The 72,089-nt window shown below is 36.7% G+C and overlaps 3 protein-coding genes across 3 annotated transcripts; all 3 read right to left on the bottom strand.

Annotated features, from left to right (window-relative positions):
- Window positions 1–23,682: 23,682 nt before the first annotated feature.
- Window positions 23,683–60,988, bottom strand: LOC133534014 (importin-7-like). The gene is made up of 6 exons (XM_061873105.1): window positions 60,863–60,988; window positions 59,975–60,177; window positions 43,301–43,440; window positions 30,495–30,606; window positions 29,826–29,969; window positions 23,683–27,318 (listed from the first exon to the last, which is right to left on the bottom strand). The coding sequence occupies exons 1-6, from the start codon at window positions 60,865–60,867 to the stop codon at window positions 27,263–27,265; spliced, it is 660 nt and encodes a 219-aa protein (XP_061729089.1). The 5' UTR covers window positions 60,868–60,988; the 3' UTR covers window positions 23,683–27,262.
- On the bottom strand, window positions 43,528–57,949 carry LOC133534013 (uncharacterized). Its single transcript, XM_061873104.1, has 2 exons — window positions 56,447–57,949; window positions 43,528–44,535 (listed from the first exon to the last, which is right to left on the bottom strand). The coding sequence occupies exons 1-2, from the start codon at window positions 57,443–57,445 to the stop codon at window positions 44,518–44,520; spliced, it is 1,017 nt and encodes a 338-aa protein (XP_061729088.1). The 5' UTR covers window positions 57,446–57,949; the 3' UTR covers window positions 43,528–44,517.
- LOC133534016 (importin-8-like) lies at window positions 60,987–63,661 on the bottom strand. Its single transcript, XM_061873106.1, has 3 exons — window positions 63,644–63,661; window positions 61,819–62,085; window positions 60,987–61,138 (listed from the first exon to the last, which is right to left on the bottom strand). The coding sequence occupies exons 1-3, from the start codon at window positions 63,659–63,661 to the stop codon at window positions 60,998–61,000; spliced, it is 426 nt and encodes a 141-aa protein (XP_061729090.1). The 3' UTR covers window positions 60,987–60,997.
- Window positions 63,662–72,089: the final 8,428 nt, after the last annotated feature.

The raw sequence follows: 72,089 nt of genomic DNA, 5'->3' as shown, positions 1-72,089 counted from the left end.
CAATTTCTCTTATTACATAGCTCATTTTTTTACCACACCAAACCTGTTCAAAACAATAAAAATTAAAAATTATATATAAACTTGAACATATAAAAAAAAAACAAAGGTTAGTCACCGGGCGAGATTCGAACCCGTAACACTCGTTTCTAGCCGTCCGCGTCCCAACCCGCCGGACCAGACGGACAGTGGCCAGCAACACGAAATCAGCGACCACATTCTGCGTCGAAAGAAAAACGCATGAAAACTCGAAAACACGCGCCTTCCCAAACACAAGACTAATCTAGACCGACTGTACACCCCCAAAAACCCCCATATACCAAATTTCAGCGAAATCGCCAGAGCCGTTTCCGAGACCACAGAAAACTATATATACAAGAATTGCTCGTTCAAAGGTATAAGATAATGCAACGTCAGAACGTTATGTCGAACTATCATCTTCTAATTTACATACGCTCATGTAAATTTACCATAATGTACGCTCACATTATGAAGAACTATCATCATCTAATTTACTTACACTCAAGTAAATTTACATAATGTACGCTCACATTATGAAAAACTATCATCATCTAATTTACATACGCTCATGTAAATTTACCATAATGTACGCTCACATTATGAAAAACTATCATCATCCAATTTACATACGCTCATGTAAATTTACCATAATGTACGCTCACATTATGAAGTACTATCATCTAATTTACATACGCTCATGTAAATTTACCATAATGTACGCTCACATTATGAAAAACTATCATCATCCAATTTACATACGCTCATGTAAATTTACCGTAATGTACGCTCACATTATGAAGTACTATCATCTAATTTACATTCGCTCATGTAAATTTACCATAATGTACGCTCACATTATGAATCTGCTATTCTATTTATCTCATCTTTCACGTCCAAACTCTTAATATTACTCATGTTATTAAAACTATATAAGTATATACTACACAAAACGCTTGTTTACGTTGTTGTACACTAGCTTACTTTAAATAAGTATCTGTATTTACTTATATTTTTATGCTAGCCCGCTTTCAACTGTAAGGCTTTCATTAGCATAAATAAACTATGAGTCTCATACAATTTTAGCTAAATTGGAGTAAAATTTACAGATAACATGTGTAACACTGTCACCTGTATAACACTGTCACTGCCACCATTAAACGTAGGTATTTATTTCGACAAAAATATGTCTATAAATAGATACTTATTATTTCGCATTTTAGTGCTGTCCAATTCACTGATTTCGTATAGATTTAACTAAAACTGCTGCATTGAACATAAATCATGACGTGTACAACAATGAAATACATAAATGCTTTTAAAAATTCTTATCAAAGAAAAAAATATATAGGAAAGCATAACCTACTCCATGTGTAAAAATGACAAAACTAATTTATTTCTGGTCATGATGCCTCATATACTGATGTCTTAAAGGAACTTTTATTATCATAATATATATTTAATTAACTTTCTTGGGCCATCATATGATTTACAACAATCATTTAATTATCTGTCTAAATTATTATAAATTCATTATCTATCACAATAAACTACCAGCCAATTTATTGTTTTCAGTTGCTTGCAAAGAAGTGGTAAGATATACTTCTTAATGACTATTTTTACTCACGAGTTTTAAAGCTACCTGCAACTTCATCATGCATTTTTTTTAAATTGCTAATACATATAATAGTTACTTACAAGCAGTCGCCAAAAACATATATCTGAAGCATGTAAATCGTCCTAAACTCATGAAATAAAATACTTTTTATTTCTATAACTTACGTTTCATAAAACTTAGGAATCAAAATAAATCTCAAAATCCCAATGTGGGTTAGTGGTACGTTAACACTTCTGATTTATGGTGCTTCTTATTGCATGGTTACCCTAAACTATTACTACTACAGCAATCGGGATACTTGCAGGTACTCTGACCTAACCAGTTCATTACGATGCTTCCTCCTTGACAGCCTCAACCCAAGTGAACGAGCCTGTCCAACATTTACCGTGTCCCCACCACCTGCTAAAACTACCGTGTTTTGACATAATGTTAAATCGTGTTCAGTATAATGTTATTTTTCCAACTACCCCTGTATTAATCGGGGTAACATAATAATGTTGTCACGGTATAATTATTATTTAACTGCTATCTTAAATGTAAACATAAATAAATCATGACACGTAATGGTGTTTTGAAGCGTATTTATAACCCAGACGACTTTGGAAGACACCTAAGCTAATATTATTTAATTCGTAAGGTTTCAAATACATCCGTTTTTAGGTTTTCGGCTATTCGCTACGCGCGAAGTGCGTAGCGGGGGTATTAAGTTTAAGTAAAAGTTTCCGTGGGCTCAAAATTATGTCATGTATATTACGCAAAATACATATTATATTACATAAAATTATGTCATGTATATTACACAAAAATCAAAGGATGAATACCACAAGCAGAATGAGACAAACACACACATCTATAGTGGTAATATACAATAAATAATTGAGCGTAAGACACGTCAACAATAGGGTAGTGTGCAATAAGTCAAATCAGTTTTCGCGACGGCTGTGCAAAACGATTTAATCAATCTATAGGACACAGACCTATAAATGAATGTCTCAGGCTTTATAATACCACTACAGTCGTCGTATTTATTTTCAAATTCTTTCTAGTTTTTGCCTGCCCTAATTTGGTACAAGTAAGACCCATTTATTACAATACATCGTAATATCTTCAAGTTTAATTTGATTAGTCACTCTCAAAAGTCTCAAATGTACACGAACGACGCCACAGCCTAAAAGGCCAACGTTTTTGCGTTTCGACCGCCTCATTAACTCCAATGTCAAAAGCAGTTGCATTTACGCAACCATTACATTTAAATAGCTGCGATCAAAATATCGCAGCGGGAGCCAAGTTGACGCTTTCCGCCCGGAGGGCAGAAAATGTACTTTTTAGACTTTAGTCCTGTCAAACGTACAAGCGTAATGGTGTTTTGAAGCGTATTTATAACCCAGACGACTTTGGAAGACATCTAAGCTAATGTTAATTCGTAAGGTTTCAAATACATCCGTTTTTAGGTTTTCGGCTATTCGCTACGCGCGAAGTGCGTAGCGGGGGTATTAAGTTTAAGTAAAAGTTTTCGTGGGCTCAAAATTATGTCATGTATATTACACAAAAATCAAAGGATGAATACCACAAGCAGAATGAGACAAACACACACATCTATAGTGGTAATATACAATAAATAATTGAGCGTAAGACACGTCAACAATAGGTTAGTGTGCAATAAGTCAAATCAGTTTTCGCGACGGCTGTGCAAAACGATTTAATCAATCTATAGGACACAGACCTATAAATGAATGTCTCAGGCTTTATAATACCACTACAGTCGTCGTATTTATTTTCAAATTCTTTCTAGTTTTTGCCTGCCCTAATTTGGTACAAGTAAGACCCATTTATTACAATACATCGTAATATCTTCAAGTTTAATTTGATTAGTCACTCTCAACTCAAATGTACACGAACGACGCCACAGCCTAAAAGGCCAACGTTTTTGCGTTTCGACCGCCTCATTAACCCCAATGTCAAAAGCAGTTGCATTTACGCAACCATTACATTTAAATAGCTGCGATCAAAATATCGCAGCGGGAGCCAAGTTGACGCTTTCCGCCCGGAGGGCAGAAAATGCACTTTTTAGACGTTAGTCCTGTCAAACGTACAAGCGTAATGGTGTTTTGAAGCGTATTTATAACCCAGACGACTTTGGAAGACATCTAAGCTAATATTAATTCGTAAGGTTTCAAATACATCCGTTTTTAGGTTTTCGGCTATTCGCTACGCGCGAAGTGCAAAATACATATTATATTACATAAAATTATGTCATGTATATTACGCAAAAATCAAAGGATGAATACCACAAGCAGAATGAGACAAACACACACATCTATAGTGGTAATATACAATAAATAATTGAGCGTAAGACACGTCAACAATAGGGTAGTGTGCAATAAGTCAAATCAGTTTTCGCGACGGCTGTGCAAAACGATTTAATCAATCTATAGGACACAGACCTATAAATGAATGTCTCAGGCTTTATAATACCACTACAGTCGTCGTATTTATTTTCAAATTCTTTCTAGTTTTTGCCTGCCCTAATTTGGTACAAGTAAGACCCATTTATTAAAATACATCGTAATATCTTCAAGTTTAATTTGATTAGTCACTCTCAAATGTACACGAACGACGCCACAGCCTAAAAGGCCAACGTTTTTGCGTTTCGACCGCCTCATTAACCCCAATGTCAAAAGCAGTTGCATTTACGCAACCATTACATTTAAATAGCTGCGATCAAAATATCGCAGCGGGAGCCAAGTTGACGCTTTCCGCCCGGAGGGCAGAAAATGCACTTTTTAGACGTTAATAGTCCTGTCAAACGTACAAGCGTAATGGTGTTTTGAAGCGTATTTATAACCCAGACGACTTTGGAAGACATCTAAGCTAATATTAATTCGTAAGGTTTCAAATACATCCGTTTTTAGGTTTTTGGCTATTCGCTACGCGCGAAGTGCAAAATACATATTATATTACATAAAATGATGTTATGTATATTACGCAAAAATCAAAGGATGAATACCACAAGCAGAATGAGACAAACACACACATCTATAGTGGTAATATACAATAAATAATTGAGCGTAAGATACGTCAACAATAGGGTAGTGTGCAATAAGTCAAATCAGTTTTCGCGACGGCTGTGCAAAACGATTTAATCAATCTATAGGACACAGACCTATAAATGAATGTCTCAGGCTTTATAACACCACTACAGTCGTCGTATTTATTTTCAAATTCTTTCTAGTTTTTGCCTGCCCTAATTTGGTACAAGTAAGACCCATTTATTACAATACATCGTAATATCTTCAAGTTTAATTTGATTAGTCACTCTCAAAAGTCTCAAATGTACACGAACGACGCCACAGCCTAAAAGGCCAACGTTTTTGCGTTTCGACCGCCTCATTAACCCCAATGTCAAAAGCAGTTGCATTTACGCAACCATTACATTTAAATAGCTGCGATCAAAATATCGCAGCGGGAGCCAAGTTGACGCTTTCCGCCCGGAGGGCAGAAAATGTACTTTTTAGACTTTAGTCCTGTCAAACGTACAAGCGTAATGGTGTTTTGAAGCGTATTTATAACCCAGACGACTTTGGAAGACATCTAAGCTAATGTTAATTCGTAAGGTTTCAAATACATCCGTTTTTAGGTTTTCGGCTATTCGCTACGCGCGAAGTGCGTAGCGGGGGTATTAAGTTTAAGTAAAAGTTTTCGTGGGCTCAAAATTATGTCATGTATATTACACAAAAATCAAAGGATGAATACCACAAGCAGAATGAGACAAACACACACATCTATAGTGGTAATATACAATAAATAATTGAGCGTAAGACACGTCAACAATAGGTTAGTGTGCAATAAGTCAAATCAGTTTTCGCGACGGCTGTGCAAAACGATTTAATCAATCTATAGGACACAGACCTATAAATGAATGTCTCAGGCTTTATAATACCACTACAGTCGTCGTATTTATTTTCAAATTCTTTCTAGTTTTTGCCTGCCCTAATTTGGTACAAGTAAGACCCATTTATTACAATACATCGTAATATCTTCAAGTTTAATTTGATTAGTCACTCTCAACTCAAATGTACACGAACGACGCCACAGCCTAAAAGGCCAACGTTTTTGCGTTTCGACCGCCTCATTAACCCCAATGTCAAAAGCAGTTGCATTTACGCAACCATTACATTTAAATAGCTGCGATCAAAATATCGCAGCGGGAGCCAAGTTGACGCTTTCCGCCCGGAGGGCAGAAAATGCACTTTTTAGACGTTAGTCCTGTCAAACGTACAAGCGTAATGGTGTTTTGAAGCGTATTTATAACCCAGACGACTTTGGAAGACATCTAAGCTAATATTAATTCGTAAGGTTTCAAATACATCCGTTTTTAGGTTTTCGGCTATTCGCTACGCGCGAAGTGCAAAATACATATTATATTACATAAAATTATGTCATGTATATTACGCAAAAATCAAAGGATGAATACCACAAGCAGAATGAGACAAACACACACATCTATAGTGGTAATATACAATAAATAATTGAGCGTAAGACACGTCAACAATAGGGTAGTGTGCAATAAGTCAAATCAGTTTTCGCGACGGCTGTGCAAAACGATTTAATCAATCTATAGGACACAGACCTATAAATGAATGTCTCAGGCTTTATAATACCACTACAGTCGTCGTATTTATTTTCAAATTCTTTCTAGTTTTTGCCTGCCCTAATTTGGTACAAGTAAGACCCATTTATTAAAATACATCGTAATATCTTCAAGTTTAATTTGATTAGTCACTCTCAAATGTACACGAACGACGCCACAGCCTAAAAGGCCAACGTTTTTGCGTTTCGACCGCCTCATTAACCCCAATGTCAAAAGCAGTTGCATTTACGCAACCATTACATTTAAATAGCTGCGATCAAAATATCGCAGCGGGAGCCAAGTTGACGCTTTCCGCCCGGAGGGCAGAAAATGTACTTTTTAGACGTTAGTCCTGTCAAACGTACAAGCGTAATGGTGTTTTGAAGCGTATTTATAACCCAGACGACTTTGGAAGACATCTAAGCTAATATTAATTCGTAAGGTTTCAAATACATCCGTTTTTAGGTTTTTGGCTATTCGCTACGCGCGAAGTGCAAAATACATATTATATTACATAAAATGATGTTATGTATATTACGCAAAAATCAAAGGATGAATACCACAAGCAGAATGAGACAAACACACACATCTATAGTGGTAATATACAATAAATAATTGAGCGTAAGACACGTCAACAATAGGTTAGTGTGCAATAAGTCAAATCAGTTTTCGCGACGGCTGTGCAAAACGATTTAATCAATCTATAGGACACAGACCTATAAATGAATGTCTCAGGCTTTATAATACCACTACAGTCATCGTATTTATTTTCAAATTCTTTCTAGTTTTTGCCTGCCCTAATTTGGTACAAGTAAGACCCATTTATTAAAATACATCGTAATATCTTCAAGTTTAATTGAATTAGTCACTCTCAAATGTATATGTACAGTCAGCGTCAAATACTATGTAGCAACCAAAGTAGCCAAATAGTTCGGCACACCATATATTAAGTATGGTGTACCGAACTATTTGGCCACTTTGACTGCTACTAAGTATTTGACGCTGACTGTACTAATACCGTTCCATAATAGGGATGTTGACATGAGTTGCGAATGTATACAATGTTGTTTTTACCATAGCAATATTTGAATATTTTGATGTTTAAATTAATATTTTGTAGATGTAAATATGCATAATAAATTAATTAAAATGAATCAAAAGTATTTAAAATAATACACAGTATCACGCGCGCGTATCTAATCGAAGGATCACATGCTGGCACTTCACATAGTTACACACACCGACAAATATTACCCAGCAAACATTCTAAGTGCTTTTTCCCAGGCTCTAGAATATATTACTAATTTAGGTAAAAATTACATCATACGCACCACATAAATTCACATATCGTACATTTATACTTCTGGGTAAAAATATAGAGCCATTAAAACGTAAATTTCTCTTAATCAAAACACCATAAGGTCAGAAACTTAAAGGTTGAGCATGAGCAAAATATAAGGTAAAATTAACTTCGAAACTCGACAAATAGTTAATTATTACTTCTAGGTGCATATTAGGTGTATATGCGATGTAATTTTTTCTTATACTGGGGACCTTTAGGTCGATGATTTAAGTAGCTTTTGCTACCAATTTCGTAGTAAATATTACCTTCCATAGATACCAAATTGAGACTATAAAGTTATAAACACTTGTAAGGTACTAAAAATACCATAAGGTTTCATTAAGATAACCTAATAGTCAAATTAACCCTAAAAAATAACTAATAAGTTGAAGTTTGCGAGGAGACTTCAGGTCAAGTTTGTTTTAGTCACAAATAAGTCATTTCTCGGTGAAATAGGACGCGTTTACCCAATAGTTATTTCGTTTTTAAATCAAAAGTAGTGTTGGATTTACAATGGCCAAAGAAAAAAAAAATATAGACATTCCAGCAGTTACTATAGTAAGTGTAAGGCTAATATGAAAATTCAAAGTGAAATATTAAAAGAAGAACAAAAGTGTGAATTACCTTCTAAATCCAGTTTTGATGGATATCCAACTTTGTGTCAATCTATTGATACTGATACCGTTTCAATAACACACACAGGCAAAGATCTTGATATATGCATTCGTATTATAATGAATTAGGAAATAAAATATCTGATAATATAGATGAGATGACAGATGGAAGTGAAATAGGTGCAAACAAAGAATCGGAAAATTAAGACTCTGGAGATGAGTTCATTAGAAATGATGACTGCTCTCACCTGCACACACCAAGTCATCTCTAAACGACTTGTTAGTTTTACTGACTGAACACGGATTTAAATTGCCAAAAGATGGATGAGCACTTCTGAAAACTGACGATGTCTTTTTATAGAGCCTATGGGCCAAGGCAAGTTTTGGTATCAAGGTAAGATAAGCTATTGTTTACAAAAAACTTTGTTAGATATGGATTTAAGTACTATATCAAGTATTGAGTTGATTTTCAACGTAGACGGTATGTCTCTTTTTTTTAACGCCGTTCTCCTCCCACGCCTAAGGGCAATACGTTATTTCCATTCCCTTTCAGTAATGGGTGGCCACTATCTCATATATCATTTTTGCAACAATAAATACCTAAAACCAAATTAGAGTCAATTAGAAATTGTTTTGGTAACTATATTGCGTAGATGCGTTAAGTACGCAGATATGTTTTAAACTAAGCATACAATCAGTTAAAATAATTATCACTAATGACTCGTAAAAGTTTCAAAATCTTAATTTTCACATATAACTTTCCAATTGGGGAACCTGTGTGCGTAATATTTACCCTTGGCACTTCTGATCGTAAGCCATAGATCTAAAAAAGTAAAGATAAGGCCACGCAAACAATTCCGACCGAAAAGTCTCGTTAAGCAAAACACAGCGTCATCTGTTGTATACTGAGTAAACTACGCACTACACTAGCTTCATTGCGCACCATGCGGTCGCATTTTCAAAACCAAATTTGGCTTTGCAAGCCATATTAGAGCGTTTCATGTTTCCGAATAAAAACAGTTGAAGGAGTCGCCGTCGTCGGATACGGCGAGGAGGACTATATATATATATATAAACTACGTGGCCGATGGTCACAGCAAAGATACAATAGGCCATTTCAAATATCGTTAACGATGTGCTAATATTCCGTGAAACAGAAAACGATTATCAGGCCCGAAATCGGGACTGATTTCGGGCCCGTTATCGGGAAGTGTGGATGTAATTGGTGCTTTAGGCCCTTTTTCTTTAGGGCGACGATGAAGTGACAACTGAATAAATGTTCGTTGCCACCCACAGCTAAACAAGCCATGCTGCTATTTTTATTAATATAAATGTTATTATTATAGATTTTTCCTACTCCTCTACTGTTATCCGTCATTTATGCATTCATTAACACGAATATAAGAACATACATAAAAGATTTCAAGAAAAGTCTATATTGTCTATTCCTCATAAAAGCTCTTGTGCTTTTATAAGCTATAACGTTACTGCGATTAATGGCTAACAACCTAACAAAACCAAAACGAATACAGTTTTGAACTAAGTGCATTGCTGCCAACTTACAAAATATTCATTTGGTTGCATAGTAAAAATAATTACTTCATAAGTCAGAAACACGCATGTGACACCCGTAATATAGCAACACCCATAGACTACGAAGACCGCTTAGCGTTGCTTATTAATCTCCGTAGGCTACGGTGGCCAAAATTGAGAAAAAACTGTCCAAAAAATTAATTTAGCAAGTAGCAAGTACCAGGGCCTCGTGAGTTACGAGGTGTCGCTGACCGGCCGGCCGCGGCCCGCCGCCGCAACAAGGTATGCTCGCGCGTCTTGGCTATATACTTTTGCTGTAATTTGTTTACCTAAATTAAGATTTATTTTTGTTGACTCGTAGGAAAAATATTGTATGCAACGTTGTATAAGTAGGTCAAAAAATTCTCGTGGCGTATTCCTTTACAATGTTCGCCTACGCCTTCGGCTCCGGCTCACATTGTAACTCACGCCACTCGCCTTTTTTGACCCTTCTTATACAACTGTTGCATAAAATACTATTACCGTGCTAGTTTATTACGACCTTCTAAGGGCGTTGGCGGAGCGCCTCGACTCTCCTCTCACTCGCTTCTGGGTTGAAGAGGTAATTAGCAGGGACAAGTCTCTACTTCTGAGATAGTTTGCCTTGCTTGCCCCTGTCAATTGATATCATATTATTATATCGTGTAATATATTTAGTTTATATTTTTTCTATTATTTTATTTTTGTTTATTGTATTGTTCAACTAACATAGATAGTTAAGTATTACGATACTCTGTAACTAACAAGCTATGGATCAACTTGGTCTGAAATAAATTATTTATTTATTAACTTCACTTAAGAACATTGAGTAGGGATAAGTGGAAATTAAAACATATTAAAATGTGATTGATAAATACATTATGTTTTAATTACTTACATACAAAATACTTCATAACCAAAGAAGCTTGATTTTCACTAAATGTCAACATTTAGAAGGACTATTCGTGAGTCAATAAACTAGCCTAACCTACCTAACCAATAAAAATGACATTTATTTTAATAAATATGGTAATAGTAGAAGTCTCCCTCGAACTATCTCGCTAGGCTCGTTTTTTGGAGGCGAGAGTGCAGTCTACTTTAATATGTGTCTGTGTACCGCCGCATCGCGTCTCGCGCCGCGCAAGGTTAATATGAAACAAAATTTTGATATGATTTACCTGTTATAGTTTTTACAGAATTTCACAAGAAAATGCGATTTTGACACCTATGTATTAGCCCCATTCGTAGTGCTCGTAAGGCCAGTCTTTACGAAGTAATATATATGTCTATGTCGTAAGCACACCGCCTACGCCCGCGATGTCAAACAAATACTGAATACGATTGCGCTCGCCTCGCGGTACGCGGTCAAAGCGACGTTGTGATGGCGGTCGCTTCGACCTTAAACGGTAACTCTGCACCATTAGGTCGAAGAATTGAGTATATATTACGTAAAATTTCCTTAAATACCAGTACGTCGTATTTTTAGGTAAACTTAACTTTTTAGTCGAGCCGACATTTTGTTTTCTTATAATTAGGTCTTGTTATTGCAAATCGCAAAATTTTGGTATGTTGTAATACCTAGAACAATAAAATCTAACAGCACTTTTAATTTCATTTATACGTAAAAAATATATAGAGTCAATTTAATATATTTACAAACTCCGAACACAAATTTACGATCCCCAATTACAAGCAATACATACTACTTATGAGTTTAAAAAAAATTAATACTTAAGTATTTCGAAAGCCCATCAGTAGTTTTGAATAAAAACCTAACATACTGCACGAGAAAATTTTCAGCGCACAAGATTTCATCGTATAATTCCTGCGTAATCGACCTAGATAATTATTTTACGCCAAGTAATGGCCGCCATTCTCGTTGCAAAACTTAAGATTGATTTTTCGTTAGACATTTTGATTGTGAGCGGAAAGAAAATACTCTCGTAATATATTTGTCTCTTTCTCTTCATGCTATCTCATAAAAAAATAACCTTTCTTGGTAATTAAATGGTAAAAAACACGTTGAAATCATGTTGAAAAATAGTAAGTCTTACTAATTTTGTACATTGCAACCACATTACACGTCGTGGCGACGTCCAATCCACGTCGCAAACATTACCTATGTAGTAACCATTAGGTCACAATTACTAAAATTACGTGGAATCGACGTAGCCGGCACGTGCTTTTTTTCCCCACTTTGGTGAAATCCAGGTGGATTCCACGTCGATTCGAGGTAACTCATTTTGGTCACTGTCAGATTTGCGACCTATAATAGGTGATTTTATCGTTATTTTCACCAAAAATGTTTGCTGGGTAGTATTGCATCTCTTTCCTTTGACATACAAAACAAAAGGGATGCAACACGTATATTTGCCAAATTATAAAGCCAAGTGAACTGCCGGCAATAGACAAGTTGCCAAAATTGGCTAAATGCACCTTGCAGTCAGAATGGCGCGAAATTTTAACACTAAACATTTAACTTCTCTTTTTAATTAAAATCTTAATATATATATAAAATGCTAATGTGCGTAAGTAAAGACACGGTTTTCTCTATCACCACTATTTCCAATCAACTTCCTGTTGGGGTGGTAAATACCCCTTGGTCTCCCGGTGGGAGTAAGGGAGTTTGGTCGCGGTGGGTGGAAGTGGGTGGTTGTGGGTGGCTAAAATGTGAAAAAATATATATCTGTCCTTTTCTAACTCATGGGAACTTTTGGAAAGTTCTAAAAATTTCTGGAATTTCTGGAATAATCTAGAAAACTCCAGAATGTGTACAACTGTAACAATCGATCTAGAATGTTCCAGAAAGTTCTAGAAATTTCTGGAATGATCTAGAAAGTTCCAAAATTGTGTGCGACTGCTAAAATCGACCTAGAATGTTCCAGAAAGTTCTAAAAATTTCTAGAATGATCTAGAAAGTTCCCAAATTGTGTGTGACTGTAACAATCGATCTAGAATGTTCCAGAAAGTTCTAAAAATTTCTAGAATGATCTAAAAAGTTCCAAAATTGTGTGTGACTGCTAAAATCGATCTAGAATGTTCCAGAAAGTTCTAAAAATTTCTAGAATGATCTAGAAAGTTCCCAAATTGTGTGTGACTGCTAAAATCGATCTAGAATGTTCCAAAAAGTTCTAAAAATTTCTAGAATGATCTAAAAAGTTCCAAAATTATGTGTGACTGCTAAAATCGATCTAGAATGTTCCAGAAAGTTCTAAAAATTTCTAGAATGATCTAAAAAGTTCCAAAATTGTGTGTGACTGCTAAAATCGATCTAGAATGTTCCAGAAAGTTCTAAAAATTTCTGGAATGATCTAAAAAGTTCCAAAATTGTGTGTGACTGCTAGAATCGATCTAGAATGTTCCAGAAAGTTCTAAAAATTTCTGGAATGATCTAGAAAGTTCTAGAAATGTTTGGAAATATCTAGAAAGATTCAAAATTGTTTGCAAGTGTAAAAATCGATATGGAATGCTCTAGATAGTTCTAGAAATGACTAGAATAATCTAGAAGCTTCTAGAAAGTTCCGAAATGTGTGCAACTATTGAAATTAATCCTGACGATCCAGATCGTAATTAAGTACCTCGGAATGTTCTAGAGTTTTCTCATACTAGAAATTTCGATTTCCAACGGTATATAAACCGAAAATCAGTGACTTTTTGTCAGTTGAACCGTGTTTACAGTCGCGAAAAGATCAATTGAAGCCAAGAGTGAACAGTGATTACATAAATTGAAGTGATTTGAACAAATGAAAAAGTAAAAACTATTTGACTATTCTAGAGTGTTCTGATACTAGAAATTTCGATTTCCAACGGTATATAAACCGAAAATCAGTGACTTTTTGTCAGTTGAACCGTGTTTACAGTCGCGAAAAGATCAATTGAAGCCAAGAGTGAACAGTGATTACATAAATTGAAGTGATTTGAACAAATGAAAAAGTAAAAACTATTTGACTATTCTAGAGTGTTCTGATACTAGAAATTTCGATTTCCAACGGTATATAAACCGAAAATCAGTGACTTTTTGTCAGTTGAACCGTGTTTACAGTCGCGAAAAGATCAATTGAAGCCAAGAGTGAACAGTGATTACATAAATTGAAGTGATTTGAACAAATGAAAAAGTAAAAACTATTTGACTATTCTAGAGTGTTCTGATACTAGAAATTTCGATTTTCAACGGTATATAAACCGAAAGTGAGTAACTTTTCGTTAGTTTTATCATTGTAACAACCAAGATATTCGTTTTGATTAATTTTATTACTTTTTTTATATTTACAATGCCAAGGCGAAAAAAAGTATTTACAAAACCCAAAGTGGTTTCAAAAAGAAGAAAAATAGCACGTCAAAATGAAACAGAAGAACAAAAAGAAAAACGTGTTTTAAACATTCGTAAAGGAGTAAAAAGAATTAGAGAAAATTTAACCGAAGAGGAAAGAGCACGTATTAATGAAGAAACCAGATGTCGAGTAAGATCACTCAGAAATCGTCAATCTGCTGATCAACGTGAACTGGAAAATACCAAAAAAAAAGAAAGAATGGCTACTTTACGCCAACGACGAGCTGCTTCATGTAAAGTTGGAAGTTTAGAACTTCAGGCTTTCCATTATGATTGCAAAAAACAATACAGTGAACATCCAAATATTGTCATCGGAAAAATGGATACGATATGCGAGTATTGTCGTGCCCGGAAATTTAAAGGCGAAACTGCTGGTATATGCTGCTCGAGTGGTAAAGTCAATTTACCAGCACTAGATGTACCACCACCTCAATTACTCGCATATATGACTGGAGAAACACCAGATTCCAATCATTTTCTACAAAATATACGTCGATACAACTGTTGTTTTCAAATGACTTCATTTGGAGCTTCATTAATATGTCAGGAAGAAAATTTCAGCCCGGTTTTTAAGGTTCAAGGCCAAATTTATCACCGATTAGGCTCTCTTTTGCCGATGTCTAATGAATCTCCAAAATTTCTTCAAATATACTTTGTTGGTAACGATGAACTTGAAACAGACCAACGTTGCTCTAACTTTCAGGGACTGCAACGAGATATTATTCAAAAATTACAACGTCTACTTCATAATCATAATCAACTAATCAATGTGTTCAAGACTTCTCTAGACCAAATGGCTGCAGATAATTATAAGATCGTCATTCGAGCAGATAAAAGACCAGCCGGTCAACACGAACGAAGGTTTAATGCACCTCAAACGAACGAAGTTACCGTAGTCATTGTTGATAACGAATGTAGTCGTCGTGATATTATTATTCAACGTCGAAGTAATAAATTGCAACGTATTGCTGAAACACATCGTAGTTATGATGCGCTACAATATCCGCTAATTTTTTGGCAAGGTGAGGATGGTTATCATTTCAATATTCAACAAATCAATCCAGCTACAGGTGTCGAAACTAACAAAAAAGTATCAGCTATGCAATTCTATGCTTATCGAATTATGACTAGAAATGGTGAATATAACCATATTTTAAACTGTCGGCAGCTATTTCAGCAGTTTATTGTAGACATGTATGCTAAAATTGAAACGGAAAGATTAGATTTTATTCGCCATAATCAACGAAAGTTGCGTTCGGATGAATACATCCATTTGAAAGATGCAATGATAAATGATGGAAACGTCGATAACATGGGAAAATTGGTCATCTTGCCATCGACATTCACTGGAAGTCCACGTCACATGCATGAATATGCTCAAGATGCAATAACTTATGTTAGGAAACACGGCAGACCAGATTTATTTATAACATTCACATGTAATTCTTCATGGATGGAAATCAAAGAAGAATTACAATATGGTCAGACGGCCAGCGATCGACATGATATTGTTGCCCGAGTTTTCCGTCAAAAACAAATTAAATTTATAGACGCCATTGTGAAAAATCAAATATTTGGTGTTGTTATCTGCTGGATGTTTTCAATTGAATGGCAGAAACGAGGATTGCCACATTCACACAACTTAATTTGGCTCCAAAATAAAATTCAACCGAATCAAATAGATGATATCATCAAAGCTGAATTTCCAAACCCGGAAGAAGATTCTGATCTTTATAGTATAATCGTAAAAAATATGGTTCATGGCCCGTGTGGTGAGCTAAATAGAAATTCTCCGTGTATGAAAGATGGAAAATGTACGAAACGTTATCCAAAGCCATTTTTGAACGAAACAGTTACAGGCGAAGACGGATATCCTAAATATAGACGTCGATCACCAGAACAAGGCGGATTTACAGCTAAAATTAAAATACGAGGTAATGCAGAAATTCAAGTTAATAATCAATGGGTAGTACCATATAATCCACTTTTATCTAAAATGTTCAATGCCCATATCAATGTTGAATACTGCAGTTCTGTTAAATCTATAAAATATGTATGCAAATATATTAACAAAGGCAGTGATATGGCTGTTTTTACGTTAACCAATGAAAACCAGCATGATGAAATAGTACAGTATCAAATGGGTCGTTACATTAATACCAACGAAGCAATTTGGCGAATTTTAAGTTTTCCAATACACGATCGAGATCCACCGGTTCAACATTTATCCGTCCACCTAGAAAATGGACAACGTGTGTTTTTTACAACAGAAACAGCACAAAAAGTTGCGACGGAACCACCAACTCGAACAACTTTAACAGCATTTTTTGAATTATGCCAGAAAGACCAATTTGCTAAGACTTTACTTTACTCAGAAGTACCCAGCTATTATACATGGGATACAACAAGTAAACAATTTAATCCTCGAAAACGTGGAATGCAAGTAGAAGGACATGATGGAGTGTTCAAGAGTAACACAATAGGACGAGTCTACACAGTGCATCCAAAAAACGCTGAATGTTTCTATCTACGCTTATTACTTCACACTATTCGTGGTCCAACGTGTTTTGAAGACCTAAAAACTGTCAATGGTTACATTTGTGAGACATATCGTGAAGCATGTCAAAGATTGGGTCTACTAGAAAACGATAATCATTGGGAGTTAGCTATGAATGAAGCAGCCCAAACGGCAACAGCAAGTCAAATTCGTGAGCTATTTGCAATCATATTAACTACATGTAATCCTTCTAATCCAAATCGACTATGGCTTAAATATCGAGAATATATGAGCGATGACATCTTGGCTGATTTACGACAGCAAAATCCGGACTTAGAAATTAATTTTAATGAAGAAATTTTTAACAAAGCTTTGATATTGATAGAAGATAAATGTTTAGCAATTTCTAACCAAACGTTAATACAACTAGGTGTTCAATCTCCTAAACGAAATCATTTGGATGTTATGAACAGTGAATTTTTAAGAGAAACAAATTATAATATCGACGAATTGAGGCTTTACATCCAACACAACAAACCCTTATTAATTGAGAGTCAAAAACAAGCTTACGACATAATAATGGATTATTATAAAAATCAGCGAAGTGGTATAATATTTTTAGACGCACCTGGTGGCACCGGGAAAACATTTTTGATAAATTTAATTCTAGCTGAAATCCGTGCAAATAAAGAAATCGTTCTCGCCCTAGCATCATCTGGAATAGCGGCAACACTTATGGATGGTGGACGAACGGCACATTCTGGTTTAAAATTACCATTAGATGTAGCTAACTACGAATTCCCGGTATGTGACATCACAAAATCATCGGCACGTGGACAAATATTAAAACAGTGCAAAGCCATTATATGGGATGAAAGCACAATGGCTCATAGAAAATCCCTAGAAGCACTAAACAGAACACTTCAAGATTTACGCGACAACACGAATATAATGGGAGGTGTATTGTTAATACTATCAGGCGATTTCCGTCAAACGCTACCTGTCATTCCGAAATCAACGCCGGCAGATGAAATTAACGCTTGCCTGAAGAAGTCGTTCATATGGGAACAGGTAAAAATAATTAAATTAACAACAAATATGAGAGCACAGATTTCAGGAGATGAAAAGGCCCAAGAATTTGCTGAAAAACTTTTACAAATAGGAGAGGGCACTTATCCAATAGACGAAAATACTGGCCAAATCACACTAACTAATGAGTTATGTAATGCTGTTGAAACACCGGAACAACTTATAAATGAAGTGTATCCAAGTATTGCTGAAAATTATACTAATTCAGAATGGTTACGGGAGCGCATTATTCTAGCCACGAAAAACGACATTGTCAATAGCATCAACAACATCATCCAGGAAATGATTCCGGGAGAAGAGAAAATCTACAACTCAATCGATACAATGACTGATGAACAAGAAAGCGTAAATTTTCCTTCTGAATTTTTGAATTCACTAAATGTTCCAGGAATGCCATTGCACTGCCTTAAATTGAAAGTTGGTTCACCAATTATTCTATTACGAAATCTGAACTCGCCAAAATTGTGTAATGGTACGAGACTCTGTATTAAACAGCTACAAAATAACATCATCGAAGCCAGTATAATGACTGGTAAAGAAAAAGGACAAATAGTATTTATACCACGAATACCTTTAATATCAAATGGATTGCCCTTTACGTTTAAACGTTTACAATTCCCGGTGAAGTTGGCTTACAGTATGACCATCAACAAAGCACAGGGCCAAACATTCAAATACTGTGGCGTTGACTTAAAGGAACCCTGCTTTGCACATGGTCAATTATACGTTGCATGCTCACGAGCAGGATCACCTCGAAATTTGTTCATCTACAGCCCGGGCAATAAAACAATAAATGTAGTCTATAAGAAAGTATTATAGAAAAATTAAACAAAATGTAAATGTATAATATAACGTGTAATATGTTAATGTATTTATCATATATGTAGTATGTAGAATATCATATGTAAATAATTGTGTGAATAAAACATAAATTTTCCATTTACTAAGGTGTTTTTTATTCTAACTTATGATTATTTCAATTAGTTAATTAGTTAATTAATTAAATATACTTTCTATACACCGCATATTTAATGGTCGACTAAGTCTTTCAATATCTAAGATAGAAATCTATATTATCTACGTTAAAAAATGCATCCTCAAATATTTTTTATACCATTAAACATGCGATTTATTTTAACCCGAGCAACGCCGGGTTTTGCAGCTAGTTAATGAATAAAAATTTTCAATGAATTCAAAAAAAAATTGTCAACAATCCGATTTTCTATCGATTCGAGAAAGTATTGATAGATTCAGTTTTAGTTCCTAATCAATATATTTCGACATAAAATATGATAATGAAATGAATATCTCATGTAACTGGTCACAACTGGATCCATCTTGTCACCAGTGTACGAAATTTAGGATATATCCATGAGATAGGCAACAAGTGCGTTTTCAGACGAAAATCAACCGAAAATATATAATAAATAAAATAAAACAAATAAATATGATAGCTGTCTGTAATCAGCAAAACTCGACACCTACTTAACAAACGCTATTCATATATAGAGATCGCTATATTCGACTTTATACTGTGTACATTATCAAGTTGTTAAAATAAACCATGCCCGCTGCGTTGTCTATTCATGGCGAGAAAACAGAACCGTAAGGTTTTACCATAAATACACCGTGTTTTTATTGAATTTCGTTAACTTCGGGGTATCGGTAAGTACGTTTAAGAAAACTAAATGGCATAGTTAATTTAAAAAAAAAAATATTTTTTTTTTTGTTTTTTTTTTTACTATTTTTTTTTTATAATAAGTAACTAAATGTTGCATATAGCGTTGTTGTAACACGGGCATTACATTTAACTCAACCAAACAATTGAAAACTGTGACATATCAATGTCATTTCGAACGTCGATCGTCCGAGATAGTACTTACGTTTAGTAGCAAATGTATGAACTCGCACTAAACACTAATCAATAAGTAAACAGGCCCTAAGGCAAGTGTACACGCTCGTAAGGGCCTTATAAGGTAAAAATTAATGATTGATTATCTCCGAAATGGAGTTAATTAGAATATCGGTGTCTTTGAGAAAGTTACTTAATTTAAGCTCAGGAATGCACCCTCGAAATTAACGCAAATCAAAAAAAACACCGTGTATATGATCATTGTCAAGAGGGCGCTGTTATTCTCATGTATAGGGTGACAGTTCAGTTTAGTATGAAAAATTTAGTTTCAATGAGATTCCGCAATATGGCGCGTGATCATATATTACCGGTCAGGCTTCATTTTTAAATTATAAATCATTGATATCGCTCACTTATTTCGGAATATTTGACCACTGAACATTTAATATTCAAGCTGGCACCCACTTTGCCGTTGCGGACACATCATAATATTAAAATTGAGGTTTCGAATATGTTATTAATCCTTAATGACTCTAGTGTTAAGACTAAAGACATTCCTGGGTAAGCGTGTCAGCTAAAAAATAATAATAAATAATAAACGAAAAAATAAATTAAAACACCGCCCAAACAATCTGCTATAGCTGACACCAATACTGAATACTTTAGGTACCTATTCCGAAACCTCCATTTAAGTGCCGGGAACCCGCTCGGCGGGCGCTCTGTTCGTAGTCGCTCTCTACAAAGCGGGAAAACGGTAGAACGGGAAAACGTCGGCCGTGAATGCGTTAACCCTTTACCAGGCTGACAGTTCAAAAATGACAATCTAATGTCAGTTTTACTCATCGAAAATAGAACACATGTTTGAAGAGCCGCATGTGGGAAATATATATCCCTTAGCCTGGTAAAGGGTTAAGAAATATTGAACTGTATTTACGAATGATTAGCAAATGATCGCAATTGTCAAAAAAAAAAGAAAAAACTAAAAACTAAAAATAAATAAAATAAAATCTCCGCCCAACAGTTAACTGCAATAAAAGTGGACAATTGCTCCATTCGCTGTTCAATCGACATACAGTCAAATAATTTAACTTCAGCACCATTTTGTCCCTCGTCACAGAGACCATCAATATGGAAGTTGCTTAGGACCAAAATCGCTTATCATACAAACATAGCCCTCGTTTTCCTATCTGGATATCAAAATTATTGAAAATATTTTGGTACAATTCGTTGTATATCAATCACAACTCCGTTCATACGTTTGATTTTTATCTTATACCTTTAAACGAGCAATTCTTGTATATATATATATATATATATATATATATATCTGTGATCTCGGAAACGGCTCTAACGATTTCGCTGAAATTTGGTATATGGGGGTTTTTGGGGGTATACAATCTATCTAGATTAGTCTTATGTTTGGGAAAAGGCGTGTTTTTAAGTTTTCATGCGTTTTTCTTTCGACGCAGAAAATGGTCGCTAATTTCGTGTTGCCGGCCACTGTCCGTCTGGTCCAGCGGGTTAAGACGCGGACTGCTAAACGAGGGTTCGAATCTTGCCCGGTGACTAACTTTTGTTTTTTTTTTATATGTTCAAGTTTATATATTTTTTTTTAATTTATATTGTTTTAGACAAGTTTAATTTAGTAAAAAAAATGTAGTTAAGATTATCACCTATACACCACCATATTACAATAAATAGTTATAACCGAGCAAAGCTCGGTCGCCCAGGTACTAAATTATTATAAGAGTAAGGATCATTTAAAAATTCGTAGGGGCATAGCTATTGTTAATATCCAAAGAGGAAAATGGGGACCATGTTTGTATGGAACAACGGCAGTCCCCTTTCCTCAGGTGACGCATCGTTCAATAAAATCTACACATACGTCGCTTGCTTCCTTCTCGAAACCCGCGCTCATCGCGATACTTCGCCCGTAGTAAATATGCTTTTGCGCTAGCTTATTCTATAAGGTCGTAAATATATCAATTACTTTATCGAAAAATGACTACAACGAAATAGCGAATGTATAATATGTTTTTTTACTATAGCAGGGAATATTTTAATGCTGACGGTTTTTTTTAATTTAAAACAGTATCAGCCGGTTGGCGCGGACTGACGAAATATGCTCCTGGCCCGTGGTCTAGCATCTGTCTCTGTCGCACTAAGAGTGATAGAGAGAGATAACTACGCTACGGACCCTAAACGATTGGCATTGGTGTCTACGCACCCTGATATCCGTACCCCTAGTGTAAATAAATTCGATTTCGAAACGTGACGTACGCGTTTGCGTTTAGTCTCATTTTGTATTGGATTTAGAAAGAGCGCGCCAAGCGGGACGTTTTGGAAACTCAAAATCATATACAAAATTAGACTTAACGCAAACTCGTTCGTCAAGTTATGATGTCGATTAAATTTACACTAGGGGTACTGATATTGTGGTCATATACCACGACACGTAAAAACTTTCAAAATTATGCACTTTTAGTGATATAAACGCGGGCAAACTACAAGTGACAGTTCAAAACAAAAATATACCATTCGTATAAACACTTACACTTAAATATACGCATAAAAACAAAAATGTACTCAACTCATTGTACACCTACAAAGAAAACGGGTCACAAACTCACCCGTTTTAAATGTTCCAACGTACATAAATAATTTTAGCATGCTAAGTATATCGTGTTTTTTTTTCAATACATGTGATTTCTAGCCTCAAATATGTGCACAGTTCAACCAACATTAAGTTGTATATAAAAAATAATGTTGTCGACTGTATATAATGCAATTTACGAAGATTCCTGGGTCTCTTTGCTATAATAACTTCAGCATATCCTTCCATTTACGGACGACAAATTATTCTTATATTAAATAATTAGTTTAAAGCACCATTATGTATGGCCGGTTAGTTTTATATTAGGAAACATTGCATCCACAATAGGAAGGCTGACTCGAAGTCACGTTTAAGAGGAAAGAAGACGACCGCTTCTTCATACAAACGTGTTCCCCGTTTTCCTCGGATATTGACAATATGGAAAATATTTTAACACAATTTGATGTAAATTTAACCGGGACGTTTGACTTTTTTAATTTTTTTTGATTATTGTATAAATTAAAAACGAAAATTTCATACATATTTTCAAATGCTCCTAACTCGTATAATAATCATAAATTCGAAAAAAAACGTAAAGGCATACCTGTGGTTGGTATACAACAAATTCTATCAAAACATTTTGAATAATATTAATATTCAGAGAGGAAAATGAGGTTTACGTGTGTATGAAAAGGCGATTTAGCGAGGGCCCTCCACTTTCGTCTTGAGGATAGAAAATAGGATAGAAATTCATTTCAAAATAAACTTGTTATTAGATTTCTTCGTTCATTGGACTAAGGGGGACAATAGGGTTGTTTCCATCTACAAATCTTAGGGCAGAATTGTATCCCAATAAATTCTTTTGGATTATAAGAACATGTTAAACTACTTTTAGCGGACCTGTAATGACCATATTTTTGTAAATATTGAATTTAAAATATCTTTTGGCACACGTCACGTGACCAAACTCGAAACGTCATTGAAGATTCTGATGACGTCACAACTCTCGGATTGACACTGTTGACAGTTAGGCGATAAACAACAAATGACAAATGTCAGTTGACAGTTCGTATCATCTACGTATGTAGTTAAGTGTCAAACCGTAAACTGTGACGTCACACAATTTTCAAAGAGCGTTTTGGGCGCGAAAGCATCTGTCAAAATATATTTCGTTAATTTAACATATTTAAAACCGTTTATAGTATAAAAGTTGAATTTTAGGGCAACTTTTAGTTAATATAGAACGTAATACGAGCGTTTCAAAAAATTTGAAACAACCCTATTCTATGTTTTACTTAACCCTTTACCAGGCTGACAGTTCAAAAATGAAAATCGAATGTCAGTCTTACTCATCGAAAATAGAACACAAATTTGAAGTGCCGTAAGTGGGAAATATATCTCCCTTAGTCTGGTAAAGGGTTAATATTATGAGTGTTTCATTTAACCCTTTGACCGCCCACGTGGCTTCAGCCCAATATCGACCTTAGTACTTCCCGATAAGGTTCACTATGACGCGTCGCGCACGATAACCGTGGCATTCTAAGGGTTAAATATTTAGTGCATGTATATTATTTTCGAATAGTAAAGTCCAACCAAGCTAAGTTAGCAACGATTTTGATAGCCCAGACAGCGTTAGTGTTAAGTATACGCAAAGAGAATTGATTGTAATAGAGAGGTAGTCTAAGAAAAAAACGTGCCCCTTAGTTCGACATCGAAAACAGATGGCGCTGTACTGCGCCATATGTTTTGCGGTCAAATTGTCAAATGTCAACTTTTCACAGTCAGTTACCGCAAAATGTATGGAGCTGTGCAGCGCCATCTCGTGTACCTGTCAAATTCGAAGCACGAAATTGTCTTAGATTTTACACATCTTACTCAAATCTTTGGTAAACGTCATATTTTCATAGATGACGTTTAAAATAACACTTGTGCTTTCCGGCGCACATATTTAGACTAAGATTTTTAGAAAAAGTCAAGTAAATCGCTAACAAAAGTAGACATTAATGACTAAATAATTGGAATTGCTCGGTGTTCGAATACAAATTATAAAGGTTTTTTATAATTTGTGTGGATTCATAATTTTGATTTGTCAATTCAACGAACCGGGCGACCTTTGTATAGGCCTCCGGGCTGCGGAAGGATAAGTCTTTAGATTGTTCCGCCTTTGCGCATGTACTGTCACGTCCGATAATATCGATGCGAACCAAATGCCAAAAATATGTATACACGTTTTCATTGCCCACATATTAAGGTAGTGTATACATTATTTTTGGCAGCTTGTCCGTATCTATATTTAATAAATTGACTGTACTTGTAGACAGTACAAAATATAAACGCGTTAAGCGATTAACCAATAAATAAAATCAACGATTGTAACAACGAACACAGACGATTAGACGTGGTTTCTTATAACTAGTCACTGGAATTAACCTAAACGAGACGCTGACCAACTGTCAACGCATGGTAAAGATTCATTCAAGGGTGAATCAACTTTTTTTGTTTTGTTATCCTGTCCAGTTGTCCAAGGGACAACAGTGGCACAGTTTGTTTGAAGAGACGTTGTATGCAGTTCTATTAACATGCTTAGTAGGGGGCCCATTATGGACATTGGTTATAACGACCACAAAAACACAAGTTTGATACATTTAAGTACCATAAAATCAGTATTTCAATGAACTTTTGTCCCCTGGACAACTAATCGTAACCATGGCAACGAGTGACGCTAAAAAGTTGATTCTCCCTCAAACGTTTAACTGAGACAAAGGACCATGGGCAGAAATGTCCCCACCCACCAACAGAAACAAAACATGTCTCATTCAATAGATCTTGGCAATCTGATGATTTGAAGTCTAGAAACTAGTCTAGAATACTATTCTAGAAACAATCTAGTATTTTTTATATATTTTTTTTTTGTATGACTGTATTTTGTGAAAGTTTTAGTTTTAAATTTGATCTATGAATTATATTCATTAGTATTATATATGGAATAATGTTTACAACATGAATAAATTGCTCTGATAATTAGATTAAGATAATTATATGTAATACTGTCTTACTATTCATAAGTGCTTGTTGCTAGGCCTACATGAATAAAGTATATTTGAATTGAAAAAATTGAATTTGTTACTATGACGAGGATCGTATGCATGGGGTTTTCTTGGAAAACTGTATTTTGTTTTTATATATTTTTCGCTCATTTCATTGACAGTTGCAGGCGATCCTCGTCATAGTAACAAATCATCAGGTTGCCAAGACCTATTGAATGAGACATGTTTCGTTTCTGTTGGTGGGTGGGGACAATGCCCATACAAATTTGCCCATGGTCCTTTAGTACAAAACATGACCCCTCTTTGTCAAAATTATGTTATTTTTCAGTGAATTTTTAGAGAGCCAGAACGAAGATAGGAGTTTCTCATTCCGAGGTGAAACCCTTGCCTCGGTTAGGTGTCTTACACTTTATCTTGACAGTCATGTTATATTAAACAGGATTGATTGTAATTTAGGTAAAACTAAGAAAAAACTAAAAAGCGGTGTTAGCCGAGTGGATATGGCGTCCGACTTTCAATCCGGAGGTCGCGGGTTCAAATCCCGGCTCGTACCAATGAGTTTTTCGGAACTTATGTACGAAATGTCATTTGATATTTACCACTAGCTTTTCGGCGAAGGAAAACATCGTGAGGAAACCTGCATACATCTGCGAAGAAATTCAAAGGTGTGTGTGAAGTCCCCAATCCGCATTGAGCTAGCGTGGGGACTATAGCCCGAGCCCTCTCGCACATGAGAGGAGGCCTGTGCCCAGCAGTGGGACGTATAGGCTGAATTGTTATTATATTAGGAAAAAACTGCGCCCCTTAGTTTAACATCGAAAACAGATGGCGCTGTACTGCGCCATGTTTTGCGGTCAAATTGTCAAACGTCAACTTTTCCAGTCAGTTACCGCAAAATGTATGGAGCTGTACAGCGCCATCTTGTTTACCTGTCAAATTCGAAGCACGAAATTGTCTTAGATGTTACACATCTCAATCAATATATCTTTGATATGGGTGAATCAACTTCTGTCACACGTTGCCATAGTTACGGTCGTATTGAAAATAACCAATCAATTATTATGGCAGTTATAAGCTCCAGCCATAATGGATCATATACTTAATATAACGTAGTACAAAGAGTTGAACCATTCACAAAATAAATGAATCTTTGCTCAAAACAAGTTGATCTGTTTTTATTATATCGTCAACCATACATACATCGACCGCCAATACCGCATATATGCGTTAGCCGCAAATTTCTAGGCCGGGCCTTCACGCCGATGTTACTTCTATACCTAAATGCAAAAGTACATGTAAAACGTTGTACGATACACGTACGAATAGGTAGTTCGCAACTCGTGTCGATTTAAATACTGGTTGCGAATTTCCTATTTTCTTCACTTGTATCGTAAATAACTATTAAAAACGTGCGCAGTGCCTGCACCATGGGAACGAAAACATTCAACAACCTTTGCTATTTAATTCATTATTTGAGTTAACTTAACAAATAGAGTATTTTGCCATGTATGTAGCGAAAAAAAAATGGACATCGCTACGAATACAAGGATGAATTTTCAGATTTTTAAAATTTTATTTAAAATTTGTGTCGTTCTCAAGCAGAAGGTACCACATTGTCGCTTTCGACAAGACGCTCTAACAGGTTATTCGTGCAAATTTCATCCTTACGGTACCTTTTGCTTGAGAACGTCACATTTTGTATCTGTAGTACACATACTAGCAGAAATGTAAATCTTAATTATGAAATTTAAAAACCTTTTTTAAAGTAGGCATTGATAAGTTAATTACTATTAACGAAGGATCAAAATATCTGTTAAAATATACAACTATGATTCACCAAGCAAACTAATCTACTCCTTTATAAGCGCAAGTCATTCGTTACTCGTAATCGGGGTTTTTCGTAACAGATATATAAAAATACATTATGTAATCTATCGAAAAATTCCATTTTCAATGCTAACAATACATAACATGCGTTTTAAACGCTTGACTCCGCTCCATACGCGACATTTTTGATAATAAATAAGTTTTAACGCACGTACTATAATTGTCTGTGTTCGTGTATGTGAAGCACTGTTGTGTGATTACGATCCGAACTTGAATTTCGTTGGGACTTGAGCGGGCACTGTGAATGAGTAACCTGAAAATACAAAAACATTATGTTAAAAAATGAATGAAAACAAAATACAGCTTCCGAAAAGAGTATTCCATGATTCAGTGCCATTAGGTGAGGATTAGGGCTTCCAATCAGGGATCGGAACCGGTTTTTTGCAAAAATTTCGAAATAATATTTATATATTTCGAAATTTTTGCAAAATATTTCGGTTTCGGTGTCGGTGTCGGGTTAATTTTTAAATATATCGGTTTATTTTATACTCCAAATGTAGGGCTCAGTTGTGTTTTAGATAACGACTTCGTATTATTAGATTGCCTAATTAAAAATCAAATAATTAATAAAGAACGAAAAAATACCATTTTCGTTCCGATACAAAAAATACCGGTTTCCAATCCCTGCCTCCAATACCGGCATCCCATCTTTTTTAACGCATTTTTCAATACCGGTGTTTTAAATGCAATACCGGGATCCCGTCTTTATTAACGCATTTCACAATACCGTAATTTTTAAATTCAATACCGGGATCCCGTCTTTACTAACGCATTTTCAATACCGGTATTTTATGTGCAATACCGGGATCCCGAAATTACTAAGGCATTTTCAATACCGGTATTTTATGTGCAATACCGGGATCCCGAAATTACTAAGGCATTTTCAATACCGGTATTTTAAATGCAATACCGGTATCCTAGTATTTGCAAAAACAAGGGAAATGTGCAGTATAAACCCTTATTCTCCTTTAAATGGTTATATTTGGCTGTGTCCAGAACCTTACTACACGTCAGACGCATTTCGCATTTATTCATTTACTGAAACATTATTGTTAACGCGCCATCCATGTGTGCGTGCGCGCACCGCGCACACATACACGCTTCATCTACGCAGTGCCGCGGCCGGCGGCAGCCATCATTCTCCGATCCGCTACGACGCCGACACCACGCATCACTGGGTCGCGCGTCCATACATTATTCTCATTCGAAATTCTTGTATTTAATCGTTCCGATCATTAAAATATTGTTAAAAATTCAAATCGTGTCGACTACATCATTTCGCAAGAACCCGCGCCAACAATTATCATTGTCATACATATTTGGTGATAAATTCTGAAGTTCTGTGAATAGTGAAAAAGAGCAAGGAACTGTAGTGTGTCAAACCAATTTTGGCGGCACATTTCAAAAGTTGGTTGATTGCTTCAACCAAATATGTGAAAATATTGACAACCTGCGGCTGTAGCATGGTCGCATTTTTATCCCTTGTCAGCAAGGCTCGGTACCGGTTTTACCTTCATACAAAAAATACCGGTATTATTACGGTCTATTTCGATCTTTCATTTATTATTTCAATTTCAGGGGTCAAACTAATAGTACGAAGTTGTTAATACATGATTCAGTCCTACGTAATGAGCATAAACAAATAAAAATAAAATTGGGTTATTTCGGGGTTGTCCTGCTTGTCAGTATGCGTGTGAAGTATGTAAGAGCGAAAGTGACAGCACTTTCGCACTTACATACTTGTTAGGACCGTCCTACAGCAGCTGGAGCGTAAAATGAAATTATTGCAGATGGCGACATTGATTATTTAGTGCCCTAAAAGCGTTAAGGACATATATGGTGTTATAGTGAGCGTTTTAGTAAAACTCCAATGTTGAAGCGATTTATATTCAATACCGGTAACCCGGTATTGATGAAGACAGTTTCAGTATTAATACCGGTATTGTGCGATGTCCGGTATTTGGAAGCCCTAGTCAGGATCTGAGGGTTCTGGATAGGATTGCCACACGTCAGGATTTCCCCTGACATGTCTTTTGTTAGGATTGCGAAGAGATTTGTCGAGTGTCATGGTTTTAAAAGCCTCCATTAACCACTAGAAGCTAGAGAAAACTTCCGAGTTGGCTGAAGGATGTCGGACTTTTATCATGATATAAAAAAATCATAAGGCAACACTAGGTCGTCTGTCAATGTAATTTAGTATTTTTTAATAATTTGTGTTTGTCAGCTGGACAATAAGGCCTCCTGTACATTCTTCCAGTCGCCACAGATATATATATATACCGTGGGCCAATTAAACCCGACAGATTTCAAAGGTGTATTCTTGACCGCATTTAGAGACTAAAATGTCATACAATGTTTTCTGAAATCGGTCTTGTTTTAGAGATAATGACAATTTCTGTTAATATTTGTTTCTTTTATAACTTAGTCAAAAACGCCTTTTTAGCTGTGACGCTGCCACTATGTGACTTGGTTTAGACATACCTACCGACAGATATTAAAGTTTTAAAGTAAACTCGTAATTTTCGTCTGTAAATAAAAAAAAACTTTACTTATTCGTCGTAATGATTTTTTTTCACCAAGGTGTAATAATAAATAACGTGTCGTGTGCAGAAAACGCAAAAGCAGTTTTTTTTTTCGGCAAAAAAAAAATTTTTTTTTGGCGAATTTGGGCAGAACTCATATAACATTTTTTGGAATGCGTGGTTAAAATCTGTCGGGTTTAATTGGCCCACGGTGTATATATATATTCGTATGTCGTACCCCCACTCTGCTCGATGCGCTTGCTGTCCTGCTGCGCTTTCCTCTGGTCGGCGAGCACCAGCACGGCGCTCAGCAGCTTCTGTTGCTCCTCGTTCAACACTTGGGTGAGCGCGTGGTACAACGCCGGCTCCGTCGTTGATATGCCTACAAACAGAAATTTACTTTTAATTTTTGACACGTGCCTATGCCAAATCTTGGGATTAGTTGTCGAGCGGACCCCAGGCTCCCATGCCGTGTCAATATGCCTGGACAACGGTAAGAATGGAGGATTCCATGAAATTGTCTACCGTTCTCCGGTCCAAACTCGTATTTTCTGAAGATTTGCAGGTACAAGTCTGTGACTAATGGTCAAAAATATGCACAGAAAAATATCGCCCGCCTGAAACGCCGAAAAATGTCCAGCCGGCCATGGAATGCTCCAGATACGTTTAAAATACATTTCATAGATAAATTCGACATTAAATACATATTACGAGGCGAAGTCATTTTGTCCTAAGCGAGCGCGGCGTGGGGCAACCTACTGGCTTTTTGCACCGCGTGCGGTGCGCGGCGCGTAGGAATCGATCCGAGGCCGCGCACAACCACAGTTAAGATAATGACTTGGATTTTTAAAAGTAAAAGTAAGTGTAAAAATACCCTCGAGTAAAAATACGTGTATCAGTGAGTCACCTGAAAGCGCCGCCTTGAACTTGACGTACTCGTCGACCGGGCAATCCCTGTCGTCCAGGGGCGTCGTGTAGCACTCGATGGCGGTCTCGTCCGGCTCGTAGTCCTCGTCGTCCTGTGAACGCATCAGTGGACGGTAACCAAAGAGTTATTTTTGTGGCCGAATTATAAGATAGATATTGGACTACCGGTTTGGCCTAGTGGGTAGTGACCCTGCCTACGAAGCCGATGGTCCCGGTTTGAAATTTGTTTGTTTATTTATTTTTATTTTATTTATTTTATTTTATTTTAGTATATGGAAAACCAACAGCGCTATATATATCTAGAACTTCCAATAGAATTACAGAGCCAATTACAGGTTCTCACTTATAAAAATACAATAAATTATAAAAAGTTTTTGCCCATCTTAATTTACACATACAGTTCCTACAGCATAAGAACAGATCTATATATATATATATATATATGATTCATTTTTACAAAAAATAAATTAAAAAAAGAAAAAATAGTTAAATCCTGTGAGTACATATTCAACAATGCACCGAGCCTTGTCCTGCGCCAGAATTATTGTCACCCATGAAGTGTCTAATTAATTTATTTTTTATTACTGCTATGCTATCATTATATATGTCGATATCACAATTTGTAGAAACTTTATTTAAACTCATGCCTGCCCTGCATATGAAACTGTTTTTCCTATACCTAGTAGTAGCTTGGTAATTACTAATGGGACGAAAATGCCTTAGCCTCCTTGACGGAATAGGGGAAACTGAGGAGGGTTGATCACCCCTTTTGATTTTAGACTAAATTTTTTAAACTATTAGCAGTATTGAAAAGCTTTATAGACCATACGATTCAGAATTTATCTATTTATGAATACTTTGAATTAGAACAGAATTGTGCAACAATTTAGACCATTATTTAAAGAAATGCCATAATGTAGACTTTTACCATGTGTCCCCTGTATAAGGGAGACATGTTTACCCCTGGTTGGGAGCCTTGATCCTGGGGGATCAAGTCTCCCAGGTTCTGGGGACACATGGTAAACAGATTTTTACCGTGTCTCCCCATACCAGATTCTCACAGATTATATAGCCCGAATCGGAACTAGCAATGCATCTAGAATTAGGTAAACACACAAAGAACATACATATACTGTATCTTCCATACTTAGCAGTTATATTTCCGCCAATAAGATGTCTTGATGCGAAAGGGATCAAGTCTCCCATGCTTGGGGACACAAGGTAAATAGATTTTAAGTGACAATGCCATACTTTGAGGGTTGATTTCACGTTAATTTATTGAGTTGATCAACAGGAATTTAATCTATTAAGAAATCAAACACATAATGAACCGTATCTTTCAATTTTTAAGAAGAAACTAGTTATATTTTCGAAAAAAGAACACTAAACTGGTAATCAATTTTACAGTACATATGGTGCTACTTTTCCCCCGTAGAGCGTAAATTAGCACATTATGTAACTATGTCGAAAATTTAAAGGGTTATATGTACTGTAAAACGTTGTAGGATACATGTGCGAATAGGTAATTCGTAACTCGTGCAAAATTTCCTATTTTTCGCACTTGTATCGTAAATAACTATTGCGCCATCAAAAAATCAAAAAGAAGTAGCAAACATAAAAATTCTTCTAACAAGTACACTTGTCTGTAGAATAATAATTAAAAAAAGTTTAATTGTTTATAAACAAACTTCCAAACAATCATAATGATTACTGTAAATTGCTCTTATTTATCATTACCACATTTGGAGACTCAAGTAACAAGCTAACTATAATCTCAGAAGTTTTAACAGTCTAGAAATACCTAATTTGCGAAATTAAACATCTAAGTAATAATCAACAACAATAGCTAATACTTAGCTATATTATATTAATCAGTCTTCATCAAAAATAAGTTACTATTTGGCTTTAAACACTTTAATGGTAATACCAGCTAATACTTCTGATACAGCATTTTTTAATCTTTCCTTGTCTATCAGTATTCTTTGTTTTCAACCTTCTCTGGTCGTATATTTTCGACGCATGATTTCCTAAAACAATAAAAAATTACAGCATTATGAAACGTTTTGTTCATTACTAAGTAGACTTGATCCCTTTAGGGGTGACATGATCCCGGGATCATGTCTCCCCCAAAGAAAAAGTCGAAGTCTCCCCATACATACTCAGGTTATAAAACATGGCGTGATCGAAACTTACGTTCGCGTATTTCAATGAAATCAAAGTTAATTAACACTTCAATAAACAACAAATAGAATAACCATACTCACTAAGAGCTTTTCTATCACATTTTACTTAATAAATCCAGTTAAAACTTACCGAAAATTAAATACAGCACGCAGCAAATTTTTCATAGTCCGCCACTTGCAAACCACTGACTTGTTCCAAACGGCGCCATGACAGAACGTGAAGTTAGGAACGAATTAATGAGTGTTGCTAGCGTAAAAAACTGTATGTCGTCTGGTTAAACTTGAAATGAAGATTACCAAGTGTCCCCTAGGGATCGACCCTCCCCACCTTCCCCTATTAAAAGAGATCTTATTAAGCAAATTTGGACAATCTACATTACCTTTAATAATATTGACTAAGTACACTATATCTGCAATTTCACGGCGCTTATTAAGTGGGATCAAATGATGTTTCTTACACAGCTTGAGATAGTCGATAGAACTATAGTTGACTCGCATTTTATAACAAAGGAATTTTATAAATTTTGACTGTAATCTCTCAACCCTATCAACATAAATTTGATACTGAGGATTCCATATTTGAGATGCGTATTCTAGTTTGCTTCTCACGTAAGCGCAATACAAGATTTTCAGAGTTTTAGGATGGGTAAAACAAACTGAACTACGCATTATAAAACCAAGTGACCTGGAAGCTTTACCTACTATATTATCAATGTGTTCACTAAAAATAAGTTTGGAGTCATGAATAATACCTAAATCGCTCATGCTTCCAACTCGCTGAAGAATGTTACTTTTTAGTGAATATGGGGTACAAATGTTATTTAATTTACGAGAGAAGGTTACTGTAAAACATTTAGTGGGGTTCAAATCTAATTTGTTTATAATGCAATAGGCATCCAGCCTTCTTAGATCAGATTGTAGTGCACATGCATCCGCCGGTGAGCTAATTTTAGCAAAAATTTTCATGTCATCAGCAAAGCTGAGCAACTTAGAGAACTGGAAACAGCTACTTATGTCATTAACAAAGATGTTAAATAGAAGTGGGCCCAATAAAGACCCTTGGGGGACTCCACTTGGGATAGATACCCAGCTCGACATATAATTATTAATCACCACCGACTGGCACCGATTTTTTATGTACGACTTAAACCATCTTAAGAGATCCCCTCTAATACCAATCAAGTAAAGCTTAGATAATAGAATATCATGGTCAATACGATCGAAAGCTTTACTGTAATCTGTATAGATAACATCCACCTGATGACCATTGCCCATCGACTCAGAGATAAAGTCATTGAACAGAGCCAGGTTGGACACCGTGGACCTACGTTGTATGAAACCATGTTGAGTGTTATCTATACAATTTCTTAATGCTGACGAAATCTGCATGTGGACTATTCTTTCTAATACCTTGGCCAAGATACATAATTTAGAAATCGGTCTGTAATTGGAAACATCTGTTTTTGAACCTTTTTTTAAAACTGGAGTTATGAAAGCCGATTTCCAGATCGCGGGAACGGTACATTCCGCGAATGAACGACGGAACAGTAATGAGATGGGTTTGGTTAATGCTTTGGCACAGTTTATGTAAAACAAGGCTGGCACCTGATCGGGGCCAGCTGATTTATTAGGATCGAGGCTTAGCAAGAGTTGGGTAACCAAGTCACCATCAATAGAGATACTGGCTATATCACTAGCCGAGTCGGTATATTTATTAACGTTGCTACAACCATGCGGATCGCTTGCGGCAGGGATTCCAGAATCTAGGAAACTTGCTTTAAAATAATCAGAAAACGCATTGCAAATATCAATCCCTGAATTCATAGTAACACCACCATAACGCATACAACTTGGTATTCCAAAGGACTTTGAACGAGATTTTATAAAAGACCAAAATAGCTTTGGATTTTTACTCATATTATTTTCAATCGTTTCAATATAATCCAAGAAACATCGCTTTTCCATACGCCTAACTCTTTCCCTCTGACACTCAAAGGATAGCAAATCACACCTGTTACCATATAACTTAAATCTACGATGGTACTTATGTTTTTCTTTGATGGCTTTCTTTAGCGAGGATGAATACCAAACTGGATACGAGTTTTTGGAAATCAACTTATGAGGTACATACCTTTCTCTTAACTCTTTAAATTTTGAATAAAAATAATCAATACACTGGTCAAAAGTACGGCTAGAGAACTCGACATCCCAGTCTGTCTCTAAAAGGTCTAGATTAATTAAATCATAATTGGCTTTGTTATAAAAATATTTCATGACAGGTGCGGATTTTAGAGATGTACAAGAAACGAATGTTACATAAATGCTTAATGCCTTGTGATAAGGGTCTATGGGTACAAGCGGGTTCTGGCACTCACACACAGTCACTACGTCATTACACAACACAAGATCCAATATCTTACCATATACGTTAGACACTCCGTTATACTGGTACAAATCAAGATAATTTAGCTCATCGATCAAATTGCACTCATCTATGGAAGTATAATTAGATGGCAACAAATGTCGGTTACTTGACGTCCACACAATGCTACTTAGATTAAAATCACCGATAATTAGGAATTTATCTTCAGGATTATTAGTTATTACTTCCCCAAGTTTATCAAGAAAGTTAGAAAGCTGACTAGAAAAAGAATAGCCCTGCCCTTGTTTGCATAAGTAAACAACACATAAATGTAGCTTAATCTTTCCATTATTAACTAATAAAGTGAGCCATAAGTCCTCCGCCGAAGAATGGTAGGTAGGCTGAGGATTGACGGCCAATTCTTTCCGCGTAGCAATGATAACACCACCTCCTCGACTCTGGCCCGTGAGCGCCAGGTCGCGGTCGCGCCGCCAAACCACATACCTGTTATCGAAAAGTTCGGAATCTGCGATACCGTCAACAAGCCATGTCTCTGATAAAAATATTATATCGTAGGAGGCCAATAGAATGTTGCGATAGAAATCTATAGTTTTGGATCGAAGGCCCCTAACATTTTGATAGTAAACAGAAAGTATTCCTTTATAGTTACTAGACATTACAAGATACTAAAGGTAAAACACAATAACAATTATATAACAGATAACAATCGGAAGCAAACTTCGTCCCAATAGTGTTAAATTTATAATTTTCCTCATTTTTATACAAGGTACTTAGCAATAACAGTAAATTATTTACGTATAGAAATTTATAATCCCAACCAAGCATAGAAACTATTCCATAAGTGTGACAAGGCAAGCAGTAACAATAGTAAGACGCGTAAGCGCAATAATTGGCTATAAGCAAAAAGGAGACAAACATATTTAGCATAACATAAACATCAAACGCATTCTGGTAATACGAGTAATAAGCGCAGGTGACAGGCCGGGCAATAGGCAGCGATAACAAACAGCATTCCACAGAGCGTACGGTTCTCAAAGTTTTACTATAATCTATAGGAAAATAAACCGCATAGAAAATATGTGTTTTTAAATAGTGTAGTACTACTTTATAATAGTCACACACTACAATAGTTTGTTTAAATCTGTCTGATTATTAATAACGAATATTTTAGACGCATCGTCCTTCCGCACGTGTATTTTCCCGTACTTCACCCATATATACATATAACCTTTCGGCTTTAGTGACGTCTTTGCAGAGGTAAGCAACTTTTTGTAATCTGGGGTTAGATGGTCGTTTATGAAGATATTCTGCGCGTTCCCAACAAAGCCGATTTCGCTAGCAATAAGTTTCTTTTTTGCACGAGCAGAAGCGACAAAATCCTCTTTTACGTAGCGGTGGATAAATCCTACAATGATCAGTTTCTCCTTATTATTGTATGTTGGTACCCGAGAAATGTAATTAACGCTTGTTTTCTGGACTGGGTAGCCAATCGCTATTGATATCTGATCGAGGATTTTGAACAAATCTTCGTTTTGCCTTTGGGGTACTCCTTTTATCTCAACGTTGTTAAGACGCTGCCACTGGTCCTTACTTAGATTATCGCCCTTGAGGGTGTCCAGCTCTTTGTTTATAGACTGAATATCGCCTTTAATACTCGTCAATTCCGATAATTTGCTCTCAGTTTTGTCCAACCGCTTCTTATGGTCATCTAGTGATGCGCTGTTGAAATCACAGGCTTTTCTGAGCTCGTCGATTTCCTTCTTTATATCCTTGACATCTCGCACAAGGCCCGGCATACCTTCAAGCTGACGCTGGATGGATTTTAGTTCCTGCATGATAGAATCAAGTGAAGCAGCCTCGGCACTTTTTAACGGCGATGACTGCTCCAAAACTCGACAATCGGGACATTTCCACTGGGCCTTACGCGAACCCAGTTTACGGTAGCCCATTTCAGTTACTCCGGCACAACAAAAACCAATTAAATTATTGCACGTAGTGCATTGGGCACAGTCATTCACTTCACTATGACACCGAGCACAAAGCATATTAACTGTTTTTTTATTTTTAGCAATTAATACATTAAAATCGTATTGACACAGTTTGGCGACCACTGACTTTGCTGTCGGGAACTGCACGCGTGTTATCCGTAAGAGGGCTAGGAGCGGACTGATTTATTAGACATTTATAAGCTAACAGGTACACCAAATCGCTTACAAACTAGATTGCAGTAGGATATACAATACAAATTACATTATATACATTAAAACACAACACAATTCATTATTTGCAGAAATATTAAATATAGGATTATTAAATAAATTAAATTAGTGAAATAGAAATTGTCCTCATTATAATTAAATTATTAAAAATAGAAGTCAGTTTTTTGTGGCCAAATATTGGCTAAGGAATTCTGATAGCTTTTTACCAAAACCTGGTAAGGGCATTTATTCGTGTGATGAGCATGGATATTTATTCCTGAGTCATGGGTGTTTTCTATGTATTTAAGTGTTTATAAATATTTATATATTATATATATCGTTGTCTAAGTACCCTCAACACAAGCCTTATTGAGCGTACTGTGGGACTTAGTCAATTTGTGTAATAATGTCCTATAATATTTATTTATTTATTTATTATACAGTTGTGTGCAATATAATAGCAGTACATAATACTATAACTTTAGATCGATAATATTGTATCTTTTTATATAATTATTCTGCATTACTTGATATCGTTTCAAAATTAACTGTAACCTTTACTTAAGGTGGTTCGATTTTCATACAAAAAACAATCGCTATTTATTTATTAATTACACAATATTATTACATAAATAGTTGCGCATCTATCTACTTTCGAATATTCATTTGCGCTAAATTAATAGAAAAACTTTGTTTCATACAGAAATCATGCAATAATCAACGTTATATTTTTATAAATTTTACTCATGTGTGTGTGACAAATGTCGTGTACAAATACATTGCGGCGTTGCCACTTCATGCCTCGGACGGCCATCGGCGCGACGTTGCGATGTTTGACGCGTTTATAGCTGACTCTGTCGACACTGACACTCAGTGTGACCAGGCGTACGATAATTGTTGTACATGTACGATAATTTGGGCCCCGGTATGACGTAATGTTCCAAAGAGCATTATCGTACACTAAAGTACTATAATTTCAGCCCTTGGATGATGCCACCTTAAAAGTCTAATAATTTGAAGCAAAATATGACACCTTCTCTCAGAAATAGGCTAAAATTAGTATCTTTTGGGTGTTCGGCTCCTTGGTGTAAGTTTAAAGTTTATTTTTTTATTATTAATTGGAAATTTAAGATTATTTTGCTAGACATTTTTAGGGGCTGCCTTTTTGATTGGCGTACGATATTTTTTTCAACGGTACAATAATATTGACACTCAAGTACGATAATTCTCTTCCGCTCACCTGGCAACACTGCTGAAACTTGACAGGACCTGGGGGCCTACCGCGAAAACCTAAATTCGCAAATTGCGGGGATCTTTCTCTTTTACTCTCACTAAGACGTAATTAGAGTGACAGAGTAAAATGCCCGAAATTGACGAATTTCGATTTTCCCGGTAGCCGCCCTGGTGCTTGAGGTACTTGATAGAAAACAACGCTGCCGCATGTTCTGAATTGTGATTTTATGTGTTTTTGGATTGAAAATGATAGCAACGTCTAAATCAAGTTACAAAAATCATCGATATTCTGGTCCGCGAAAAACCAGGAAAAGTGTAACTGTAATTGGAACTAGAAACTAGTTCACTTTTATAAAACTCAATTTTGCCCGAGATTGTATTTAGGCGAATACCTAAGGGAGCTAAGTGTATTGATCTTGAATAATTAGTTGGCTAATACATATATGACTCCAACATGATATGGACATTTACATCATAACTATTATACCTAGTTGGTTACTAAGTTTTGTTACTCGATTTCTTTCTTTCTTCCTAGCGTTGTCCCAGCATATTGCCACGGCTCAATGGAGCTTGGGGTCCGCTTTGACAACTAATCCCAAGATTTGGCGTAGGCACTAGTTTTTACGAAAGCCACTGCCATCTGACCTTCCAACCCAGAGGGTAAAACTAAGCCTTGTTGGGATTAGTCCAGTTTCCTCACGATGTTTTCCTTCACCGAAAAGCGACTGGTAAATATCAAATGATATCTGTTCTGAAGTTCTGTTACTCGATTTGCAACCTCTTTATTTCCGTTAAAACAAATGCTACCGAAAAAATAAAAAAATTACAATGTGGTGGATTTGTGAGCTATAATTATATACCTTATCTCGTCGTATCTATAATGAATTGGGGCCTAAAAGAGAATCGTATTCCAATTTTTTGAAACGCTTGTATTACTTTGTATATTAACTAAAAGTTGCCTTAAAATTCAGCTTTTATACTAAAAACGGCTATAAATATGTTAAATTAACAAAATATATTTTGACAGATGCTTTCGCGCCCAAAACGCTCTTTGAAAATTGTGTGACGTCACAGTTTATGGTTTGACAACATACACACGTAGAAGATACAAACTATCAACTGATATTTGTCATTTGTTGTTAATCGCCTAACTGTCAACAGTGTCAATCCGAGAGTTGTGACGTCATCAGAATCTTCAATGACGTTTCGAGTTTGGTCACGTGACGTGTGCCAAAAGATATTTTAAATTCAATATTTACAAAAATATGGTCATTACAGGTCCCCTAAAAGTAGTTTAACATGTTTTTATAATCCAAAAGAATTTTTTGGGATACAATTATGCCCTAAGATTTGTAGATGGAAACAACCCTATTGCGTTGCACAAATGTGGGCACCCGCCAAACATGAATTTGGGTGTGTCACACTCAGGGCTAACACAGATTCATTTCTGTGAAAAAGGTGTGAAAACCGGAAACTGGAAACCGTTCTCGAACCAATAGTGAAGCCCTTAAGCCACACCCTATTTCAAAACCAGCCATGGATCTTTGAACAGGACTCAGCTCCTGCACATAAGGCAAAAACAACTCAAGCCTGGTTTCGAAGGAACAAAATTGACTTTATTGCCCACGAAGACTGGCCGTCCTCCAGTCCGGACCTTAACCCCCTGGATTATGCCATATAGCAGGTTATTGAGGAGAAAGCCTGTGCTAAACCCCACACAAATCTTAACTCCCTCAAGCGGGCCATAGTTAAGACAGTGACGGAATTAGACATGACAATCGTGCGTGCCGCTATTGATGACTGGCCTCGTCGTTTGAGGGCCTGTGTCAAAGCCAGAGGAGGATTTTGTGTACTTCATTTTAATATAAACTTTATTAAACTTTCGTTGGTATATTTTATGTAGATAAAGATTATTGCAGTAACAGAATTTAATAACCAACTAGGTAGAAAACAATGCAATACATAAACACATAAATTGGATATGATGTGATCCGTTGAATGAAATTGACAATAAATAAAATAAATAAATAAATTTCTATCTCTAGGCATTGTGTGAAACTTCTAGTTGTGTCAAAATATCGGGAAATCAATAATATAAACAAACATGGTAAATATCTCATTTCTTTTTATAATGGTTATAAATAGAAGGCCATGCAATTTTGTAACTCACTGTAATTTAATTAAATGTATCGTAAAAAAAATGTTTTAATTGTACTGTAAAATAGTACCTACTTTTTTAAAGGCTGGGCAGTAAGGGATTGCTTTAATTTTAGAACAAAACAGCGTTTTTTTTTTAAAAAAATACCGGAAAATCTGACTTACAAATTTGGACTTTCTTAGGTTAATTCTACTTAGAATCTTCTCCACCCTAGCAGTAAAAAAAGATATCCTAAAATATCCATACCATTACGTCACATTTTAGTGTGAAAGAAATTTCAATGTAAAACTAAAACTATACAAATTTTCGGGTTTTTTTAGCACGAGGATTGATTATGCTAGTGATTCTGAGTTGGAAGAACCCAAAAATATCATGATGTGTGAGAATCAGATTTTTAATATTTTTATGGAAAACGCTCATATTTCTCATAAAATAATTTATTAATAATAGGTACTTGATAATACTGATAACAAAAAAAAAATTTATGAGTCTCGAACCCACATCCTCTTGCATGTATTTCCACGTACATACCGTAACGCTATTGAAGCCTACTCACGCTGTGCCAAATTGTCTACTACAAGGATCCCAGTAAGACTGTTTGAATGTGTGAGTGATACTTAGAAATAGAGTCAAGAAACATTCTGTCGACATTAAGGGGTAGTTTTTGTACAATGAAGTGTTCAGTGTTTGTTTTAATAGTTCAATATTTATTTAAAGAGTGCGCTAAACATAATTTACAGTATAGAAATACCAAGACTACTCCACAAAAAAATTAAAACTCAAAATTTGCAATTGTGGCGCCATCTAGTGAGGTTTAAGCTTTGGGTAACCTAGTCGAACCACCTTAAATGATATTGGAAGTAAAAAAAAATATCATGAAAATCGGCTGTTTTTACTAAGTTGCGGAACATCCTATAAAAACGTAAAACCCTACGAAAAAAAAATACAATTATGTACTATAATTGTAATTTAGAATATTTCCTATTATTTTCAATCAAACCTTTACATCTAAACCAAAGTCATCCAGGAAAAAATAAACTTTTCTGTAAGACGATCTTCGTCGCAGAGTGTACTGCTGCACACAACTGTAGATGAATACAGGGATCGGAACCGGTTTTTTGCAAAAACATCGAAATAACCATATATTTCGGTTTATTTTATACTCAAAATGTAGGACTCAGTTGTGTTTTTAGATAACGACTTCGTATTATTAGATTGCCCGATTAGGAATGAAATAATTAACAAAGAACGAAAAAATACCGTTTTCGCTCCCATACAAAAAATACCGGTTTCCGATCCCTGGATGAATATATTCTTTTTTGGAATATAGGCTATTTCTATCAATTTTTATTTTTATTTTTTTTATTATAGCTTTTTTTATCGTGGCACCCAAATGCTGTATATTTGCTCGATTTGTTTCTTCACTAACGTGTTGTTAAATGTTTTGGGTGCCCGCTTTCCTTGCTCCAGCCTTCTCCATTCAAATTATTCTCCATTACAAATTGTTTATTTGACAAATATAAGTTTAAACAGTGTCACATGTTACACTGACCTCCACACTAGGCATAGCCTGTCTCGTAGAGGAAATAATAATAAACTTCCAAACCATATTACTGAGTTATCAATTAATAAATTTAAGAATCATGTAAAGCGTAAACTTATTTCTAAAGCTTATTATACCACACAAGACTACATGAATGATAAAACAACGTGGGATTAATTGTGATTCGAAATTATTAATTATTTATTATATTTGAATAATGATGATGAAATGGATATTCCAATGCATGTACTTCCTTTGTTGTTTTTATTTTTTATTTCATTTGTTTGACATTTAGAATTTATTCTAGAAATATTCTAGACTAGTATTTTTTATACAATTTTTTTTTGTTGTATGACGATATATTGTGAAATTCTTAGTATTAAATTTGATCTATGAATTATATTCATTAGTATCATATATGGAATAATATTTACAACATCAATAAATTGCTCTGATAATTAGATTAAGATACTCATAAGTGCTTGTTGCTAGGCCTACATGAATAAAGTATATTTGAACTGAACTGATAATAAGATTGACATATTGTAAACATTAGCGGCTAGTAGCAACAGTAAATATTTCTCTCTTCTATCTTAATTAGTGTTTATTAATTTTTTTTTATACTACTTCGATGGCAAACAAGCATACGGGCATACGGCCCGCCTGATGGTAAGCAGTCTCCGTAGCCTATGTACGCCTGCAACTCCAGAGGAGTTACATGCGCGTTGCCGACCCTAAACCCGTCCCCCCTCATTGAACTCTGGCAACCTTACTCACCGGCAGGAACACAACACTATGAGTAGGGTCTAGTGTTATTTGGCTGCGGTTTTCTGTAAGGTGGAGGTACTTCCCCAGTTGGGCTCTGCTCTAGATCTGGAATGACATCCGCTGTGCTGTGCCCTACTACACAAAGGGAGATGACATTCACAATGCCCATACCTCTCTTTTGGACGTAGTTTAAGGACGTACCCGGATCCAAGGTCCGGGTCCAATTTTATTTAAAATCTAATTGTAGTTATACTTGTTAGAGTGTGACAGGCATGGTGACAAATGATAAAGAGCCGTTCAGCCTTAGTGACTGCACTCACCGAGTCGCTGTCATAGTCTTCTATGTTGGCGGTCATGTTGACGCCCTGCTGGGCGGCAGTCTTGACGGCCATACGCGACAAGTTCTCCAAGTACTCGTTGTTCATGTCGTCTATGTCGTCCTCGTCGCTCGAGAGGACCTCTGAAACAAAAAAGGGTTTTTAAAATCAATTAACTTTTACTAATTGTCAAGGTATGCAGTTTGGGAGTCGTGAATTAAACACGGGCGTCGAGCTAAGACTGGTTTATTATATCCCAATGTAATGCTACCCACTTTTACCAAATGCCAATTAATACAAATACCTACAACCTCCTTCTTTGAAAAATTAAATAATTTAAATAGAACACCATGTAGTGATCAGAATGTTTAAATCACCTTTCCATCCCCCACAGAAATAAACGCAATTATAAACTTTATTTAAATGCCAGAAAGTTTGTTTTACATTAATACGCGTGTTATCTCACAGCGGTTGGTGACGGATAAAAAGGGTTATTAAACACACACCTTAGACTATATACTAGGTAGGTAGTACGTACTGTTATTGTTTGTAAACACTTGCATAACAGCAACATGACTATGAATTTGATTGTAAACGTGTGTGGAAAATTACAACTAAAATAACATTAAGTCCATCTTCTTACACAGATGCAAGAAGGAGGTAATTGAATATTATTAATTGGAAATTTATCACATGCCAATTTGATTATATCATGCTTACCTACTACTAAATCTAAACTTGAATATCTCTTACGTTGAAGCAAGTTGATAGAAATTTAGTTTTACAAATGTATTAAAAATAACATGACTCTCATGCAGTACTTATAATTATAACACCAAATACATATAGAATTTTATGCATGTTTATATTTTAAATTCTTATTTTATTAATATTTATATTATATGACAAATATGTCAATATAAGAACATACCTACTTGAAGTTTGCAAAATATTTTTAGTCACTGTCAAAGCACAATTGACTATGTAGGTACCTAGGAGTAATGAGCTTATGGAATGTACATAGTTTTTTTTTTTTTTTAATTATTTTTTTACAATACATACATTTTGTTGCTTAGGTAATTAAAGTATTGTTTCATCAAATCTCTTATTAATTACATGCACACTTTATGCTAAACACACTTATGCTAACAATAAAAACGAAAGTCATGGCTCACGTGACACGATTGACGGTGGTGGACGTGGAGGGGTATCCCCACCGATCAGGAGGTCGCACTGTCCTGCCGGAACGAGTACGATAAAACATATCATTAGTTTGCACATTCTGATCAGCTGACTGATCAACCGGTTGGCTGGAGTTGGATGTTGTTTGTGGTTGCGTAACTAACGAGGGAGAGATTACGTCATCATCTAGGTTGAGATATGTAGGTTCTGGTCTTTCGTATGAGTCTATAATTAAATGTCTCCTGTTGCGTCGTAGAACGTTACCGTTAGGCATTGAGATCAGATATGTCCTAGGTCCTAAAATGCTGTGAACTGTACCTGGAACCCAACTATTTAATAATTTTAATTTTATCTTTTGTCCAATGATTAAGGGGGTTAAGTTTCTGGTACGTAAATCGAAATAATGTTTTGGGGTTAAGTTTCTGGTACGTAAATCGAAATAATGTTTTTGAATCTCCTGTCTTTGTGTTAATCTATCGTGATAATGTTGTTGCATTCTTATCTTAGGTACCGTTGGGTTACTTTTGTACGGAACTAGCTGCGAAACCCGGCGTTGCTCGGGTTAAAATACATCGCATGTTTAATGGTATAAAAATATTTGAGGATGCATTTTTTAACGTAGATAATATAGATTTCTATCTTAGATATTGAAAGTAAGTAAGTAAGTAAGTAGTCGACCATTAAATATGCGGTGTATAGAAAGTATATTTAATTAATTAACTAATTGAAATAATTATAAGTTAAAATAAAAAACACCTTAGTAAATGGAAAATTTATGTTTTATTCACACAATTATTTACATATGATATTATACGTATTACATATATGATAAATACATTTACATATTACACATTATATGTGTATCCCAATGATTATCGTTTTCAAGTAGACCTAATCTTTGACATGCTTCACGATGTCTCAAAAATGTAACCATTGACAGTTTTTAGGTCTTCAAAACTCGTTGGACCACGAATAGTGTGAAGTAATAAGCGTAGATAGAAACATTCAGCGTTTTTTGGATGCACTGTGTAGACTCGTCCTATTGTGTTACTCTTGAACACATCATGTCCTTCTACTTGCATTCCACGTTTTCGAGGATTAAATTGTTTACTTGTTGTATCCCATGTATAATAGCTGGGTACTTCTGAGTAAAGTCTTAGCAAATTGGTCTTTCTGGCATAATTCAAAAAACGCTGTTAAAGTTGTTCGAGTCGGTGGTTCCGTCGCAACTTTTTATGCCGTTTCTGTTGTGAAAAACACACGTTGTCCATTTTATAGGTGGACGGATAAATGTTGAACCGGTGGATCTCGATCGTGTATTGGAAAATTTAAAATTCGCCAAATTGCTTCGTTGGTATTAATGTAACGACCCATTTGATACTGTACTATTTCATCATGCTGGTTTTCATTGGTTAACGTAAAAACAGCCATATCACTGCCTTTATTAATATATTTGCATACATATTTTATCGATTTAACAGAACTGCAGTATTCGCCTTTAAATTTCCGTGCATGACAATACTCGCATATCGTATCCATTTTTCCGATGACAATACTTGGATGTTCATTGTTTTTTGCAATCATAATGGAAAGCCTGAAGTTCTAAACTTCCAATTTTACATGAAGCAGCTCGTCGTTGGCGTAAAGTAGTCATTCTTTCTTGTTTTCTGGTATTTTCCAGTTCATGTTGATCAGCCGATTGACGATTTCGGAGTGATCTTACTCGACATCGTGTTTCTTCATTAATACGTGCTCTTTCCTCTTCGGTTAAATTTTCTCTAATTCTTTTTACTCCTTTACGAATGTTCAAAAGACGTTTTTCTCTTTGTTCTTCTGTTTCATTGTGACGTGCTATTTTCCTTCTTTTTGAAACCACTTTGGGTTTTGCAAATACTTTTTTTCGTCTTGGCTTTGTAAATATAAAAAGTGTAATAAAATTAACCAAAACGCATATCTTGGTTGTTACAATGATAAAACTAACAAAAAGTCACTCACTTTCGGTTTATATACCGTTAGAAATCGAAATTTCTAGTATCAGAACACTCTAGAATAGTCAAATAGTTTTTACTTTCTCATTTGTTCAAATCACTTGAATTTATGTAATCACTGTTTACTCTTGACTTCAATTGATCTTTTCGCGACTGTAAACACGGTTCAACTGACAAAAAGTCACTGATTTTCGGTTTATATACCGTTGGAAATCGAAATTTCTAGTATCAGAACACTCTAGAATAGTCAAATAGTTTTTACTTTCTCATTTGTTCAAATCACTTGAATTTATGTAATCACTGTTTACTCTTGACTTCAATTGATCTTTTCGCGACTGTAAACACGGTTCAATTGACAAAAAGTCACTTATTTTCGGTTTATATACCGTTGGAAATCGAAATTTCTAGTATCAGAACACTCTAGAACATTCCGATGTACTTAATTTCGATCTGGATCGTCCGGATTAATTTCAATAGTTGCACACATTTCGGAACTTTCTAGAAGCTTCTAGATTATTATAGTCATTTCTAGAACTATCTAGAGCATTCCATATGGATTTTTTAGAACCTTCTCGAACATTCTAGATCGATTGTTACAGTTGTACACATTTTAGAGTTTTCTAGATTAGTCCAGAAATTTTTAGATATTTCTGGAACATTCCATACCGATTTTAGCAGTTGCACACAATTTTGAATCTTTCTAGATCATTCCAGACATTTCTAGAATTTTCTGGAACATTCCACATCGATTTTAGCAGTTGCAGACAATTTTGAATCTTTCTAGATCATTTCAGACATTTCTAGAATTTTCTGGAACATTCTATATCGATTTTAGCAGTTGCACACAATTTTGAATCTTTCTAGATCATTCTAGAAATTTTTAGAACCTTCTCGAACATTCTAGATCGATTGTTACAGTTGTACACATTCTAGTTTTGTAGATTAGTCCAGAAATTTTTAGAACTTTCCAGAAGTTCTCATGAGTTAGAAAAGGACAGATGTATATTTTTTCATATTTTTGCCACCCACAACCACCCACTTCCACCCACCGCGACCAAACTCTCTTATTCCCACCGGGAGATCGAGGGGTATTTACCACCCCAAAAGGAAGTTGATTGGAATTGGTGGTGGTAGAGAAAACCCTGTCTTTACGTACGCACATTAGCATTTTATATATATACTAGCTGCAAAACCCGGCGTTGCTCGGGTTAAAATAAATCGCATGTTTAATGGTATAAAAAATATTTGAGGATGCATTTTTTAACGTAGATAATATAGATTTCTATCTTAGATATTGAAAGACTTAGTCGACCATTAAATATGCGGTGTATAGAAAGTATATTTAATTAATTAACTAATTAACTAATTGAAATAATCATAAGTTAGAATAAAAAACACCTTAGTAAATGGAAAATTTATGTTTTATTCACACAATTATTTACATATGATATTCTACATACTACATATATGATAAATACATTAACATATTACACGTTATATTATACATTTACATTTTGTTTAATTTTTCTATAATACTTTCTTATAGACTACATTTATTGTTTTATTGCCCGGGCTGTAGATGAACAAATTTCGAGGTGATCCTGCTCGTGAGCATGCAACGTATAATTGACCATGTGCAAAGCAGGGTTCCTTTAAGTCAACGCCACAGTATTTGAATGTTTGGCCCTGTGCTTTGTTGATGGTCATACTGTAAGCCAACTTCACCGGGAATTGTAAACGTTTAAACGTAAAGGGCAATCCATTTGATATTAAAGGTATTCGTGGTATAAATACTATTTGTCCTTTTTCTTTACCAGTCATTATACTGGCTTCGATGATGTTATTTTGTAGCTGTTTAATACAGAGTCTCGTACCATTACACAATTTTGGCGAGTTCAGATTTCGTAATAGAATAATTGGTGAACCAACTTTCAATTTAAGGCAGTGCAATGGCATTCCTGGAACATTTAGTGAATTCAAAAATTCAGAAGGAAAATTTACGCTTTCTTGTTCATCAGTCATTGTATCGATTGGGTTGTAGATTTTCTCTTCTCCCGGAATCATTTCCTGGATGATGTTGTTGATGCTATTGACAATGTCGTTTTTCGTGGCTAGAATAATGCGCTCCCGTAACCATTCTGAATTAGTATAATTTTCAGCAATACTTGGATACACTTCATTTATAAGTTGTTCCGGTGTTTCAACAGCATTACATAACTCATTAGTTAGTGTGATTTGGCCAGTATTTTCGTCTATTGGATAAGTGCCCTCTCCTATTTGTAAAAGTTTTTCAGCAAATTCTTGGGCCTTTTCATCTCCTGAAATCTGTGCTCTCATATTTGTTGTTAATTTAATTATTTTTACCTGTTCCCATATGAACGACTTCTTCAGGCAAGCGTTAATTTCATCTGCCGGCGTTGATTTCGGAATGACAGGTAGCGTTTGACGGAAATCGCCTGATAGTATTAACAATACACCTCCCATTATATTCGTGTTGTCGCGTAAATCTTGAAGTGTTCTGTTTAGTGCTTCTAGGGATTTTCTATGAGCCATTGTGCTTTCATCCCATATAATGGCTTTGCACTGTTTTAATATTTGTCCACGTGCCGATGATTTTGTGATGTCACATACCGGGAATTCGTAGTTAGCTACATCTAATGGTAATTTTAAACCAGAATGTGCCGTTCGTCCACCATCCATAAGTGTTGCCGCTATTCCAGATGATGCTAGGGCGAGAACGATTTCTTTATTTGCACGGATTTCAGCTAGAATTAAATTTATCAAAAATGTTTTCCCGGTGCCACCAGGTGCGTCTAAAAATATTATACCACTTCGCTGATTTTTATAATAATCCATTATTATGTCGTAAGCTTGTTTTTGACTCTCAATTAATAAGGGTTTGTTGTGTTGGATGTAAAGCCTCAATTCGTCGATATTATAATTTGTTTCTCTTAAAAATTCACTGTTCATAACATCCAAATGATTTCGTTTAGGAGATTGAACACCTAGTTGTATTAACGTTTGGTTAGAAATTGCTAAACATTTATCTTCTATCAATATCAAAGCTTTGTTAAAAATTTCTTCATTAAAATTAATTTCTAAGTCCGGATTTTGCTGTCGTAAATCAGCCAAGATGTCATCGCTCATATATTCTCGATATTTAAGCCATAGTCGATTTGGATTAGAAGGATTACATGTAGTTAATATGATTGCAAATAGCTCACGAATTTGACTTGCTGTTGCCGTTTGGGCTGCTTCATTCATAGCTAACTCCCAATGATTATCGTTTTCTAGTAGACCCAATCTTTGACATGCTTCACGATATGTCTCACAAATGTAACCATTGACAGTTTTTAGGTCTTCAAAACACGTTGGACCACGAATAGTGTGAAGTAATAAGCGTAGATAGAAACATTCAGCGTTTTTTGGATGCACTGTGTAGACTCGTCCTATTGTGTTACTCTTGAACACTCCATCATGTCCTTCTACTTGCATTCCACGTTTTCGAGGATTAAATTGTTTACTTGTTGTATCCCATGTATAATAGCTGGGTACTTCTGAGTAAAGTAAAGTCTTAGCAAATTGGTCTTTCTGGCATAATTCAAAAAATGCTGTTAAAGTTGTTCGAGTTGGTGGTTCCGTCGCAACTTTTTGTGCTGTTTCTGTTGTAAAAAACACACGTTGTCCATTTTCTAGGTGGACGGATAAATGTTGAACCGGTGGATCTCGATCGTGTATTGGAAAACTTAAAATTCGCCAAATTGCTTCGTTGGTATTAATGTAACGACCCATTTGATACTGTACTATTTCATCATGCTGGTTTTCATTGGTTAACGTAAAAACAGCCATATCACTGCCTTTGTTAATATATTTGCATACATATTTTATAGATTTAACAGAACTGCAGTATTCAACATTGATATGGGCATTGAACATTTTAGATAAAAGTGGATTATATGGTACTACCCATTGATTATTAACTTGAATTTCTGCATTACCTCGTATTTTAATTTTAGCTGTAAATCCGCCTTGTTCTGGTGATCGACGTCTATATTTAGGATATCCGTCTTCGCCTGTAACTGTTTCGTTCAAAAATGGCTTTGGATAACGTTTCGTACATTTTCCATCTTTCATACACGGAGAATTTCTATTTAGCTCACCACACGGGCCATGAACCATATTTTTTACGATTATACTATAAAGATCAGAATCTTCTTCCGGGTTTGGAAATTCAGCTTTGATGATATCATCTATTTGATTCGGTTGAATTTTATTTTGGAGCCAAATTAAGTTGTGTGAATGTGGCAATCCTCGTTTCTGCCATTCAATTGAAAACATCCAGCAGATAACAACACCAAATATTTGATTTTTCACAATGGCGTCTATAAATTTAATTTGTTTTTGACGGAAAACTCGGGCAACAATATCATGTCGATCGCTGGCCGTCTGACCATATTGTAATTCTTCTTTGATTTCCATCCATGAAGAATTACATGTGAATGTTATAAATAAATCTGGTCTGCCGTGTTTCCTAACATAAGTTATTGCATCTTGAGCATATTCATGCATGTGACGTGGACTTCCAGTGAATGTCGATGGCAAGATGACCAATTTTCCCATGTTATCGACGTTTCCATCATTTATCATTGCATCTTTCAAATGGATGTATTCATCCGAACGCAACTTTCGTTGATTATGGCGAATAAAATCTAATCTTTCCGTTTCAATTTTAGCATACATGTCTACAATAAACTGCTGAAATAGCTGCCGACAGTTTAAAATATGGTTATATTCACCATTTCTAGTCATAATTCGATAAGCATAGAATTGCATAGCTGATACTTTTTTGTTAGTTTCGACACCTGTAGCTGGATTGATTTGTTGAATATTGAAATGATAACCATCCTCACCTTGCCAAAAAATTAGCGGATATTGTAGCGCATCATAACTACGATGTGTTTCAGCAATACGTTGCAATTTATTACTTCGACGTTGAATAATAATATCACGACGACTACATTCGTTATCAACAATGACTACGGCAACTTCGTTCGTTTGAGGTGCATTAAACCTTCGTTCGTGTTGACCGGCTGGTCTTTTATCTGCTCGAATGACGATCTTATAATTATCTGCAGCCATTTGGTCTAGAGAAGTCTTGAACACATTGATTAGTTGATTATGATTATGAAGTAGACGTTGTAATTTTTGAATAATATCTCGTTGCAGTCCCTGAAAGTTAGAGCAACGTTGGTCTGTTTCAAGTTCATCGTTACCAACAAAGTATATTTGAAGAAATTTTGGAGATTCATTAGACATCGGCAAAAGAGAGCCTAATCGGTGATAAATTTGGCCTTGAACCTTAAAAACCGGGCTGAAATTTTCTTCCTGACATATTAATGAAGCTCCAAATGAAGTCATTTGAAAACAACAGTTGTATCGACGTATATTTTGTAGAAAATGATTGGAATCTGGTGTTTCTCCAGTCATATATGCGAGTAATTGAGGTGGTGGTACATCTAGTGCTGGTAAATTGACTTTACCACTCGAGCAGCATATACCAGCAGTTTCGCCTTTAAATTTCCGGGCACGACAATACTCGCATATCGTATCCATTTTTCCGATGACAATATTTGGATGTTCACTGTATTGTTTTTTGCAATCATAATGGAAAGCCTGAAGTTCTAAACTTCCAACTTTACATGAAGCAGCTCGTCGTTGGCGTAAAGTAGCCATTCTTTCTTTTTTTTTGGTATTTTCCAGTTCACGTTGATCAGCAGATTGACGATTTCTGAGTGATCTTACTCGACATCTGGTTTCTTCATTAATACGTGCTCTTTCCTCTTCGGTTAAATTTTCTCTAATTCTTTTTACTCCTTTACGAATGTTTAAAACACGTTTTTCTTTTTGTTCTTCTGTTTCATTTTGACGTGCTATTTTTCTTCTTTTTGAAACCACTTTGGGTTTTGTAAATACTTTTTTTCGCCTTGGCATTGTAAATATAAAAAAAGTAATAAAATTAATCAAAACGAATATCTTGGTTGTTACAATGATAAAACTAACGAAAAGTTACTCACTTTCGGTTTATATACCGTTGAAAATCGAAATTTCTAGTATCAGAACACTCTAGAATAGTCAAATAGTTTTTACTTTTTCATTTGTTCAAATCACTTCAATTTATGTAATCACTGTTCACTCTTGGCTTCAATTGATCTTTTCGCGACTGTAAACACGGTTCAACTGACAAAAAGTCACTGATTTTCGGTTTATATACCGTTGGAAATCGAAATTTCTAGTATCAGAACACTCTAGAATAGTCAAATAGTTTTTACTTTTCATTTGTTCAAATCACTTCAATTTATGTAATCACTGTTCACTCTTGGCTTCAATTGATCTTTTCGCGACTGTAAACACGGTTCAACTGACAAAAAGTCACTGATTTTCGGTTTATATACCGTTGGAAATCGAAATTTCTAGTATCAGAACACTCTAGAATAGTCAAATAGTTTTTACTTTTTCATTTGTTCAAATCACTTCAATTTATGTAATCACTGTTCACTCTTGGCTTCAATTGATCTTTTCGCGACTGTAAACACGGTTCAACTGACAAAAAGTCACTGATTTTCGGTTTATATACCGTTGGAAATCGAAATTTCTAGTATGAGAAAACTCTAGAACATTCCGAGGTACTTAATTACGATCTGGATCGTCAGGATTAATTTCAATAGTTGCACACATTTCGGAACTTTCTAGAAGCTTCTAGATTATTCTAGTCATTTCTAGAACTATCTAGAGCATTCCATATCGATTTTTACACTTGCAAACAATTTTGAATCTTTCTAGATATTTCCAAACATTTCTAGAACTTTCTAGATCATTCCAGAAATTTTTAGAACTTTCTGGAACATTCTAGATCGATTCTAGCAGTCACACACAATTTTGGAACTTTTTAGATCATTCCAGAAATTTTTAGAACTTTCTGGAACATTCTAGATCGATTTTAGCAGTCACACACAATTTTGGAACTTTTTAGATCATTCTAGAAATTTTTAGAACTTTCTGGAACATTCTAGATCGATTTTAGCAGTCACACATAATTTTGGAACTTTTTAGATCATTCTAGAAATTTTTAGAACTTTTTGGAACATTCTAGATCGATTTTAGCAGTCACACACAATTTGGGAACTTTCTAGATCATTCTAGAAATTTTTAGAACTTTCTGGAACATTCTAGATCGATTTTAGCAGTCACACACAATTTTGGAACTTTTTAGATCATTCTAGAAATTTTTAGAACTTTCTGGAACATTCTAGATCGATTGTTACAGTCACACACAATTTGGGAACTTTCTAGATCATTCTAGAAATTTTTAGAACTTTCTGGAACATTCTAGGTCGATTTTAGCAGTCGCACACAATTTTGGAACTTTCTAGATCATTCCAGAAATTTCTAGAACTTTCTGGAACATTCTAGATCGATTGTTACAGTTGTACACATTCTGGAGTTTTCTAGATTATTCCAGAAATTCCAGAAATTTTTAGAACTTTCCAAAAGTTCCCATGAGTTAGAATAGGACAGATATATATTTTTTCACATTTTAGCCACCCACAACCACCCACTTCCACCCACCGCGACCAAACTCCCTTACTCCCACCGGGAGACCAAGGGGTATTTACCACCCCAACAGGAAGTTGATTGGAAATAGTGGTGATAGAGAAAACCGTGTCTTTACTTACGCACATTAGCATTTTATATATATATTAAGATTAAGATTATACCTCGAAGTTTCCTGTTATATAACAACTCTGCAGGTGACGGTAAATTATCATTTATTGGCGTACATACGTACTCTAATAACGCAATATCTAAGTCTGATCCGTCGAAGTTGGTTTTTTTCATAATATTTTTTATTGATTGAATAGATCGTTCCACTTGACCGTTCGATTGAGCGTGTCCAGGGGACGAGGTGACGTGGTGGAATTTCCAATTTAAAGAAAATTGTTTAAAAAGGTTAGAGGAGAATTCTGGTCCGTTATCGCTCATTACAATTTTCGGTATCCCGTGTCTTCGAAATATGTATTTTAGTTCAGAAATTACGTTTTCTGATTTTAGACTTTGTAATTTTGATATTTCTATAAATTTACTGAAGTAATCTACAATAAGTATGTACGATTGATTCGCTAAATGAAAAATATCTACCCCCACTTTACGCCATGGTTTTTTCGGTATTTCATGTGAAATAAGAGGCTCCTTCGAATTTTGTTTTTTATAAGTGAGGCACGCTTGACAGTTAGATAGATAATCTTGTAATTGAGAATTGATATTTGGCCAGTATACTGTCTCCCTAGCCCTAAGTTTGCATTTATCTAGTCCCAAGTGACTAGAGTGAATTTTTTTTAACATATCGTGTCGCATGCACTTTGGTATGACAATCCTATTACCCTTCCATACCATTCCAAAATCAGTAGTAAGTTCATCTCTAATATTCCAATAACATTTTAAGGTATCCTTAGTTTTATCCTTTTCATTTGGCCAACCACGTTTAATTACTTTTATTAAACTTTGAAGTTCATCATCCTCCTTTGTACACTTTTGTACTTCTAATAAATGTGTGTCGGTTAAAGCATTTGAAGCCGCGAGCGCGCATACTTGCGCCTGCGCTTCCAGATGGTCGAGCGGAGACATAACATGTTTTTAGATTTTTAAAACAATCTTCGTGATTTTTGTCCCAATGCCATTCGATGTCTTTCCTTAAAAGTTCTCTTAACTTAGCAGACTTCTCAGAGAAGTTGGGTATAAAATTACTAACGTATGTTACAAGACCCAAAAATCTCTCAACATCTTTTACATTTTGAGGCGTAGGCATGTCCCTAATCGCTGATATGTGACAATCATCCGGACGAATGCCATCGCTACCAATTTTGTGGCCAAGATATTTTATTTCAGTTAAGCCGATTCTGCATTTTTGCTTATTTAATTTTATGTTAATATCTTTACATCTATTCAACACCGCTCTTAATCTCTGATCATGAATTTCCTTAGTTGGACCATACACTAACAAGTCGTCAACAAATAATACTACACCCTCTATATCATCAAAATGACTATACAACCGTTTGTGAAATATTTCAGATGCCGAGGAGATTCCATAAGGCATCCTTAAAAATTTATATCTCCCGAATACCGTATTGAAAGTACAAAGGTCTGTGCTACTTGGATGGAGTTTTACTTGCCAGAAACCTTGCTTCGCGTCTAATGTGCTAAAATACTTCGCACCTAACAACTCCGCCGTAATTTCCTCAAAAGTTGGCAGTTTAAAATGTTCACGCCTAATTGCTTTATTTAAGTCGCGGGGATCCAGGCATAAACGTAAGTCACCATTTGGTTTTTTGACTACCGTCATACTATTGACCCAATCTGTGGGGCCCTCTACTTTTGAAATAATACCTTCCTCTTCCATCTCATCCAATTTATTTTTTATCTGATCTTTTAATGCCAACGGTAGCTTTCTCGGAGCGTGGACTACTGGGGAAATGTCATTTTTTAATTGTATTTTATATTCCCCTGGCAAGCAACCCATACCCTCGAAAACATCTAAAAATTCGTCTAATATTTTTTCACTTGGAGAACTTTCATTAATAGACATAATTAGTTTAACTAAATTTAATTCCACGCATGAACTCCTGCCAAGTACCGGACACGAATTAACATCGGCAATTATAAACTTCAAAAAATGTGTATTTCCCCTGTAAGCTACTTTTAAATAACATTTTCCCACTACGATAATCTCTTTCCCAGAATAGCCATGCAACTTTGTTGACGTTTTAGTTAAATCATTAGTTGACAACTGGATTTTACTTAAAAATCTTTTAGGCAATACATTAACATCCGCTCCAGAATCTAGCTTAAAAGTGATACACCCTTTGTTTATCTCTAAATTTACTGACCAGTCACTGTTTACATTATTAACTTGAGCGATTACCTGATCGGTGGAGTCCTCCTGTATTTCGTACACGCGACGCGACGATCGACACATTCTCGCATAGTGATTCATCCGATTGCAATTGTTACACCGTACTCCGAACGCGGGGCATTCCATCCTTCGGTGCGCATGACCGCAATTACTACAGCCGTTAAAAGTTCTCTGCGGTTCACTTGACGTTGCTTGCGGTGATGGATTGTTATGAAGATTAAACGTCTTCTCTCTGGGGTTAGGGGTATAAAATGAAGATCTGGTGTGATATGTCTGATGCTCCCGAGCCCCGCTGGGCGCGTTTGATCGCATCGGTGTGTGAGACGGCCGGCGCGGGCGGTTTATAGCGGCTGAGGCATAACGTCTGTTAACTACATGCACGTCACAGGTTGTAGTTCCGGATTGATTATTGTTTTGTGAAACTTCGTGTACGTGCTGTTCGACACTATTTGTCTTTATATTTAATGCGTGTATTTTAGACATCTCTGCTAACTTGCATATGTCGATTGCTTTCTTTAATGAAATGTCCGGTTCCCTCAACATCCGTTCCGAAAGGGTCACCTCTTTTACACCACATATGAACCTGCTACACACTAAACCATCACGCAATTCTCCAAACTCGCATTTGGCAGCTATTTTATTTAATTCAAAAATGTACTGTTCGGTTGACTCTAAGTCCTTCTGATCTCTTTTAAAAAATTTATGCCTTTCGACTGCCAAATTTTTTACCGGAACAAAAAACGCGTCGAACTTTTTTAGCAAGTCTTCCACCGTATCCGTCTCCTCGTTTGTAAATTGCTCGTACACTTCACGACATTTGGTTCCGATGACATGCAACAATATATTCACTTGCACTTTTTTAGGTTTCGTCGAAAGTTCACATGCTTCGTAATAGATTTTAAAAGATTTCTTCCAATTGTCCCACTCAGCACTTAAATTTCCGGATGTCACATTAACTAGATTATTCTCAAACGAGAATGGCGGCGGTGGTTGTAAAACTGACTCCATTGTTAAAGAAATGACGACGATATCCTCCCTAAGAATCGGCAAACTGCTCACTTTCACCGTTTGTCATTTATTAGCCGCACAAAACAACGAAATCCACTTTATCTCAATATAATTTCACTTAGGTACCGGCTGCGCCATGTCAAGGTATGCAGTTTGGGAGTCGTGAATTAAACACGGGCGTCGAGCTAAGACTGGTTTATTATATCCCAATGTAATGCTACCCACTTTTACCAAATGCCAATTAATACAAATACCTACACTAATGGGGTTGGCCGGTCGAAGTATTAAACAGATGGCGCCATCATAGCTTGCCCTGTGAATCCCTAGAATTGTGTCAAATTCTTGTTTTTTTTTTTGGAATTTTGTGACCTGGATTCCAGTACTTTAAGCCAAATCTCATAGAACAAAACTAGAGACAGGGGCAAGCTATGATGGCGCCATCTATGCAAACCTTTGACAGTTGCCAACCCCATTTCATGAAAAATAATTACGATACTGAAGATTCTTCCAGTGGCACACAGTATGCTAAAAACTCTTTCTTTAGGCGCACTTGACCTTCATCTTCGCAAACGGAGCCACTAGGCTACGTAGCCGTTATTTTTAGACATTATACATTATTAAGATAAGATATATGAGAAATGGTACGGAACTTCATGGGCGAGTCCGACTCGCACTTGGCCGCTTTTTTCCGGAACCAGTTCCAGAATTCCGGAATTGGGATCTAATAGCGAAAATCAGTTCCGGAATTTGAAACCGTTCGATATTGCAAGCCCTAGTTAATATTTTTTTTTTTTTTTTTTTTAGTTTATTTCACAAATCACAATATACAATGTACTTATAATTAAAGTTTCGCCAAACTGTAGAACAGTTTGTTGGCGATGCGCTCCAACTAAACTAAAACAATAATAGGTACTGCTTGAGAGCCATATATCGACAACACAGCTGTCACCCGGCCAATAATAAACCGTATTTCGACGCAATAAGATGTCACAGCATTTGTCCGGTAAGTAAACTAAGTAATACCTACGCCGCACGGCTCACGCGAAATTATTGTTATTTCCGCGAGTAAAGGTGCAAATTATATTTTAAAGTCTACCTTAGATCAAAATAGGGTTTACTATTGTAGGCAGGTAAGTAAGTCATTCTTTACATAACATTTTAGGAGTATAGTAATACGTATATTGTTATATTATTTAACATATGAATAGTATTTTATACATTCGGTTTTTTATTGTATGTTTTTTAGGACTTAGTTTTATGTATTTGAAATTTTGTATTTATCTAATAACATTTTTTTGAGTTGTAATTTCAAACTGCCTATTCTTAACTTAGTCTCGTCAAGCAATAGTGGGTACTCATTATAAATCTTTGGGATCATATATTCTCTTGTTCTTTTTCCGTAGTAATTTTTAACTGAAGGTTGCAATAGTTTAACTGTGTTAGTTGACCTAGTGTTTCGTTTACTTATTCTTCTTACTTTAAATTCTTCACTATAGTAGCTATGTAAAACATTTAAATATACGACCTTACATTGCACGGGAAGAATACCACACGTTGAAAAAAGTAGATCGTAATTATAGCGGTGCTCATGTTTAGTGGTTTTATTAACCAAATATTTAATTATTCTTAACTGCAGTTGCTTTATTCGGTCCAAATACGATTTAAAGGTAAGCCCATAGCTACTGAGTCCATAGCTTATCAATGCGTCAGCGAGTGCATGGTAGACAATGTGCAGTGTGCGTCTATTAACTATTCGATTTAAATGGTAGAACTGACCTAATATAGATGTTAGTTTATTGCATACTTGATTAATATGTAAATTCCAGTTAAAGTGCTTATCAATCAAAAGTCCCAAATATTTAAATTCGTTAACTAATTCTATTTTATTACACGTATATATAGAACGTCATACAAGCGTTCCAAAAAATAGGAAACAACCCTATTGTTGTTTGTTGCAACCGCAAACTCTAATAGTCATTTTACCAAACATTAATAATAATTCACTTCATTTTACCGTCAAATTATATTGATATCAACTTACAATAAAATAAATTTCACTCAGATTAGATGTGTTTACCTATAATTAGTTATGCATCACTGAATGTTTCTTTTTTTTGAGTTATGTAAACGTATTGGATGTAATAACTGTTGGTAGACCTTAATAAATAAAATAAAATAAAATTAGTGACGAGTGAAAATTAGTGAAAGCGGTGGTGGCCGAGTGGATATGACGTCCGACTTTCAATCCGGAGGTCGTGGGTTCAAATCCTGGCTCGTACCAATGAGTTTTTCGGAACTTATGTACGAAATATCATTTGATATTTACCACTAGCTTTTCGGTGAAGGAAAACATCGCGAGGAAACCTGCATACATCTGCGAAGAAATTCAAAGGTGTATGTGAAGTGCCCAATCCGCATTGGACTATAGCCCGAGCCCTCTCGCACATGAGAGGAGGCCTGTGCCCAGCAGTGGGACGTATATAGGCTGAATTATTATTATATTATATATAAAATTAGTGAGAGGCTCACCCTCGTCCTGGTCGTCCTCCTCGTCCTCGGACTCCGTGTCCTCGTCGGCCTCGGCGCGCGCCTCGTACGCGCGCTTGAGGCCGTCGAACAGCACCAGGCACGACGGCAGGATGCTCGGCAGCACGGCCTCGAGCGGAGGCCGGCAGGGGCCCATCTCCAGTAACGTGCAGATGCCGAGAACGCATAGCTTTCTGTCGTGGAGGCTGTTGAACGGAATGTTTGAGGAGAATCTTAACTAACTCTCAATTCTTTACATCTTATTTTTTATGTTTTCGCCAATGCCCATAGCCTAAAATGTCATTACAATTGAGCAATTGTCAGGTATAGAAGTACAGTAAATAATAAATAAATAAGAAATATTATGTGACATTATTACACAAATTGACTAAGTCCCACAGTAAACTAATAAGGCTTGTGTTGAGGGTACTTAGACAACGATATATATAATATATAAATATTTATAAATACTTAAATACATAGAAAACACCCATGACTCAGGAACAAATATCCATGCTCATCACACAAATACATGCCCTTACCAGGATTTGAACCCGGGACCATCAGCTTCGTAGACAGGGTCACTACCCACTAGGCCAAACCGGTCATCACACAGTATCGCTATATGTCAATATAGGGGTATTGGGGAAGTTCAAATTGTACTAGATCATGAGTTCACAAACAAAACCACCAATGGGATGGACGGAGCAAGATAAAGCTGGTTCTGTCAAGAGTGTAATGGCAAAGAAGATGATAAAAATATGTCCATGTCGTGTATCCACTGCTTGATGAAGTGCTGCGTGATGGACGCGTTGGGGACGGCCTGCTGCAGCTTGTCCAGGATGGTGACCAGGAGCACGGGGCTGCAGTAGAGTATCGCTATACTATTACCCCATGAAGCAGTCTGTGTCGTGTATCCACTGTTTGATGAAGTGCTGCGTGATGGACGCGTTGGGGACGGCCTGCTGCAGCTTGTCCAGGATGGTGAACAGGAGCACGGGGCTGCAGTAGAGTATCGCTATACTATTACCCCATGAAGCAGTCTGTGTCGTGTATCCACTGCTTGATGAAGTGTTGCGTGATGGACGCGTTGGGGACGGCCTGCTGCAGCTTGTCCAGGATGGTGAACAGGAGCACTGGATTGCAGTACAGTATCGCTATTAGGACCTGTGGAAGAATAAATGTTTTTAACTCAGGATGAAGAATGGCCTGCTTGAATAAAGAATATTTTGACTTGACTTGGGACGAATAGAAACCTTATTCATCATCAGGAACACAACCTACATATCTACAGATAAGTAGCAGTGCTATTATGCCTGTACTTCCAGGTATTACCCCAGCATGAAGCGAAAGTCTACCTGCAGCAGCATGGTCCTGAGCTCCGAGGTCTTCACAGTCCTGGTGAGTCAGTTCAGCACCAGCTCCACGAATGATGGCAGGCAGTTGTCGATCTTGCTTGCACTGGAGAACCATCACCTCATCACACTAAGGTGGAGGTACTGCCCCAGTATGAAAGTCTACCTGCAGCAGCATGGTCCTGAGCTCCGAGGTCTTCACAGTCCTGGTGAGCCAGTTCAGCACCAGCTCCACGAATGATGGCAGGCAGTTGTCGATCTTGCTTGCACTGGAGAACCATCACCTCATCACACTAAGGTGGAGGTACTGCCCCAGTATGAAAGTCTACCTGCAGCAGCATGGTCCTGAGCTCCGAGGTCTTCACAGTCCTGGTGAGCCAGTTCAGCACCAGCTCCACGAATGATGGCAGGCAGTTGTCGATCTTGCTTGCACTGGAGAACCATCACCTCATCACACTAAGGTGGAGGTACTGCCCCAGTATGAAAGTCTACCTGCAGCAGCATGGTCCTGAGCTCCGAGGTCTTCACAGTCCTGGTGAGCCGGTTCAGCACCAGCTCCACGAACGATGGCAGGCAGTTGTCGATCTTGCCGTTGCACTGCAGCACCATCACCTCAAGGAGCTTCGCCGCGTAGATTTCGGACTCGTCTTCCGAGTCAGAGTTTAGGACCTGGTGGGGAAAAAAATGTGTCGTTAAGGCGGGATGGCTCAAATGATGGATGGTCACAGAAAGTCTGATGCCAACATTTTTAGAGTCTATCTAGATCCTGACCATGTTGACTTTGCAGTAAAAATACATTCTTGGCGTAGTACTTGATTGCTTGTGGTCTGACTCTAACTCTCCCGACTTGGCAAGTAACAGTGCGTGGAGCCACCATAAAAATCGAACTCTTACAAAAATATGACGTAGTAGCGCTCATTATGTAGCTTTCAGTTTTGGTGCAGAGGAAGTTTTCACGCCATCGAGCAACACCGGGAAGGGAGACGGCATTGATACTATTTCCCCTCTGCCGAAGCATAGGTACAGCTGCACCTATGGCGGTGCATGTTGTGACTCGTCCGTCCTCACAAAAAGAGATCGTGGTGTGCAAGACTTGTATTTGACGTGTGTCATTTTCTATGTATTTGTGTCGTCATTACAGATTGGATTTTGTATGTAGTGAGTGAAAAGTGCGACTGTATGCACGTCCCCCCCCCCCCCTCGCTAAAAATGGCGGAATGACTTGTTCGATAAGATATCGCATGGGCTCCTCCCTTACGATGTGTCGGAAGCCGGTGTTGCACGAAGTTTCACGCCCTTTGTAACCATTATCTTTTTCTTCCTAGCGTTTGTCCCGGCTTATTGCTTCGGCTCATGGGAGCCTGGGGTCCGCTTGGCAACTAATCCCAGAATCGCAGGCACAAATTTTTACGAAAGCGACTGCCATCTGACCTTCCAACCCAGATGGTAAACTAGGCCTTGTCTAGGGCAATGTCTGAAGTGCTAAGTTTTGCATGAAGTTTAATTTATTTGTTAATTATCTATCCAATACTTGGACATTGTGAAACAGGCCCTTCATTTTGAAAAGAATTTGGACGGAATTTGTCTTGATTCAATATCAATATTGATACTTCATGCATCTAAAGGTTATGTATGTATAAACTCTTTATTATACAGAATACAAAATAAAAATATGGCACAGGATAAGCAGTACAAAGGCGAACTTATCCCTTTAAGGGATTTCTTCTAGTTAACCTTTGAGTAGATGAGAGTTGATGAAGAATGGTAGACAAATATAGCACTGAGTACAATAGTCTAGAGGAAAGTCAATAAAATTATAAACGAGTGCGAAAAAAAATAAATAGAAGTAACTAATATCAAGCTTAATTTGAATAAAAAAAATCACCACATTGGTCTCGACGTCTGTTCGCAAGTAAATCCAAAACACAAATGATAACTAAACTAAATAGGTAAACAAACCTAGTTAGATAGTCTGTTATTGCTACTAATGTTTATGTTAGCTTAATGTTTATCTAGTCTGCCTGTCTAAAGCTATTACAATTGTTTGTAAGAAATCGCACTCGCACTATAAATATAGCTATAAATCAAGTAAGCAATAACTTACTTAACAATGTTGGAGGGTAGAATAAGTTTTCTGCCAACAAACTGCTATGCAGTTTGGCAGATAAGCGATCATAGCCGATGTAATTTCTCTTTTATAAATAAATTAAAAAAAAAAATATATATATATATGTTGGAGAGAAGCCTAATTTTTCCAAGACCAGCTTTGAACAAAGCTGTTTCGCGCTATACCAATAGATGGCGCTCAACGACTTACCGATTTCCTGCAAGCCATTTCCTGCTTCAGCCCGCAACAACTTCACGCAATAAAATGGCGCCACATTGCTTTCCGCTGGCTTGAGACACTTTTGGCTCGACACTGGTGCGGTGCGGTTGTCCCGAAATTCGCGATTATTTTTCATTCACGATTTTTTTTTACATAGGTCTAATTTAATTTTAAAAGCATTTGATTTGTGCGTTTTTCATCAATAAATTGAAATTACTTTTGTAGCCTATGTGTTTTTCCTTATAAATTCAAATCTCCTTGCTAAAATCAGAAGTGGGATATTAAGAACTAACGCATAGCCCTACAATTTTATTGCTTAAGCCGTCTTGATTGAAATTTTAAATTATCGAATTACAGCTACCGTGTCACGTCACATCGTTATATTTGTTTTGATGCCGATTATTTTTCTTCGTGTGCGGATTTGTTGAAATCGGGCAGTAGTTTTTATAACCATAGTTTTTGGAAGTGATTGTTTTTGCTTATTTTGTGGGAGTGTTACTTAGTTCTTAGGTACAAATAACGTTTTGTGCATACAATTGTCACCTTTGTGTTCGTAAATCGAAGTAATCATTTAGTACCTTACCTACCCACCTGTAAAAAAAAAAAAAGTTATTTAGTTCTGGGATTTTGAACTTCATATCGATAAAGTTTTGGCAATGAGTGATCGGCGGTCACGTACACGAAGTAGGAGTCGTCATCGTAGTAGAAGTCGTCATCGTAGTGAAAGTCGGTACCGTGATGACCGTAGATCTAAAACGTTGATCTTCAAAAAGAAATGCGGAGAATTTTTGAACGTTTAAGTGCGTTAGAAAGGCAACCACCCTTATCGCAATCAGTGTCGCTGCCAGCCATAGGTCATCGAGACTCCGAGGGCACGCCGCCGGGCACGCCGCCGGGCATGCCACCGCGTAGACGCAGCCGGTCTATGGCGCACGCGCCTGACCACGTGGCGGCCAGCGCCAGTCCACGGGCGCGACGCGGACGATCCATCAATAACGCGGTGAGATCTAACCATTCTTATTATATCTCTAGCTTTGACCCTAGCATACACGATATCGAAAGCTGGTGCGAGGAGGTAGATCGAGCTAAGGTAACAAACAACTGGACAGACAATGAATGTTTATCTCGTATTGGCAATTGTCTAAAAGGGGACGCTCGAGTTTGGCTCAACGAATGGGTTACGAACGACCGTAGTTGGAGCAATTTTAAAAGGGAAGGCTTAAACTTTATGTCCGAAAAAGCCTAACGCTATTTATTTTATTTGATGTAATGAAAGCCGATTCCGACCAGTATGTTACATATGCTGACTATGCGCGTCGTTCGTTGCTCCGCCTGCGAGCTGTAGTTGGATTAAGCGACGAACTAACGTCTGCTATTGTGATTCGTAGTATAACAGACCCCCAAATTCGAGCGGCCGCTACCAATGCCAAACTTTTGCCAAGTGATTTGGTTGAATTTTTATCAATTTACGTCAAACCAAGTTCAATGAGATCTGGTAGTTCTTCTGTTTCCTCAATACGAGGTAATCGCGACGGTTCTAAAGGGCGGCGATATAATGACGTAATACGCAAGCGTCGGTTTGAGAGTGGCAAATGTTTTTCATGTGGTTTACCCGGTCATGTACAAGCTTCATGCAACAAGCAGGCTAAAATTGAGAACGTTAATAGTTCAAATTCTAATCAGGCTGCTGTCATGCCTGGCACCTCAGCAGCAGCAAAAACCATAGTGTGCTCATTTTGCAAGTAGCTTGGGCATAAGGTGGAAACCTGTTATGCAAAAATGAAATCAGAGTCTCGCAACCAGTCAAACGTCTTACTTATTTCGTCAGACATTTTAAAGCATCTTAACGTTCCGCGTAAACCCGTGTTTCGCGTATGAAGGGGCATTGGTGGTGAAGTAGTGGTTACTCAATACGTCACTTTGCCGATTGAATTTAATGATGTCACCTTAGAAATGGATTTGTCTGTTATGAATCCCAGGGATATGAGTACACCTGTAATAGTGGGAACTGATGTGCTTAAACGCGATGATATTTTGTACGTGCGCAGAGGTGTGAATCAAATTCTTACTCGTGTCACTAACAATCAAGAAACAGTGATGGTGGTAGAGTCTGATGGTCAGCTTCCGATAAATACCGAACTAACTGGAGACGATTTGAACAAACTTCTTGAGTTGATCAAAGAATTTTCGCCATTTTTTGTAACTGGTACGGCGGTTTCAACTGTTAAGACTGTGGAGACATGGCCATCAGGCTTACCAACAACACACCGGTGCATTATAGACCATATCGCCTCTCACAGGCTGAAACTTTACGCGTCCGGGAAATCATAAAAGATTTGTTAGAGAAGGGGGTTATTCAAGAATCCGAGTCCTAATATTCAAGCCCCATTCTTTTAGTTAAAAAGGACGGCACAGATCGTATGTGTGTCGACTTCAGAAAATTGAATGAGGTCACGGTTAAGGATCGATCCCCATTACCACTTATCGATGACCACATCGATCGACTAGGCCGTGCTAAATATTTTAGTAGTCTTGATATGGCCACCGGATTTCACCAGATTCCAATGGACAAGGACTCTATACCGCTTACCGGTTTCGTGACGCCAGAGGGGCATTTTGAGTACCTAAAAATGCATTATGGTCTCGCTAATGCGCCGGTTGTATACCAGCGCATCATTACCAAAACCCTGCAGCACCTCATTGAATCTGGTAAAGTCCTGGTGTACATTGACGACGTGTTAATTATCAGTGAGACCGTTGACGAAGGGATTGCCACTTTACGAGCGGTTCTTTCAACTCTGACAAAAGATGGGTTCTCTATTAACCTAAAAAAATGCTCATTTTTGTCGACTAAAGTCGAACATTTAGGCCGAACCATCAGTCAGGGTCAGGTACAGCCGAGCTGCGGCCGAGTATACGGCCGGAAGGGCGAGTGGACTCCGGACACATGTGCTGCCTTCTTCGAGGGTGAGCCACTCCCGTATATTGTTGATAAGTGAGCAGACCTCACTTTGCAAGCAGACCTTGCATGCTTGTAATTTTATGTAGTGAGCAGACCTCACTTTGCAAGCAGACCTTGCATGCTTGTAATTTTATGTAGTGAGCAGACCTCACTTTGCAAGCAGACCTTGCATGCTTGTAATTATATGTAGTGAGCAGGCCTCACTTTGCAAGCAGACCTTGCACGCTTGTAACTTTATGTAGTGAGCAGACCTCGCTTTGCGGACAAACCTTGCATCTTTGTCCTTTTATTTAATTATCAAATCTTGTGTTGTGCGAGCAGACCTTACACGATACATGTTCCGTTATCATTTTATTTATTTCGTGGGCAGACCCCCACCAATTAGTAAGCAGACCTTACACGATACATATTCTGATATCATGAGCATCCCATTTTGTTTATTTTGACAAGTGTGATGTTTTTGTTACGCAGATGCAGACAATGTTGAACCGGAGTCTGTCACCGCCGGTACAATGCCTTCCGGATCCACGACATTGGATGATGGGCTCGCTACACCCATGCCGACAGAAATGGATACTTCCGGTTCCGCTACGACAGGTCAAGATTCTTCTACCATGGGAGATTAAGGAAAAGAGACCGAGACGTTCTCGCGTCAGGAAAGGCCGTGTTGGAGAGAAGCCTAATTTTTCCAAGACCAGCTTTGAACAAAGCTGTTTCGCGCTATACCAATAGATGGCGCTCAACGACTTACCGATTTCCTGCAAGCCATTTCCTGCTTCAGCCCGCAACAACTTCACGCAATAAAATGGCGCCACATTGCTTTCCGCTGGCTTGAGACACTTTTGGCTCGACACTGGTGCGGTGCGGTTGTCCCGAAATTCGCGATTATTTTTCATTCACGATTTTTTTTTACATAGGTCTAATTTAATTTTAAAAGCATTTGATTTGTGCGTTTTTCATCAATAAATTGAAATTACTTTTGTAGCCTATGTGTTTTTCCTTATAAATTCAAATCTCCTTGCTAAAATATATATATAATACGAAATCGCAAAAGGCACCCGATCATAAATATGTAAAATTAGGAACCATATATGACAGCAATAGCGTTCAAAATGACGAGAACATGGTTACCATACTAAGTGTTCATTAATTACAGTATGTATTGCTTATAATTATTTCATAAATGGCAGAACAATGTAGTATAATCAAATGCAGGCAGTTAAAATTCGCGTTAGCATAGAATATTATAGCTTTTTAGCGATAAGACCGCCTGTTGTTACCTGGTTCTATTTTCCTTTAATATTCATTTGTAGTTTTACATGTATGTAAAATGTATAATTGTTGGTGCAATAAAGAACATTTACTTACTTACTTAATATCAATAGACAATAGAAAATAAAAATATTTTTGGCAGAACTTAATTTTTGGTACAAGCTTTTATAGCTGACTGTACTTTTCTTACCACAGGCAACTAATACTCATCGAGATAATTCTAAAAAACCCCAAACACAATTAGGTTGCGTTGTTTTATCACAGAGTTCCTATGGCCACCTCCTGTCTCCATCACCAGATCAGCTCGATGGTACCATAATATTGCATTGTCACCCGACTTGCATATGTATGCAAATTTCAGTTGTATCAGGAACCGGGTCAAATTTATCTTGCAAGATTTGATCCGTACCAACATACTAAGCTAGTAAAATATTTCACTCACATTAAAATTATCTATATAGGAGCCATTTCCAAATTACACCCTCCTTTTCATGCATTAGAGAGATGATTTTTGGGATTAAAACTTTTCTATATCCTTCCTCAAACTGTCTCCAGCATTGACATATATCTAAGGCCGGGCCTTATGATCGACAGGAATTAGATCTAGGTATTAGGTTTAGGTTTAAGATCATTTATTCTCATAAGAATTTACAATTCACTTATCGAGATAAATACAAAACAGTATATTAAATTTTGTTTAGAGCGCACAAATAACTTAAATTAGTAGAATTATATCCCTTGAATAAGCGGTGGTGGCCGAGTAGATATGACGTCCGACTTTCAATCCGAGGTCGCGGGTTCAAATCCTGGCTCGTACAGTCAGCGTCAAATACTTTGTAGCAGTCAGAATGGCCAAATAGTTCGGTACACCATACTAAATATATGGTGTACCGAACTATTTGGCTACTTTGGTTGCTACAAAGTATTTGACGCTGACTGTACCAATGAGTTTTTCGGAACTTATGTACGAAATATCATTTGATATTCCGAAGTGAAACCCTTGCCTCGGTTAGGTGTCTTACACTTTATCTTGACAGTCATGTTATATTAAACAGGATTGATTGTAATATAGGTAAAACTAAGAAAAAACTAAAAAGCGGTGGTGGCCGAGTGGATATGACGTCCGACTTTCAATCCGGAGGTCGCGGGTTCAAATCCTGGCTAGTACCAATGAGTTTTTCGGAACTTATGTACAAAATGTCATTTGATATTTACCACTAGCTTTTCGGTGAAGGAAAACATCGCGAGGAAACCTGCATACATCTGCGAAGAAATTCAAAGGTGTATGTGAAGTGCCCAATCCGCATTGGACTATAGCCCGAGCCCTCTCGCACATGAGAGGAGGCCTGTGCCCAGCAGTGGGACGTATATAGGCCGAATTATTATTATTATATATCCCTTGATTTGTTGTTGTGTTGTTGATTCCTATTCTTATATCTCTGTTTCTCTGTACAGTCAGCGTCAAATACTTTGTAGCAACCAAAGTAGCCAAATAGTTCGGTACACCATATATTTAGTATGGTGTACCGAACTATTTGGCCACTTTGACTGCTACAAAGTATTTGACGCTGACTGTACCATCACCCACGCTGTTAACTGTCTATCGGTGGACCTTATTACAAAAGGCATAAGGTCCACTATGCACATTTATGAGTGTTGCTGTTTGTTCTGTATTTTTAAGCAACGCTTAGAGTATTTTTATGGGACTTGAACCCACATTTTACATAAATAAATATATATCCATATTTTAGTAGAGATCACATACAAGCATTGCATTTCTGTTGAACAGAATTCCATCGTCGGATCAGATCAATATTATCTTCATCCAAACACACACACAATAGTACATTACGATACAAGTGCGAATTACCTATTGGCACATGTATCGTACAACGTTTTACAGTACATATGGCCGAAATGTTCGACACAGTAACGTAATATGCTAATTTTCGCACTAGTGCGGTAAAGTAGCATCATATGTACTGTAAAAGTATATGATGCCTAACAATAATAATCGCATTGCATGTTGGGCGCTTTGCATTCATTGAACTGTATACATATAATAAGAAATACCGGCCAAGTGCGAGACGGACTCGCGCACGAAGGGTTCCGTATCATTATCTATAAAAACCGAGAGGAAAATCCTCCGTAAAATATTGGGCCCAAACGAAGACCGGATGGAAGTTGGACAGTCCTTAAGAACCGTGAGATTGAAGACCTAGGGGCTGAACCTAACATCATGGGAGAAAGTAAAGCCCACAGACTCCGTTGGTTGGGCCACCTTGAGAGAATAGACGAAGATCGGAACGTGAAAAGAGCGTACCTGGGTCGCCTAGCAGGAGGACGTCCTGTCGGACGCCCTAGGTATCGCTGGAGCGACATGGAGGAGGCGGATCTGCGCGAGCTTCGAGTCGACAATTGGCGAGAGGTCGCACGGGACCGAGAAAAGTGGCCCTGTCTTGTGTCGGAGGCCAAGCCTCATTTTGGGTCGCTGAGCCAACGGAGTAAGTAAGTAAGTAAGTATCTATAAAAACGGTAAAAAACTCACCATTGTTGTATGGGAGCCCCCTTAGATATTTATTTCATTCTGTTTTAGTATTTGTTGTTAAAGCGGCAACAGAAATATATAAATATGTGAAAAATTCAACTGTCTATCACGGTTCATGAGATACAGCCTGGTGACAGATGGACACACGGACTAACGGATGGACAGCAGAGTCTTAGAAAAAATCGTATACCTATAGTAACATATTTATTATCAATATCATGTTGAATATCTTCTCTTATCGATCTGTCAGCACGAGTTCTAATCCTGGCTCATAATAATACGTCTATCAGGAACTTGTTGACCCTGCCTATGTAGCCATTGGTCCTGGGTTAGAATCCTGGTAAACTTAACAGAGTCATGGGTGTATTCTATGTATTTAAGTATTTGTCTGAGTACCAAGAATACCTTTTTCAGCTTATATTTATTTATTTAAATATTTGACGAGACCGGTCGACAGAGCTACCTATTACAGCGGTTTTAGCAAGCTTATCTACTTCCTTGTTTCCTACTATTCTTACTAACCCTATGTGGGACGGAATCCACTGCATTTTGACAACCTTATCATTACAAGTAAACTCATGAATCAACTGGATAGCTTCATACGCAGTAGGCATGTCTCTTTGTCAATAAATACAATGATTAGACGACCTGTCTGGCTTAGTGGGTAGTGACCCTGCCTACGAAGCTGATGGTCCTGGGTTTGAATCCCAGCGTTAATTTGTGTGATGAGCACAGATATATGCTCCTGAGTCATGGATCTATGTATTTAGGTATTTGTATATTATATATATCGTTGTCCTTCCTTGCCTACCGTGGGACTTAGTCAATTTTTTTTTATACTACGTCGGTGGCAAACAAGCATACGGCCCGCCGGATAGTAAGCAGTCTCCGTAGCCTATGTACGCCTGCAACTCCAAAGGAGTTACATGCGCGTTGCCGACCCAAACCCCCTCCCACCCTCGTTGAGCTCTGGCAACCTTACTCACCGACAGGAACTCAACACTATGAGTAGGGTCTAGTGTTATTTGGCTGCGGTTTTCTGTAAGGTGGAGGTACTTCCCCAGTTGGGCTCTGCTCTAGATCTGGAATGACATCCACTGTGCTGTGCCCTACCACACAGAGCGAGATGACATTCACAATGCCCATACCTCTCTTTTGGACGTAGATAGATAGATAGATAGAATACTCTTTATTGGCACACCTCAGTAAAAATATACAAGAAAAATAAACCACTGATTAAATTTAGAGGCAGACAACAGGCGGTCTTATCGCTAAAAGCGATCTCTTCCAGACAACCTTTGGGTAGCGGAAATAGCGAAGTTAATCGAAAAAGTAGGTGTTGCTAAACCGTTATGAAGCCTAGATTCACACACACAATTACAGTGACGTAGTTTAAGGACGTACCCGGGTCCAAATTTGTGTAAGTAAATATCATCATAAGCAATGGTTCTGCCTTCGCCATAATCCGATACGCCTCATCATCAAAACATGGTCTCTAAGCAACTATTGATTGCATTTCTTATATTGATCAAACACCTAACAATGACCTTGAAGACAAACCTAATTGCCCTATCGCGTTTTACTTCCAGTCGCCATCTAATATATCTGAGCGGCAAAGGTTCTCACAAATATCTGAACACGCGTCTATCGTCAAC

This window comes from Cydia pomonella, unplaced genomic scaffold (assembly GCF_033807575.1).
Source record: "Cydia pomonella isolate Wapato2018A unplaced genomic scaffold, ilCydPomo1 PGA_scaffold_34, whole genome shotgun sequence".
NCBI classification, from domain to species: domain Eukaryota; kingdom Metazoa; phylum Arthropoda; class Insecta; order Lepidoptera; family Tortricidae; genus Cydia; species Cydia pomonella.
Note: the sequence above shows the minus strand (reverse complement) of the source record. Positions and strands in the feature narration are given on the sequence as shown.

Bases quoted from the DNA above. Each gene is read 5' to 3' on its own strand.
- LOC133534013 (XM_061873104.1), bottom strand. From the start codon at position 57,445: ATGGAGTCAGTTTTACAACCACCGCCGCCATTCTCGTTTGAGAATAAT.
- LOC133534014 (XM_061873105.1), bottom strand. The intron at 43,441-59,974 runs GTGAGCCTCTCA...TTTTTGTTTCAG, and splicing joins GGAGGACGACCAGGACGAGG to AGGTCCTCTCGAGCGACGAG. The intron at 30,607-43,300 runs GTGAGTGCAGTC...ATGCGTTCACAG, and splicing joins AAGACTATGACAGCGACTCG to GACGACGAGGACTACGAGCC.
- LOC133534016 (XM_061873106.1), bottom strand. The intron at 61,139-61,818 runs GTAGACTTTCAT...ATTCTTCCACAG, and splicing joins TCAGGACCATGCTGCTGCAG to GTCCTAATAGCGATACTGTA.